This window comes from Coffea arabica, chromosome 11c (genome assembly GCF_036785885.1).
Source record: "Coffea arabica cultivar ET-39 chromosome 11c, Coffea Arabica ET-39 HiFi, whole genome shotgun sequence".
Taxonomy (NCBI): Eukaryota; Viridiplantae; Streptophyta; class Magnoliopsida; order Gentianales; family Rubiaceae; genus Coffea; species Coffea arabica.
In genome coordinates this window covers 27,126,928-27,199,016 of record NC_092330.1, presented here as the reverse complement: position 1 = coordinate 27,199,016, position 72,089 = coordinate 27,126,928, and the positions used below count along the sequence as shown (strand labels likewise).

The 72,089-nt window shown below is 34.6% G+C and overlaps 3 protein-coding genes, 2 long non-coding RNA genes and 1 pseudogene across 18 annotated transcripts; 3 read left to right on the top strand and 3 right to left on the bottom strand.

The window, feature by feature from the left end:
- The first annotated feature begins 25,236 nt into the window (after positions 1 to 25,236).
- Positions 25,237 to 33,723, top strand: LOC113716855 (uncharacterized). Of its 14 annotated transcripts, none has more exons than XM_072070403.1 (11): positions 25,237 to 25,508; positions 25,960 to 25,982; positions 26,168 to 26,218; positions 26,537 to 26,766; positions 29,472 to 29,502; positions 29,915 to 29,933; positions 30,135 to 30,232; positions 31,772 to 31,870; positions 32,311 to 32,483; positions 32,757 to 32,848; positions 33,495 to 33,723. In XM_072070403.1, exons 4-10 carry the CDS (start codon positions 26,599 to 26,601, stop codon positions 32,841 to 32,843), a joined length of 675 nt encoding a protein of 224 aa, XP_071926504.1. In that variant the 5' UTR covers positions 25,237 to 25,508; positions 25,960 to 25,982; positions 26,168 to 26,218; positions 26,537 to 26,598; the 3' UTR covers positions 32,844 to 32,848; positions 33,495 to 33,723. The 14 variants fall into 14 exon arrangements, with proteins under 14 accessions (XP_071926504.1, XP_027097166.1, XP_027097171.1 ...); XM_027241365.2 differs by having other exon boundaries at positions 25,960 to 26,018; XM_027241370.2 differs by having other exon boundaries at positions 25,960 to 26,059.
- Positions 33,724 to 34,088: 365 nt separating this feature from the next.
- On the bottom strand, positions 34,089 to 37,344 carry LOC113716854 (cytochrome P450 86B1). The gene is made up of 2 exons (XM_027241363.2): positions 35,906 to 37,344; positions 34,089 to 34,749 (listed from the first exon to the last, which is right to left on the bottom strand). The coding sequence occupies exons 1-2, from the start codon at positions 37,229 to 37,231 to the stop codon at positions 34,348 to 34,350; spliced, it is 1,728 nt and encodes a 575-aa protein (XP_027097164.1). The 5' UTR covers positions 37,232 to 37,344; the 3' UTR covers positions 34,089 to 34,347.
- A 3,019-nt stretch (positions 37,345 to 40,363) lies between these two features.
- Positions 40,364 to 42,978, top strand: LOC113715767 (uncharacterized). The gene is made up of 3 exons (XR_003454074.2): positions 40,364 to 40,712; positions 42,083 to 42,141; positions 42,669 to 42,978. It is a non-coding gene; the product is annotated as an uncharacterized lncRNA (long non-coding RNA).
- Positions 42,979 to 46,970: 3,992 nt separating this feature from the next.
- Positions 46,971 to 47,474, bottom strand: LOC140016516 (disease resistance protein RPP13-like). Its single transcript, XM_072070052.1, has one exon. It carries the CDS (start codon positions 47,472 to 47,474, stop codon positions 46,971 to 46,973), a length of 504 nt encoding a protein of 167 aa, XP_071926153.1.
- An 11,157-nt stretch (positions 47,475 to 58,631) lies between these two features.
- Positions 58,632 to 58,728, bottom strand: LOC113717428 (small nucleolar RNA R71; annotated as a pseudogene).
- Positions 58,729 to 60,898: 2,170 nt separating this feature from the next.
- LOC140016366 (uncharacterized) lies at positions 60,899 to 63,890 on the top strand. Its single transcript, XR_011822750.1, has 3 exons — positions 60,899 to 61,128; positions 62,964 to 63,043; positions 63,716 to 63,890. It is a non-coding gene; the product is annotated as an uncharacterized lncRNA (long non-coding RNA).
- The last annotated feature ends 8,199 nt before the right edge of the window (positions 63,891 to 72,089 follow it).

The window sequence follows — 72,089 nt, the reverse complement described above, 5'->3', positions numbered from 1 at the left end:
GGGTCGTGGTATTTTCTAAGTTGGATCTTCGACAGGGATATTATTAATTGAGAATTAGAAAGGAGGATGTGCCAAAAACGGCCTTTAACACTCGATATGGGCATTCCGAGTTCACTGTAATGTCTTTTAATTTGACCAATGCTCCAGCGGCCTTCATGGATTTAATGCATTGGGTGTTTAAACCTTATTTGGATAGGTTCGTGGTGATGTTTATTGATGATATCCTGGTGTATTCGAAAACAAGGGAGGAGCATGAACAACACTTGAGAATAGTGTTGCAAATCCTAAAAGAGTACCAATTATTTGCTAAATTTAGTAAGTGTGAATTTTAGTTAGAGAAAGTGGTGTTTCTAGACCATATAATTTCAAAATATGGACTTACTGTAGATCCGGCTAAAATGGAAGCTGTTGCCAAATGGAAAACGGTCGGAGAATCCTACCAAAGTTCGAAATTTTCTAGGTCTAGCGGGATACTACCGCCGGTTTATAAAGAATTTCTCAAAAATTACGAGACCCCTAACTAACTTGACCAAGAAACAAGAAAAATACATTTGGGATGCTAAGTGTGAAAATAGTTTTTAAAAACTAAAGAAACAATTGACCATGGCTCCAGCGTTAGTTTTGCCTAATGGGAAGGATAACTATACGGTTTATACCAATGATTCGAGAGAAGGGTTAGGGTGTGTTCTGATGCAAAATAGGAATGTAATTACCTACGCTTCTCAAAAGTTAAAGTCTCACGAACAAAACTATCCAACCCATGATTTAGAACTTGCAGCAGTTGTATTTGTTTTGAAGAAGTGGCGGCATTATTTGTATGGGGCGACATTTGAGGTATACACGGATCACAAGAGTCTTAACTACTTATTCTCTCAAAAAGAGCTAAATCTGAGACAACGTCGATAGGTGGAGTTTTTAGAAAACTATGATTGTACGATTAATTACCATCCAGGAAATACCAATGTTATAGCAGATACTCTAAATCGAAAGGCTCAACTAGCAAGTTTAATGGTGGGCGAGTGGAGCTTGTTAGAAAATGTATGTGAATGGAACCCTCATCTGGAGCCGCGGAAAGTTATTTTTGAAAATATTGAGGTGAAGTCGACACTATTGAATCAGATTAAAGAGGGCCAAATGAAAGAACCAACGGTACAGAAGTGGGTGGAAAGAGTAAAGAAAGGAGAATTGCCTTATTTTAACCTAGGTCCTGATGGGATTTTAAGGTTCCAAAATCGCATCGTTGTACCTAAGGATGAAGAACTGAAGAAGGAGATTTTGGAGAAATCTCACCGTTCTAGGTATACGGTGTATCCAAATAGTGGTAAAATATACCAGGATCTCAAAAGCCTTTATTGGTGGGATAATTTGAAGGCGGAAATTGCCCAATTTGTACAAAAGTATCTTACGCGCCAACAAGTGAAACCTGAGCATAAAAAACTATCGGGTCTATTACAGCCTTTAGAGATACCTGAATGGAAAAATGGGAGCACATAACGATGGATTTCGTATCAGGATTATCACAAATTCAAAAAGGTCATGATACGATTTGGGTGATAGTAGACCGATTAACTAAGACTGCACATTTCTTACCAGTTAACATGAAATACTCTTTGGAGAAACTTGCCAAACTCTATATGGATGAAGTGGTGAGACTACATGGGGTACTAGTGAGTATCATATTCGATGGGGACTCTATATTTGTATCTCGATTTTGACAAAAGCTGCAAGAGACTCTGGGAACTAAGTTGAACTATAGTACAGTGTATCATCCTCAAATCGATGGACAATCTGAGAGAACCATTCAAACTTTGGAGGATATGCTCAGAGCCTGTATAGTAGATTTTGTAGGGAATTGGAAGCAATACCTAACCCTGGTTGATTTCGTATATAACAATAGCTATCACTCTTCTATTCAAATGGCCTTATATGAAGCATTGGATGGACGAAAGTGCCGATCACCTATTCATTGGGATGAAGTAGGAGAGAAGAAGATCATAAATCCAGCCACGATACCATAGGTTGAGAAAGTCTACGAAAGGGTAAAGGTAATTTGTCAGAGGCTTCAAACAGCCCAAAATCGACAAAAGAGCTATGCCGATCATCGGAGGAAGGATTTGAAGTTTGAGATAGGAGATAAGGTGTTTTTTAGGGTTACCCCATTGAAAGGAAAAATTAAAGCAAGAAAAGGAAAAAAGTTACAATCGAGGCACATAGGACCTTTTAATATACTCCAGCGGATAGGAAAGGTAGTTTATCGATTACAGTTACTAGCTAGTTTGTCTCGGATCCATGACGTATTTCATGTTTCTTTGCTTAAGAAATATCATTCGGATTTGACTCACATTTTGTCACTAGAAGATATTGAATTGGACGAGTCTTTGACTTATGAGAAACGACCTATTTGAATACTGGATAGGAAGGTGAAGGACTTGAGAAATAAGCAGATTCCACTGGTTAAGGTTTTATAGAGACACCATGAGATGGAGGAAGCAACTTGGGAGCTGGAGAAAGACATGCAAGAGAAGTATCTCGAGTTGTTTACGACTAAAGGTATGAATTTCGGGGTCGAAATTCTGTTAAGAGGGAGAGAGTGCGAGAACTTGTAAAATCTCTCATATTTTCTTAAAAATTCCCTTTTATTTGGAATTTATTCCTTTATAATAGCCTTACTACTCATTCATTCCCTCAATAGTTATAATTAATCATAGAACCAAGGGTTTTCACTTTTCTTTCATCGTTAAGGTAAATTAGGATTTTTTTGCGTCTTTTGGTAGAGTGAATAATCGGTGTGGAGTGTGTACTCAATTTGGTGATTAAAAGTGAGTTTTAGATAAGAGAAAGTGTGTGATTAGAAGTAATAATAATAAGTTAGTGAATCATAAGTTAAAAACCCTAGTACGCGCAATTTAAGGAAAATTAGTTTGAACCGACGGGTACCGTTCGCTACCGATTGAGTGCACCACTTGAACACTACTTTATTACCTTAATTTCCTTACTTTTATTTTAGGAAAATTAGCCCTAAATATCTCCTCCAAACAGCCGAAATTATTGACTAATAAAAGAGAGGAAAAGAAAAATTTGAGATTGAAGCTTGAGGCGACACTTGGCAACCATCCAAGGGTTGTTTGACCAACTAATTTTCTTCATTTTTATCACCAAATTCACTTCATTTCCTCTTCATTTCTGCACATTTTGCCCGAGCTTGAGGAGAGAAGAAACCAAGTGAGAAAACTCCAACTTCCACCTTGAATCATCTTAGTTTGAGAGAAATCACCCAATCCAAACCGATTAAACTTTCATTTTAGTACTTAGGAAGTTTTGTGTGGTAAAAGTTGTGGAAGAAAGGGGTGTGGTTCTCCTCTACAAGCACTTTTTGGAACGTATCTTGGCTGCCTTTCTTTTTTTCGCTTTCTTAATCTTGTTTAAGTTTGGATAGAGTCTTATATTCTTGGCTTGAGATGGTTAATTTGTTAGTTTGACATGATATGTTGGATTGTTGAGCTAGGGTTTGAGATTTTCAGTGTGTTTATTGTTGTTTACATAGTACATGATGTGAAGGAGCTTGGATAGGGACTTGGGTAGTGCTTCAAGACATAAATGTAATTAGTAAGCATTGAATCATTAAATTTCCAACTTTAGAGATGAATCTGTCCTGCTTCTGACCTGTTTAATTTGTCCATGTTAGAGGCTGAATCAGGCATAAGTCAAAACATAAACGTTGTAGGGAATAGAGCTATATAGCTGCCTACAAAATTTCAACTCAATCAGAATACTGTAACATGTGAAATGACAAACTTACCCCTGACTGCCAAATGCACTGTTTCGCGGATAGTTTTCTGTTTTCTCTGAGATTGCACCTTTTGACCTTGAAAATGAACGAATTGGCTGTCAATATCTTCATAAGACTTGTAGTTCTCTGTCTTAGATTTGAAACGGTATAAAGTGTACCCTAAACTGATAGGCGTAGCTTCAGTTGTAACTGAAACGCCAAGAGATGTCAAACCTGCTGTTTTGTTGTGTGTCCTTAAACTTGGTTTCCGGTCGTATTACTAGTATTATTTTATAATTGAATGACATTAAACCTAGTTGAAGGGATATTGTGGTAACATTGCTTGTGTGTGACTTTGGAGCTGATTTGAGGAAAAAAATGAAGTCATAAATGATTGAAAAATAACTAAATACAAAGGGCAGGCCGCCCAAATTTTCACTCGAGGACTAGACGTGTGTACTTGTGGTTCGAGCGAAGAGCTGAGGTTGAATTGAACTTGAATTATCTAGGTTATTCGAGTTCTCTTTTGTAGAGGTATATAAGCTAGAGTTCGGCCGAAAGTTGTACCCTTGGAAAAATGAAGGTAACGACTAATAGAAATACGTTTTCCTCGTCTTTTCGACTCAAATGGAGATTTCAAAGTTTAATCGCTTCAAAATTTCAAAGTTTTAAGAGCGAGCATGAGTTTTACGAATATCCCCCAAATGAGCTTCAATTACTTGTTTTCGTTGAACGAAACGCTTAAGTCTCGAACCTTCATTGATTTCAAAGCTCTTAAACGATATTTTATCGCAGATTTGGACTCCAAATCAGGAGTAATACCTACCGCACTTTAAGAAGATGGATAATGCCGATAGAAGCTTGTAAATTAGGGAGGCATTTCCTATTCAAGTTTTTTAGTGGTGTTTGAAATTTGAACAGGTTTGGAGTTCCCACCAAGGGTAAAAGCGCTCTCTTCTCTAGAGAGAGAAAGTGCCTCTACACGTGAGAGGAAGTTTTTTTGGCTCTCCTGAAGGTCTTTTGTTCACTCATGAAAAATATTAACACTGTCTACCATTTGTTAAACCAAAGAAGATGACTTCAAGGTTGTATTCATAGTTTGGCTAAAGTACAAGGGAAGTAAACTTAATTAGTTCAACATTTGATTCTGTGGTAAGGTGTGTTATAAATAGATTTTGATTTCTTTTTGGTTTTTACTTATTTTTCTACTTTGTTCTTGCTCTATATGTATAAGTATCAAATAATTATCGAATAGAGCCATGAATGACGCATGTGGAAAAAAAGCCTAGTTAGTTAATGTCTCCTACTATTTACTTGACTTGATTGATCCATTATTTACAAATTAGAAATATACAGCTTTATCTTTCTGATAATTTCATAAATCTCCCTTAAGGTTTCTAACAATATCTTTGGTACCAAATTTAAAAAATCTCACTTGCTTCTCTTACTTTAAACTTTTTATAACATTTGAAATCCATTTCAAAATATAATATTATAAAACTCATTTTGTGAGAGAGAATAATTCCATTCCACATTTCTCCTTTTGTTGTCTTACATTTTACAATAAAACCTTATTTTTTTGCAATCCCTTACTTTATTAAAATAAAAAAATAAGGGAAGAAGATGGAGAAGACCAAAAAAGATAAAAGGGGAGCTCCCTAACATATATAACAATTCAAAAAACTTGAGTATATTAATAATGATCTAAAAATAAAATTCAAAATGTCAAAAGTTTGATTCTAATTGCATAAAGTATAGTGCATTTTTTAAAATCCAAAGATTTTCAAAGTTTATTTGAAATGTTTGCAAGTTATAAATGTATTATTTTCTTTATTGTAAAGTCTATTAAGTTAATTTAAGGAGTTTTATAAATTGTTCACTTTTCTAAATTTTCTATCTTTTTTTGCCCAAATCGATGGCATGAAAACTAGATTAATAAAAAATACTGAAAAATATATATAAACTTCTTTGTGACATTTTCAAGTTGGTACAAAACATTATTTTCATTATTATAAATATTTTCAGTTATTTTTACAAGTATTGTAAATTATTTATAATTTAAATATATTAATATTTTTGTCCACGTCAATGACATAAAAAACTATTAAACAATCTTTTGACTCTATTATCAACTTTTAAATTTTGATTATTGAACCATATCGATCAAGTTTACAAAATTTAAAAGATAAAAATTAGTTTATTATGGCAATTAAGAATCTACAAGAAAAGGGTAAATTTAATAGTAGATTATGTCCCCTCTTCCAAAATGAGTTTTTAATACTATATTAAATCCCAAAAGCCAGAAAAATACCCAAAGTACGGGAAGCAAGTAAAAAATTTTGTAAAATTCGAAGGTGCCAATTGCCAAGTGACCTTTGAAATTAGGGATAATTTTAGAAACCTCCCCTGAGGTTTCTATCAATTTCACTAGCTTTCCCTAAAATTTACAAAATTACACAAACTTCCCTTATGGTTAAGGTTTGATAACAAAATTAGTACAATTAGAACAAGTAACATTAAAAAGTAGGGATGGCAACGGGGGTGGGCACCCACGGGCACCCGGCCCGTGAGGGGTCATTGGGGCGGGGGTTAAGGTGGGGGTGGGGGGGAAATTTTTTCTCTCGTTTAGAAACAAGGTAGGGGTGGGGGTATACTCCATTGCCCCACCCCCCCACCCCGCCACCCGTTTGAAAATATATATATATATATATATGTACATAATTATATATATATAATGATGTTATCAATTATATTACTAATTATACATGTCTATGAATAAAAATTATTAATTATTTATACTAAGTTTATTAATACATTTATGTTAAATTCCTAACTACACTTAATACAATAACACTTTTTTCCCAAAAAAATACAATAATAATTTAGTGATTGTATTTGTATCAAAAGTAAAAATTTGATTATTTTATTTATATTTGTTTTATCATATTAGATTGTATTCAAATAACCTTTGTTTAATTATTTTTATGAGTTTCAATTGTGAAGTTATAATGAATAATAATTTGATTATGTGTTGATATTTTGGTACTTGATTATTTGCGCAAATTTAATTATAATGAAATTATATAATAAAATTTTTTTAACCCCATGGGTGCCCCCGCGGGGGAATCGGGGTGGGGTGGGGCGGAGGCTGTGAGGACCAAAAAATTTACTTATTTTAATCTCATATTACTGGTTTATTTAAATATTTATTTACTCTTTTTCTTCGAATAATTTATTTCAACCATTTTAAATCCATTTACATGGAACTATGACTTGCATATATTTTTAAAACGTCCCGTTAGTAAATTTAATTTTCGGAAGCTCGTTTAGTAAGATTTAGCGAATACGCGTTTGAAGACAATATTCGATTAGATAGTACAGTGACCTTGGAAATTTGAGAACTCATGCGTTAGTTTTAAAATAGTTATTTTTATGATTAATTACCCTAGCATTAGTTACTCATATTATCGTTACACGAATTCCTTTTAGGTTTCGTTTTATCGCGCGCGAATTGAAAGTTTGCATATATAGAGCCGGAACGGTTAATTGGAGATTTAAGAAATTTATTCTAGACTACTAAGAGTGAATAATTATAATGTTAAATGAAGTACATTAGAGGTTTAGTGCACACGTGAAACAAATCTGAGAGAAAACGGATACAAAACGCACGCGTGCGCGCACTATTAAGAGTTGACTTTTGAAGGAATTTTAACCACAAATTTTTAGGCTTCTCCAAGAAGCTTCATTGATCAGCCTTCTCTCTCTCTCTCACTCACCATAGCCGGCCAACCCCAAGCAAAGGAAGAAGAGCAAAGTTCATCCCATTTCACTTCCATTTTTGCAACCTTTTCACTTCAAAATCCTTCACACAACACCTAAACAACTTGGAGAGCAACTCAATCTTGGTGGAGGACATCTTTTTCACGATTTTTCTTGGGTCTTGAAGGTGTAAAATTTCTGATTTCACTCAAAGGAGTAGGAGATAATCATCCAACCATCTAACCTTGGCTTTAATGGGTTGATCTTTGCTAGCAAGCTTGTAGCTTCATTGTTATTGTTGTTGTTTGGATTTAAATGGTTGGAGTGGGCTCTATGAAATCCTACCTTGATGGTATAGGACTGATATGATGATGATGAGTGTTGTTTGTGTTAGTTATGTGATAAATAAGATGAGATTTGTTGGAAAAGTGAAAGGAAAACCGAAGGAAATTGCATAGGAAGCTTGGCCGAAATCTGCCCTGTTTTTTTCAAAGCTTTGGTTCGAATTTTTGTTGCTCAAATGACCTTGAAACTGATGTAGATATGTTATATAGTGTGTGTAGAAAGTTTCTACCAAAAATTATTTGAAATGGTTGGAGAAAAACTGAATTTTGGCAAGAACAAATCTGGAAATTCGTGTAACAATGGTCCTCTGGCAGTGTTCTTTGAACGAACATATCTCTCTGTCCGGACGTCGGAATTGAGAGCCGTCTGTGGCATTCAAAATTAGACATCCGTAGTTTTCTATCAGTGTATAATGTACCTTCTAATTTTAATTGAGTCATCTGTAGTGATTGATCAAAGTTGGCTGCCTGTTCTGTTAGTCCAACCGAGAGGAAGTTAGAAGCTGCAACTTGTAGCTCTAATTTCTCTCATTTGTGAAATGAATTTTAAAATGATTTCTTCTGATAAAATGTTGACTTTGAATCTAGTTTTTAATGCCTCTAACCATGCTCAATTTCAAGTTGTATTGAGTGAGATATAGCCCAATTCCCGAACTGTACCAAAGCTGGAAAACCCTAATTTTGATAGCCAAATGGCCTAGCTTGACTTGGGACATGTTGTTTCGAAACTTTTGGTGTCAAACACCTACCAAATATATATTAAATATTTCCTCGACCTTAGTGTCAGCAATGAACCAAATTGGAGTTGATTTCATTGGGCAAAATGTTTGAAAAGAGAAAAGGAAACAAGAAGACAGATTTGTCTTCAAAATTTCTTGAACTTTGGTATTTTTGTTAACTATCTTCCTATACGAGTTTTTATGTAAAATTTTATAGAGGAGTAGCTCTCATATGGAAGTTGAATTGTACCAATTTTGGTGTCATTATAAGACTGTTTTGATATACAAATGGTAGGCCAAAGTTGTTCTACAAAATCTGGAAAATTTACCAACAGTCTTCATTTTTTAGCCACCTTTGAGCTGCTATATTTTGGCACTCAAAACTCCGAATTTAGTTCCATTTATTGTGTTTGAAACTTTGTCTAGAAATCTTATTGTAGTACAAATTTCAAAGGCTAGTTCACTTCCTGTGATTTTTGCCGAATTTCCAAACTTTACCAAAAAAATAAGACTAAAACTGTCTTGTGTGCTTATAGCAGCCACTTTGGGCTGAAATTTGAATATCTTCCATTTAGAATCTTGGAAAGGTATCTTCTATAAACTTTTAGTACATTGAACCAAGACTTCAATGGTACAAAGTTTTCAAATTTTAGACCTACTGAGTGCAAGATATGATTTTTCAAAATTGACACTTAAAACTGAATTTTTCCAACTTGAGTGGGAAATAAGTTTTGGAGACTCTTCCCTATCCTTTTATATTGATTGACCATTTTAAACTTGATTTCATGAAGGAAATCAGTTTTTCCTTGTGTTACTAAACCCCACTTTCGAGATTCAATTTACGAACAATTAAGGCTCTTTTTCATTATATTTTTTTAGTATTGTACAAGTGTACAATCTTCCTTGTTAATAAGGGGTTTATAAATGATAGTGCGTGATCGTAAATTATTATTTGCTCAGGCGCTCAAGGAAACCTTTAAGAGTATCTCGAAGTGGACACCTAAAAGTTATTGAGCACTTACCCCCTACTTTGATTTGGTGAGTGTCAAGTGTGTGAAAAATTGCTACGTGCCTAATTATTATTATTGATTGAGTATTTTGAATATGCCAAGTCGAGTGTGTACTTTATCACACTCGTTGTCGTTTAAATGAAGTATAATTGAATTACTTGAAGTGAATTGCTTGAAGGAAATTGTCAAGTATATTAAGTGAAGTGTTGAAATGATTAAATATGCTATGGTTGCATATGTCGTTGGAGTGAATCTTCTCGACTTATAACTGAACTGCTTGCATGTTGTTGGAGTGAACCTTCTTGACTTATAACTGAACTGCTTGCATGTCATTAGAGTGTATCTCCTTGACTTATAACTGAATTGTGGGTACGCCCAAATCTCAATTGGCCGACCTTTCGACTCGAGCCAGCAAGGGTTTGGTCGAGGAGCTTGGTGAACTATGAGATAACTGTAAGTTTAATCTATTGAGAGATCTGATTTGGCCTACTCACGTAGTAGTGCCTTTTATTGATGTTTAGGCCTGGTGTGGTGTATGGTGGACAGAGTTGACGCGTAAATGGAGTTCTGCGGACTTCAATGCCGACCCAGTTGACGGAGTGTTATCGCGGGAAGGTAATTAATCGAGGTTTGGCAAAGCTAGTGTAACTTAACTCCTGAGAGCTCCTGTATCTTTAACGAATGTGTTTACTCGAAAATTGTGAATTACTTGAATGTTACCGCTTTAATTCTCGCTTAATTGCCTTTACTACTTGAACTATGTGTTTTGCATGTTTTCTTGCCCTCACGAGCATTCGCTCACCCCATATATTTATTTTCCTTAACAAGAACAGGTATGGAGTGACACTTGAAGAAGCTATTTGGATGAACTTTTGATTAGAGATTTGAATGTATTTGACGAGACAATTTGAAAGTTGTGTATTTTGAGAAAGTGAATGTATTTTGAATCTTGTGGTATAAGATTGAAAACTTTGTATGGAAGTGACTTCTTTTCTTCTCTCATTATATTATTATTGGTGATTGTTGACCTTGGTCCCTAGCTTTTGATGATTACAAAACAAATGGATGTTGCTAACATCTCTTCAAAGGCTTTTTCAGTAATGAAACAAATCAGGTTCAAAGATTAAGCACATTTGAAAAAGACAGAGTATGCTGAACCTATCGGACGCTCAAGAAGACAGTACCGGACGTCTGATAATCATTGCACAACTTCGGACGCATGCTTTGCACGTCCGATAGGATCCTTCGAAATCAACAAAACTATCGGACGCTGAATATGTCTCTACCGAACGCCCGATAGAAACAAGATAATTTCTTAAATCTCTTTGTTTACTGTCGGACGCACAAAAAGCTTGCACCGGACGTCCGAAAGAATTGAAAAAAATCTCTTAAACTCACTGCCTGCTGTCGGACGCATAAAACAGGGCTATCGGACGTCCGACACTCACAACGGCTAGTTGACTGTTCAGCAACTTTCTATCCGTTGGAAGTATTAATGAAGTACTTTCTTGGTCTCCTATAAATAGTGCATGATCAGAAGGTTCAAATAGCTTTTGCACACTGAAGAAACAAAAGATCTAGAGAGATTTTAGTGAGAAAATACTCTTCAACAAAGATTTGTAGTTTTAGTGGTGTGAGGTTCTTCGTAAGTTTTTCATTTGTGAGTGAATACTTCATGAGTGTAGCTTTGCGAGGGTTGTCCTGAGGGATAGTAAAACGTCCTAACTTGATCGAGTGGAGTTCGGGGCAAGGAGGAGGTGAACATTCCTTTGTACACAAGAGTGATTGTAATTCATCAACTTGAAGTAGCTTGTCTGAATTAATCTACAAGCTCAAGAGGAGTTGGGTAGTTAATTGGTTTGCAATTCTTTCCTTTTTATTTACTTATTGTTACGTTTATGATCTTTAAATTGTTTATCTCTTCTACTCACAAGCACTTGTGCTTTCTTATCAACTGCTCCATTGTGTGGTCGCCTAGAAAAAATGTTGTTTTCGGGCCTAACAATTGGTATCAGAGTTTGGTCTCCTAGAGATTAAACTCAATCGGTTTTGGAGTAAAGATGACAACCAACAATGCTATGTTTTTTGAAGGACATTCTGTCATTAGACCACCTATGTTTAATGGGTCAAATTATGTGAGTTGGAAAGAAAGAATGATTATTTTTTTGCAATCTATTGATATTGAATTGTGATTTATTATTAGTGAAGGTCCATATGATGCCTCTCTTATAGATGAAAATACTCAGAGATCTAGACCAAAAACAAGAAATGAACTGACTGTTGCGGATAGAGCTCATCTCACATTAAATGCAAAAGCCATGAATGTGTTATATTGTGCTTTAGACTCAAATGAATCTATTATAGTCAAAGGCTGCAAGTCAGCCAAGAAAATTTGGGATAAATTGAGAGAAATTCATGAAGGTAGTGAGAATGTTAGAGAACAAAAGAAGTCGATTCTAGTTACAAAGTATGAATCCTTCAAGATGCAATCTCATGAAAACATTGATGAGATGTATTGTAGATTTAATGACCTCATTAAGGATTTGGAGGTGTTGGAAAAAGAATACTCTCTAGGTGAGAAAAACAGAAAAATTCTGAATGCTTTATCGAAAGATTGGGAGAGTAAAGTGACTGCTATTGATGAAATCAAATATCTAAATACCTTGCCTATTGAATCTCTCATTAATTCACTGACTTCTTATGAGCTAAAACTCAAGTCCAAGGTGCAGGAGGAAGAAGACACAAAAGTGAGAAAGAATATTGCTCTGAAAGCTTCACAAGATGGAGATGATACAGCCTCCGTGAGTGAAGATGACATGGAAGGTGATGATAGTGATATTGCACTCATCACACGAGGCTTCAAAAGAATACTCAACAAGAGGAGATTCAGAAAAGGTGGGTCTAGCAACTCGTTCTCGAATCAGTCCAATAACTTGAGAAACAAAGGGAAGCTAGAGTTCAACAAAAAATAAACTGATAAGTACTTTGAATGCGACCAACCTGGACACTATGCAAGTGAATGTCCAATGAAGAAGAGAAAAAGTGAAAGAAAACCAAGATTCAACAATTTTCAGTTCACATGGAATAAATGCAACTTCGATGGTGAAATTGAAGAGGATGAAGAATCTGCTCAATTGACTTTTATGGCCATTGGAGATGATGAGGTAACATCTTGTAACTCTCAATTTGAAAGTGATGATAAAACTGATGATGATATTGAATCTTTCATTATAAAATTGCATGATTGTTTGAAAGAATCCTATACTAGAAACAAGGAGTTAAAATAGAAAATTAGTTTTTTATTTCGACATAATGCAAATATTTTTCAACAAAATAAAAAGTTGAAAGCTGAAAATGATTACTTCAAAAAGAGTGAGACTGATTTACACTTTGAGCTTGATAGAAAAATAAATCTTTGTGAATTGTTCAAAAAGGAACAAGGTGATTTAAAAAGAAGAATGGATGGTCTAAATGAGTTGCTTAAACACAAGAAATAAGTCTGTTTTCAAAAGAATAGGTTAAGTTCTAATTCCAACGAATTTGCTATTTATAAGAGAAGACAAATAAAATTTATTAAATCTGTTCATATAAATAATTTCTTAGTTATGTGTAATTTTTTGTTGTCAAAAAGGTCACATAAAAAGTGATTGTTATGTGAGAAAAAACATGAGAAGAGGTATGAAATGCATGTGGATAGTTAGACATGATGCTAACTCTAACAAGTAGGAGATATTGATAAGATTGATGAGATTCTTGTTTATAATGCTTTTCTGTAATTCTTTTTTGAAGTTTCTGATGCTTAGAACTGAGTTTTTTTCTTGATTTTTTGAATATTACTGAATTTAAATGATGTCAAAAAGGGAAAAGAACAATTCTGATCTAATGATGATTTGCTTTGATATATTGGTATGTTGGTGATTGCTGAATTTTGGTATCATTTCTCTGTCTTTGTTTGAAATATTGAATTTTCTGTTATTGTTGCTGAATTACGATATGATATTTTCACTTTCATCTTATGATGACAAAAAGGGGGAGAAATGGATGCTATGTATAAGGGCCAGTTATTCTGAATTCATAAGTTTAGATGCATTGTGTGAGGGGAAGCTTATGCTTTTTGCTCAATTTTTTCTTTTTTCCATCCATTGTTTTGTCATCATCAAAAATGGGAAGAATGTTGATCTTGGTCCCTAGCTTTTGATGATTACAAAACAAATGGATGTTGCTAACATCTCTTCAAAGGATTTTTCAGTAATGAAACAAATCAGGTTCAAAGATTAAACACATTTGAAAAAGACAGAGTATGCTGAACCTATCGGACGCTCAAGAAGACAGTATCGGACGTCCGATAATCATTGCACAACTTCGGACGCATGCTTCGCACGTCCGATAGGATCTTTCGAAGTCGATAAAACTATCGGACGCTGAATATGTCTCTACCGGACGTCCGATAGAAACAAAATAATTTCTAAAATCTCTTTGTTTGCTGTCGGACGCACAAAAAACTTGCACCGGACATCCGAAAGAATTAAAAAAAATCTCTTAAACTCACTGTCTGCTGTCGGACGTCCGGACGCATAAAATAGGGCTATCGGACGTCCAACACTCCCAACGGCTAGTTGACTGTTCAGCAACTTTCTATCCGTTGGAAGCATTAATGAAGCACTTTCTTGGTCTCCTATAAATAGTGCATGATCAGAAGGTTCAAATAGCTTTTGCACACTGAAGATACAAAAGATCTAGAGAGACTTTAGTGAGAAAATACTCTTCAAGGAAGATTTGTAGGCTTAGTGGTGTGAGGTTCTTTGTAAGTTTTTCATTTGTGAGTGAATACTTCATGAGTGTAACTCTGCGAGGGTTGTCTTGAGGGATAGTAAAACGTCCTAACTTGACCGAGTGTAGTTCGGGGCAAGGTGGAGGTGAACATTCCTTTGTACACAAGAGTGATTGTAATTCATCAACTTGAAGTAGCTTGTCTGAATTAATCTACAAGTTCAAGAGGAGTTGGGTAGTTAATTGGTTTGCAATTCTTTCCTTTTTATTTACTTATTGTTACATTTATGATTTTTAAATTGTTTATCTCTTCTACTCACAAGCACTTGTACTTTCTTATCAACTGTTCCATTGTGTGGTCGTCTAGAAAAGAGGTTGTTTTCGGGGTCTAACAGTGATTCTACCTTAAGCTTGAACTAGAACTAGATTTGTACCGAGTTCTGACGAGAGTTGGACAGGCGTCCCGTCGATACCCTTGAATTCGCCCTTGGGAGAAGTGGGGGCGTCACAGTTGGTATCAGAGCACTAGATTAGAGATCTATTTAGATGATATATTAGAGACTTTACTTCTAAGAATAAGAATGAGATGACCTAGTTATACCCTAAGTTATATTTGAACGAGTTAGTGACTTTAAATTTCTAACCCGAAAAATTGTGGTTGTTTTGCAGGGATGGAGAATGGGAATGGAGGACCTGCTGCTAATGGTAATGGCCATGCTAATGGCCATATGGAGTCTCTTAGATCTATTTACTATCGAGCACAGGGCGGAGGAACTTGTGTGCATTACTCGCCCTCTACTAGGTTCTCAGATATGTCTGTAGGGCGACATACGCTTACCCGAATCACCTTGTATTTGTTCTTGAGGATGAGCGACATCAGTTGGTGGATACCAACTGAGATCGGCTCCAGGAGGTAGAGGAGCTGAGCATTATGGTGAATGCTCAGAGTGCTAGAATTGTTGAGTTGGAGAGGATATTAGTGGATGAGGTGGCTAGGGTTGAGGCCGCCCGTGATGAGATTTAGAAAGTTAAGGCTCGACTTATTAGGATAGGTGAGGAGATCCGTGATCAAGTTTTTGGGATCCTGACCAATGCCACTATGCTGATTGACCAGGCGATGGAGGTTGTTCAGAATCCGGCTTAGGAGGAGGACCCTGAGGAGGAGATTCCCCTTGATAGCCCTACTGTGGACTAGATCTTGAGTGATAGACTTTTGACTTTTGTAATAAGAAATAGCTGGGGTGATGCTAGTGCTAAGGCCATTGTATTTTGCTTGACTATGTGGCCTATTTTTGAGGCACTTGATTTTACTTTAGTCGCATGACTAAAAGTACTTTTATGGCACTTGTGTACTATATTTTTGTAATTCCCGTGACTTACTAATTGTATGGACTTCAGAAGTGCTAATATATGTAAATTATTATTATGCCTGATGTTTTCATGATTGGCTCTCATTTTAAGTATTTTCTCACGTAATTATTTTATTTCTTGCACTAGGCATACCTAGAATTATGAACGGACAAATGAGTGATCGAGGTCGTGGGCGAGAGCCTAGACAAGCCCAACCTCAAGGGAATGATTAGGGATCGGCAACTGGACCGACCCAGGAACAAGAGAATCTAGAGGGTAACCAAGTGGCTACTACCATTAATAGGATAGCTGATATCCTTGAACGGTTAACTGAGAGACAGGGTCCAGGGTCATTTAACCAACCCGAGGCCCAAGATAGAGGGGAAGATAGGGTTTTGGAAAGGTTTTTGAAGTTTAACCCGCCTAAATTCACTGCAAAACCTAATCCTGAGGTAGCTGAGAACTGGTTGGAAAGGATGACCAACATATTTGCCGCCTTAGACTATACTGAACATAGGCGAGTGAACTTTGCTGTTTTTCAATTCGAGGGAGTAACTCGTATCTGGTGGGACATGATAAGGGGAAAGTGGGAGAGAGCCCAAACCCCTTGGAATTGGAAAAACTTCATGAAAGAGTTTAATGAGAAGTTTCTTCCGCTTCTAATCCAAGAGAAGTGGGAGGACGAATTTATAAAGTTGAGACTAAGAACTCTTAGTGTAGATGAGTACGAACGGAAGTTCACTAAGATTTCTAAGTATGCTCCCGAATTGGTAATTAATGAGTGAAAAAGGATAAGACGGTTGTACAAGGGTTTAATGTGAAGATTCAGAAGGGCCTGACTGTAGTTCAAACTCTACATTTACTGAAGGTTTGGAGAAAGCACAAAGAGTTGAGAGCGCAAGAATGCAAGTTAGGGACTTTCACACTCTAAGAAGAGGAATATTTCTAGTTATACTTCTGGTTAGGATAGTAAGAGTGCCTCGCCTTCCAAGATGGGAAGAGAAACGGGAGAAGTGAGGACCACTGGAGTTTCAAAGGAAGCTTTAGCCAAAGGAGGTCGTAGTGGGACGATTCAATCGAGAGCAGTGCCTTCTAGTGGTTTGGCCATAACCCCTCAAGTTAATTGTGGTTATTGTGATAAACCAAATCACTAGAAAAATGATTGTTGGAGGAAGTTGGGAAAGTGTTTATTCTGTGGTAGTGTCTAGTACCAACTCACGAATTGTCCAAATAAGCTAAAGGTAGGAGGTAGCATTCAAAGGCCAGAAAAGTCAACTTTTAAGCAGACTAGTGCTGGAGGGAGTTGACCAAAGGTACCTGCTAGAATTTACGTATTGGACTATCAACAGATCCCCGATGCTACTGAGGTGGTTGAAGGTACGATCCCTATTTTCCACCGTTTAGCTAAGGTTTTAATTAATTCGGGTGCAACACATTCTTTTGTAAATCTTAATTTCATGAGTGGAATAGATCTGAAACCAATTAAGTTATCTTATGATTTGGAGGTTAGAACACCTACTGGGGATCAAAGTTTAATCGCTAACTTGATATTTAAGAATTGCGAGATTTGGGTTGGTGAACGGAAATTACTGGCCGATTTGATGGGTCTAGCGATTAAGAGGTATGATGTGATCCTAGAATGGACTGGTTAGCCTGTTATAATACTCAGTTGAACTGTAAGACAAAGACGGTAGAATTGTGCATCCCAAGAGAGGCAACCCTGAAATTGGATGTAAGGGATAGATTAGCCTCATCTGCACTTGTCTCAAGAATTCGAGATAGAAAAATGTTAAGTAAAGGAGTTCAGGAATATTTGATTTTTCTTATAAATACTCCTATCGATAAAATGAGATTAGTAGATATGCCTGTTGTGAAGGAGTATCCGGATATCTTTCCTGAAGAGTTAGAGTCTTTACCCCCGAAAAGGGAAATAGCTTTTAAGATTGATTTGACTCTGAAAGTAGCACCTATCTCTAAGACGCCGTATAAAATGGTTCCAGCTGAGTTGAAAAAGTTGAAATTGCAGTTGCAGGATTTACTGAAGCGGGATTTTATAAAGGAGAGTGATTCACCATAGGAAGCCCTGGTCTTGTTTGTTAAGAAGAATGATGGGAGTTTTAAAACTGTGTATAGATTACCGAGACTTGAACGATATTACCATTAAGAATAAGTACCATTTGCCTCATATTGATGAATTATTTGACTAATTGCAAGAGGTAGTAGTATTCTCGAAGTTAGATCTGAGACAGAATTACTATCAGTTAAGGATTTTGGATAAGGATATACTCAAAATTGCTTTTAACTCGAGATATGGACATTTCGAGTTTGCAGCAATGCCGTTTGAATTGACCAATGCACCCGTGGCTTTTATGAATTTAATGCATTGAATCTTTAAACCTTATCTAGATCAGTTTGTTGTGGTATTCATTGATGATATACTGGTGTACTGTAAGACCTTGGAAGATCATGAAAAATATTTGAGAATTGTTTTACACACTCCGAGGGAACATCAGTTGTACGTTAAGTTTAGCAAGTATGAGTTTTGATTGAAGGAAGTGACATTCTTAGGTCATATAATTTCTAAGGACGGGATTAAAGTGGATCCAACCAAAGTTGAAGCAGTCTCTAAATGGAAACAACAGGAAAACCCTACTGAACTTCAAAGTTTTATAGGGTTAGCAAGGTATTATCGGATATTTATTAAGGATTTTTCTAGAATTGCTGGACCAATGACTGAGCTGACTAAGAAAAGTGAGAAGTTTATATGGAGTTTTAAGTGTGAAGAAAGTTTTCAAAAACTAAAGAGACGTTTAACGAGAGCACCTGTGTCAACTCTACCAAATGAAAAGAATAGTTTTGTGGTCTATACAGATGCTTCAAAAGAAGGCTTGGGATGTGTATTAATGCAAAATGAGAAAATGATAACTTATACCTCTAGAAAATTAAAGTCGCACGAGAAAAATTACCCGACTTATGATTTAGAATTAGCGGCTGTAGTGTTTGCATTGAAGAAATGGAGGCATTATCTTTATGGGGTGACGTTTAAGGTTTTTAACGACCACAAGAGTCTTAAATATTTGTTTTCTCAAAAGGAGCTGATTTTGAGACAATACCGGTGGATGAAATTCTTGAAAGATTATGATTGCACGATAAAGTATCACCCAAGAAAAACCAATGTAGTGGCTGATGGTTTAAGTCATCATATGCAGGTGACAGGATTGATGATTAAAGAGATGCACTTATTGGAGGAGGTTAGTGTATGGAATCCCCGACTTGAACCGAGAAAAGTAATTTTGGGGAATATTGTCGTGAAATCCACTTTATTGGAACGTATCAAGGAGATTCAGGAAAAAGACCTTGACGTGCAAAAATAGTTGAAAAAGTCAAAAAGGGAGAAAAGTCGGATTTTAATTTGGGAGTGAATGGTGTGTTGAAATTTCGGGATCAGATAGTAGTACTAAAGGACGAAGGGTTTAAGAAGAAAATTTTGGAAGAATCACACCGATCTAAGTACACAGTACACTCTAGAGGGAATAAAATATACCAAAACTTGAAGAGTTTGTATTGGTGGGAGAGCATGAAAAAGGAAATTGCTCAATTTGTCCAGACCCGTTTAATTTGTCAACAGGTTAAAGCTGAATATCAGAAACCATCAGGTCTTTTGCAACCTTTAGAAATACTCGAGTGGAAATGAAAAAATATCACAATGAATTTTGTATTTGGTTTACCTAGGACACAAAAGGGACATGATGCCATTTGGGTAATAGTGGATAGGTTAACCAAATCATCTCACTTTCTGCCGATTAGTATCAAATACCCGTTGAAAAAGTTAGTTAAATTATACTTGGATGAAATTATAAGACTACATGGGATACCTGTATGTATTGTGTCCGATCAAGACCCTAGATTTGTCTCGCGGTTCTGGCAAAAGATGCAAGAAGTGTTGGGGACCAAATTAAATTTTAGTATTACTTACCATCTTCAGACAGATGGATAATCTGAAAGGACGATTCAGATGCTCGAAAACATGTTAAGAACTTGTACTTTGGATTTTGGGGAGAGTTGGAGTACGTATTTGATTTTGGTGGAATTTGCCTATAATAATAGTTTTCATTCCTCTATTCAAATGGCGCCGTACGAAGCACTTTATGGTCGGAAGTGTAGGTCTCCTATTTGTTGGAATGAAGTAGGTGAACGAAAAATTTTAGACTTGACTACAGTGCCTTGGGTTGAGGAGGCGAATGAAAAAGTAAAGTTGATGCGTCAGAGGATTCAAATCGCACAAAGTCGTCAAAAGAGTTATGTCGATAATCGAAGAAAGAACTTAGAATTTACGGTTGGAGATCAAGTTTTTCTTAAAATTACACCTCTGAAAGCGAGTTTGTTAGCAGGAAAGGGAAAGAAATTGCAACTGAGATTTGTAGGGTCTTATAAGATTATCCAATGTGTAGGAAGTGTGGCCTATAAGTTGAAATTGCCACCAAATCTATCTCGGATCCACAATGTTTTGCACGTATCGATACTTAAGAAATATCATCCTGATCCGTCTCATGTTCTGCAGCCGAAAAATGTTGAAATTGATGAAGCACTGACGTATGAGGAGAAACCGATAAATCTTCTAGATCGTAAAGTGAAAGAATTGAGAAACAAGCAGATTTCATTGGTAAAAGTTCTTTGGAGAAACCATGAATTGGAGGAGGCAATCTGGGAAGTTGAAAAAGAAATTCAAGAAAAATATCCAGACCTATTCTCAAATCAAGATATAATTTCGAGAACGAAATTTTCTTAAACAGGAGAAGATGTGAGGACCCAAAAATTTACTTATTTTAATATCATATTACTGGCTTATTTAAATATTTATTCACTCATTTTCTCCAAATAATTTATTTCAACCATTTTAAATCCATTTACATGGAACTGTGACTTACATATATTTTTAAAACGCCCCGTTAGTAAATTTAATTTTCGAAAGTTTGTTTAGTAAGATTTAGCGAATATGCGTTTGGAGGCAATATTCGATCAAATAGTACAGTGACCTTGGAGATTTGAGAATTCATGCGTTAGTCTTAAAATAGTTATTTTTATGATTAATTACCCTAACATTAGTTACTCATATTATCGTTACAAGAATTCCTTTTAGATTTCGTTTTATCGCGCGCGAATTGGAAGTTCGCGTATATCGAGTCAGAGCGGTTAATTGGAGATTTAGAAAATTTATTCTAGACTACTAAGAGTGAATAATTATAATGTTAAAGGAAGTACATTAGAAGTTTAGTGCACATGTGAAACAAACCCGAGATAAAACGAACATAAAACACGCGCGTGCGCGTACTATTAAGAGTTGACTTTTAAAGGAATTCTAACCACAAATTCTTAGGCTTCTCCAAGAAGCTTCATTGATCAGCCTTCTCTCTCTCTCTCACTCACCATAGCCGGCCAACCCCAAGCAAAGGAAGAAGAGCAAAGTTCATCCCATTTCACTTCCATTTTTGCAACCTTTTCACTTCAAAATCCTTCACACAATACCTAAACAACTTGGAGAGCAACTTAATCTTGGTGGAGGACATCTTTATCACAATTTTTCTTGGGTCTTGGGGGTGCAAAATTTCTGATTCACTCAAAGGAATAGAAGGTAATCATCCAACCATCTAACCTTGGCTTTAGTGGGTTGATCTTTGCTAGGAAGCTTGTAGCTTCATTGTTATTGTAGTTGTTTGGATTTAAATGGTTGGAGTGGGCTCTATGAAATCCTACCTTGATGGTATAGGACTGATATGATGATGATGAGTGTTGTTTGTGTTAGTTATGTGATAAACAAAATGAGATTTGTTGGAAAAGTGAAAGGAAAACCGAAGGAAATTGCATAGGAAGCTTGGCCGAAATCTGCCCTGTTTTTCTCAAAGCTTTGGTTCGAATTTTTATTGCTCAAATGACCTTGAAACTGATGTAGATACGTTATATAGTGTGTAGAAAGTTTTTACCAAAAATTATTTGAATTGGTTGGATAAAAATTGAATTTTGGCAAGAACAAATCTGGAAATTCGTGTAAAAGTGGTCCTATGGCAGTGTTCTTTGAACGAACATATCTCTCTGTCCGGACATTGGAATTGAGTGTCGTCAGTGGCATTCAAAACTAGACATCCGTAGTTTTCTAGCGGTGTATAATGAACCTTCTAATTCGAATTGAGTCATCTGTAGTGATTGATCAAAGTTGGCTGCCCTATTCTGTTAGTCCAACCGAGAGGAAGTTAGAAGCTGCAACTTGTAGCTCTAATTTCTCTCATTTGTGAACTGAATTTCAAAACGATTTTTTCTGATAAAATGTAGACTTGTGAATCTAGTTTCCAATGCCTCTAACCACGCTCAATTTCAAGTTGTATTGAGTGAGATATAGCCCAATTTCCGAATTGTACCAAAGCTGGAAAACCTCAATTTTGATAGCCGAATGGCCTAGCTTGACTTGGGACATGTTGTTTCAAAAATTTTGGTGTCAAACACCTACCAAATATATATTATATGTTTCATGGACCTTAGTATCAGCAATGAACCAAATTGGAGTTGATTTCATTGGGTAAAATGTTTGAAAAGGGAAAAGGAAACAAGAAGACAGATTTGTCTTCAAAATTTCTTGAACTTTGGTATTTTTGTTAACTACCTTCCCATACGAGTTTTTTTGTGAAATTTGATAGAGGAGTAGCCCTCATATGGAAGTTGAATTATACTAGATTTGGTGTCATTTTAAGACTGTTTTGATATACAAATGATAGACCAAAGTTGTTCTACAAAATCTGAAAAATTGACCAAAAGTCTTCATTTTTGGGCCAACTTTGAGCTGCTATATTTTGGCACTCAAAACTCTGAATTTAGTTCCGTTTGTTGTGTTTGAAACTTTGTCTAGAACGCTTATTGTAATATGAATTTCAGAAGCTAGTTCACTTCCTGTGAATTTTGCCGAATTTCCAAAATTTACCAAAAAACAAGACTAAAACTATCTTGTGTGCTTATAGCAGCCATTTTGGGCTGAAATTTGAATATCTTCCATTTAGAATCTTGGAAATGTATCTTCTACGAACTTTTAGAATATTGAACCAAGATTCCAACAGTACAATGTTTTTCAATTTTGGACCTATTGAGTGCAAGATATGATTTTTCAAAATTGACAATTAAAACTGAATTTTTCCAACTTGTGTGGGAAATGAGTTTTGGAGACTCTTCCCTATCCGTTGATATTGATTGACCATTTTAAACTTGATTTCATGAAGGAAATCAGTTTTTCCTTGTGCTACTAAACCCCACTTTCGGGTCTCGATTTACGAATAATTAAGACTCTCTTTCATGATATTTTCTTAGTATTGTACAAGTGTACAATCTTCCTTGTTAATAAGGGGTTTATAAGTGATAGTACATGATCGTAAATTATTATTTGCTCAGGCACTCAAGGGAACCTTCAAGAGGATCTCGAAGCGGACACCTAAAAGTTATTGAGCACTTACCCCCCTACTTTGACTTGGTAAGTGTTAAGTGTGTGAAAAATTGCTACGTGCTTAATTGTTATTATTGATTGAGTATTTTGAATATGCCGAGTCGAGTATGTACTTTATCACACTCATTCTCGTTTAAGTGAAGTATAATTAAATTACTTGAAGTGAATTGCTTGAAGGGAATTGTCAAATGTATTAAGTGAAGTGTTGAAATGATTAAATATGCTATGGTTGCATATGTCGTTGGAGTGAATCTCCTCGACTTATAATTGAACTGGTTGCATGTCGTTGGAGTGAATCTCTTCGACTTATAACTGAACTGTGGGAACGCCCAAATCTCAATTGGCTGACCTTGCGACTCTAGTCAGCAAGGGCTTGGTCGAGGAGTTTAGTGAACCATGAGATAACTGTAAGCTTGATCTATTGAGAGATCTGGCTTGGCCTACTCGCGTAGTAGTGTTTTTTCTTGATGTTCGGGTCCGGTGCGGTATATGGTGGACGGAGTTAACGTGTACGTGGAGTTCTACGGACTTAAATGCCGACCCGGTTGACGGAGTGTCATCGCGGGGAGGTAATTGATCGAGGTTTGACAAAGCTAGTGGAACTTAGTTCCTGAGAGCTTCTGTATTCTTAACGAATGTGTTTACTTGAAAATTATGAATTGCTTGAATGCTACTGCTTTAATTCTCGCTTAATTGCTTTTACTACTTGAACTATGTGTTTTGCATGTTTTCTTGGCCTCATGAGCATCCGCTCATCCCGTAAATTTGTTTTTCTTAACAGGAACCGATATGGAGTGACACTCGAAGAAGCCATTTGGATAAACTTTTGATTAGGGATTTGAATGTATTTGACTAGACAAATTAGAAGTTGTGTATTTTGAGAAAGTGAATGTATTTTAAATCTTGTGGTTTAAGATTGAAAACTTTGTATGGAAATGACTTCTTTTCTTCACTCCGTATATTATTATTGGTGATTCTACCTTAAACTTGATTGGAACTGGATTTGTACCAAATCCTGGTGAGAGTTAGGTAGGCGTCCCGCCGATACCTTTGGGTTCGCCCTTGGGAGAAGTGGAGGCGTCACAGGGGCGGGGCGGGGGAAGGCGGGGGTGGGGGGAATTAAAATGCAATGGGGGCGGGGGTTGAGGGAGGTGTCCCCCCTACCCTTAATGCATGAAACTTTTAGGAAAGAGATGAAACTTTTATTCCATAAATACCCTTAATGCATGTATATAAGTTGTATTAGTAAAAGAATAAAAATAATTAAAAGTTAGAAACAATTAATATATACATTTTACCATTTAAAAAGTTCACATTTAATAAATGAGACAAAACAAATAAGTAACAAAACTACAAATGATTACAAGATTCAATAAAATAGAATATTCATATATTTCGACATGATGTTTGCTATTATTCTTGTAGCAGAAAAAACTTTCGAATTTTACCTTTTTTCCCCTTTAGTCTCTATTAGGTATATCAATTGATGTTATTTCGTAAATATAAGCCATCGCTCATCATTAAAGAAATTTTTAACAGTTATTGTCATTAATTAGTTACTAATACTTAATTAGTGCTCTAATTACTTAATCATTAGATATTAGTAAAGAAGAATGGAGGGAAAAGAAATGCAAAATTTGAAAATTTTTTCGATTCAAAATCACAAGAATCATAACAAACATCATGTTAAAAGAGATGACTAGTATGCTTTGTTGAATCTTGTGATCATTAGTATAGTTTTATTGCTTATTTGTGTAATTTAATTTATTAAATGTAAACTTTTTGACTGGTAAAATATGTTTTAAATTTTTAATTATTTTTTTCTTTTACTAATACAACTTATATACATGTATAAGGGGTATTTATGAAATAAAAGTTTCATCTCTCTGCTTAAAATACTTTTTTAACTGAACTAATTTTGTTATCAAACCTTAACCTCAGGGGAGGTTTGTGTAATTTGACAAACTTCAGGGGAGGCTACTGAAATTATACCTTTGTATCGTTTTTTGACTTCGTACGGCTTCAAACAAGATTGACTTCGCCATATCGCCTCAGTCCTCCCTCCAGCCTGCCTCTTTCTCCTCCTTTCCTTCCTCTCCTCTGCTCTCCAAATTTCACTGCCACCACCACCCGTGTATATGATATGAGAGCCTCCTCGTCTTCTTCGCCCTTTTATTTTTCCTTCTCTTCTCTTAGATCTCTGCCACCCATTTGCTGTTTAGTGAAGAGTCTTAAAAGAGAGAATTTTGGGGTAAAAGATTGATTTGTTATGGCTGTCTGTCTGGGCAATTTCTCATAAATTGGGTACGGGTAAGTTTTTTCTTTATTTTTTTAAAAAATAAATTGATTTGTTTATACCCTAAGAGTCTCTGAAGATCATGGTGAAAGCCGAGTCTGAACGAGTTTTCAGCGGGCCTGCCGTCTCCGGGATACGGCGGACAGGTCGCGGAACGGAGGCTGAAGACTCTACTGAGTCTTTGAACCATGCTTACATTATTTTTACCTGGGCTTTTCGTTTTCGAAAGGATTATTTATTCAAGGATTCTCATATCTCTGCTTTAACTAAATTTGTGGAGGTTATATAAAACTAGATTCTAATGCTGATCTTTTGTATATGAGAAGTTTTATGTTGTAAATTTCAGTACATTTGTCAACGAATTTTTTTGTACGCTACTTCTTTTATGAGATTTCTTGCTGATCGAGTTGTCGTGTCCAGTCTAATGCCTCTATCTGGATATTTTATTCCCTTGTGCAGAAGTGAATTTTGGGAGATTGAATGTATGTTTACTACGACTATTACATCCTATTGTCCGGGTATTCATTGGCTTACAAGGAAATTTCTCCCCTCTAATTACGTAATTAATTTGGCATGGTGTAGTGCACTTATTATACTTGACTAGTATTGATTGTATGTAGTTTAAATATAATTGTTTCAATGTTCCTAATCTATGAGATTGGTGCAGTGTTTTGGTTGGCTGAAGATACATCTACAGTTACAAAAAGCAAGTTTTTGTGTAAGATGATGCACCATTCCTTAATTTTTACTTAATGAAAGTAAAGTTTAATACTAAGCAGTATCACCATCTCTGTGTTTTTTCCACTATTTTACATGGGAAAGTAGTTTAGTCAGTGTTGGACATCATATGTACTACTCTAATCGCAATAATTGTCCAATTGCGGTACTTTTTCACATGCATAACTATCAATTAACCTTCTAATCACTAGACTCTGGACACACCTTGCACAAAATGCAAGGCCTCATTGCTAGTAGACTACTGAAAAAATGCAAGCAATAAATTGGTCAATTTATTGTACCCCATTTTGTGTACTAGGGAAAGGGAACAAACAAGACACAACAAAACTCCGGACTCTCAAAAAATTGGAGACGAAGAAGATGGAGAAGAAAAATGAAACAATCAAAAGGGCTGAGAAGTTAGTTGAAACCATGATGAAAGGAAATGACGCTTCCCATGATGCAGCTCACGCTTTCAGAGTTAGAGATTTGGCTCTCTCTCTAGCGCATGAAGAAGGGCTTCATCAGTCCTCTGACTCAATGCAGATTGTAATACACTTGTTTCCTCTTGTCAAATTCTGTTTCAGTTCTTGCTTGTGTATAATTTGGGTAACATTTTATGCTATTTGATGCTGCTTTTGAGTGAAGCTTGATTATATTTATATGATTACTAGTGGTTATGCACACCCAATGTGTGTTCTGCTAATAAAAAGATATTAAAAATGATTAGTAAATAGGTAGTTATTTAGAAATAATTCATAACCATAATTGGTAGTTGATTATATTAGGTAGTTAGTAAGGGTAGTTTAGGAAAACCATAAAGTGACAAAAATTTGTTTACACCAAAAACCCCCTCCCCCTTTATGTATAGCATAGATGTTGCTGAATGTACACTTTTTATAGTAAAATCCCGTTTCTCTTCTAGGGGCCCTGATTAATTATTGAGAAGATCAGTGTATGGAAATCAGCTCTGATTTCAGCCCTTTACCTGGAAAGTAGTGCTTCTGTTTGATTAAGTTGCTGAAGGTATACCATTTATTGCAAAATCCCCATTTTCCTTTGGGGGGCCCTGAGTAATTTTTGAGAATTGGTGCATGGGAATTAGGTCTGATTTCTGCCCTTTACCAAAGTTGGCATAATCTTTGAGAAGCTTCTCTAAAAATAAAGTCACTGATTGCACATTAAAGCACAGACTATTGAGACAAGATTTGGTCCTCAAGAAATGTCATTCTACACATGATGAGAGTGATTCACATATTTGTGGGAGGGCATATGCTTTATTTTCATTTTCTTATTTGATGGTGAACCTGTGATTGGATTTGCTTCCTTTACGACAAAAGTTTTACTCACCAAAGCCTTTTCTAACTTTGTTGAGGTTCAGGGTAATGCTATCAATTTATTGTCATGAATATAGAATCTACAATTGGTACATCAATTGTATTTTTCCTACGTAATGTAACAGCATTTTACAAAACTGGTACAAGGAATAAGTTAATTATGTTTCTATGGAGTGGCTTGGGATAGTGGTGTCGAATGTGTTTTGGTTAGTCAGTGTCCTGAAGGAGTAGTTATGTGTCTTTGTTTGCTTGCTGTAACTCTTTCTTTCTGTCTCTCTCTCACTCTCTCTCTCTCTCTCTCAGCTGGGCCATGTGCAGAGATGGACATTTTTCTGGATTTCTTCAGTTCTCATTAACGAAATATGTTGGATTATAAAATCAGTGATCAGGGATAGGAATCTGAATGGGATTTAATTCTATGCTAACTGATTCAGTCTTGCCTTTCATTCTTAAAATGAATCGTCTTTAACCAAGTTCATTAGATTGTTGGTGATAAAGTATGAAATGCATGGATTTCTCTGAGCTTTTTTGATTCTTTATTTGCTTTTATTTTATTAATATTAAAATTGGTGTGGGCAAGGAAGAATGGATCACCTTTGTTCTTTTACCACTATCCATTCAGTGTTAGAGAGCCACCTGGAAGGCGATTTTCTAGCAACTGGACCATATGTGCTGAAGGTTATAGATCTTATAAACAAGTGCAGCTTTTTGCCTGAATATTGTTGTCATCTTAGTGCTATAAGCTGGGTGTGTATTGGTATTAAGGAAATGTTGTGTTGGTCCAATATGTAAAATTATTTATTTATATAGGCATCTTCAGTTACCTCATCAGCTTTTTTTGACTATTTCCCTGTACTTAGAATGTCTTGAGAACTATTTTTGAGCCACCAACGAATGGGCAGCATGAGGTTTCTTCTACCTAATTGTCATTTGGCTTCATGAGTTTCCTTCTACAATAGGCTGCTATCAGTGCAGTGTTTTAATGAAGTCATACATGATGACAGTTTTATTTTACATAAGGTTAATCTCATTTTATTTAGATATAGACTTAAATCCAAGAGCCTAAGAGTTGAAAAACAGTAGGAGTTTGGAAATGCTCATTATGAAATTTCTCTCTTGACAAGCAATGAAATTACAGATTTTTCAGCAACAGTTTTTCATTTTGTAAGTATATACAAGTCAGCAATATTTTTAGTATGGTGCTGTTGACTAAGAACGGATCCCTGTCATGCATGTTAGCGAACTTATAAAAAAGAAAATAAATATATGAATAGGCAGCTTGAATTTGAACTATTACAGCTCTTCATATATTGCAGTGTCACTTGTATAATTTTCTCCTTGTCATGTGTTTCAATACTCCTTTACTGTTACACGCAAGTTTTTTCTAGTATCTCGTTCTCTTTATAAAAGATTATGAACTTATTACTGTTATTAACACAGAGATCTAAAAGATGTATAGGACAGACCTTGATACCTTATGATAAGAAATTGTGATTTTGGTTTTGGAGCTTTTTCTCCAAACATGATGTCATGTATGGGGGCTTCATGGAAAGGATTACCAACTCAAAATGAAGGTTAATTATATTGCATTTGGCAACTTTTTTACTTTAATAGCTCTTGATTTCTGATTTATCTAATTCTAGAAGTATCTGCTTCATAACATAAAGTTGCAAAGCCTATGGATGCCATTGGTGCAGATATGTAATTAGAAGCACCTAAAAGTGGGACAAATTGCCACACACTATGTATGTTATTATCATGTGGTTTGTTTTTGAAGGGACTTTGGATTTATGGGAATGAACACCTAATGCTTGATCTTTTGCCCATCAGCTACATTTCTCTGATATGTTTACTAACTTCCTTCTGTTTTTTGCCAAATAAACATCAAGCTGATTGTTTATTTTTCTGTCTTGTTAGGTGGAGCTGGCTGCACTTCTCCATGACATTGGTATTCACATTTTCCTCTTTCAACTTTCTGAAAGTGCTGCCTTATTGTTCAAGGAATAACTTTCTGTTTAATATCACTTCCAAAGTTCTAGTTGATTATGGTTTACCTTGATGAGTGACACCACTAAAAATACTTTGTGATATGAGATATGACCAAGCTGTGAAAAGGCATTGTCTGATAATGTTTACTTGTTTAAAGAAGTATCACTAGCTCCTTTTGTCTTCTCATTTTTCAAATGACTCCATTCCTATTGCTTAGATGTCTTTTTTAATTTCTTCGATTTCGTCCCAACTAATATACTGGTGATTCTCATTATATATTGACCTGTTAGTATTTCAAGTTCTTTCTAACATGGTGTTTGTTTATACATGTATTGCAATCTTGCTGATGAATTTGCATGTGTTAACTTCAGGGGACTACAAATACAAGAGGTTGGTATCTCTATCTTGTTATTTTCATTTGCATTTCTTTCTGCTTGCATTTTGTTTTCTCAGGTTCTAAAATTTTCTGAAATGTCCATTTAGCTTTTTTGTATGGACCGCTTTGACTCTGTTGGATTTATTATTTCAATGTTTCCTATCTTTGCTTTGTACCACTGGCATAACCTTTAGATATTTTTTTTTGGCATCTAGAGATCCATCAGAGGAGAAGATTGTTGAAGAATTTCTGGAGGGTGAGGGTGTGGACGACAGCAAGAAGATGAAGATATTAAGTATCATAAACAGAATGGGTAAAACTGTCTTTTTGTTTGTTTTAATTTTTGTTGTCTGTTTACAAAGTTTTGTTCACTTATCTTTGTGTCTTTAATTTACATAATGGGGGTACTGAAATCCAACTATTACGACATTTATTAATCTGAGTTTGCTGTCTCTTTCTAGGTGAAATGTCCTAAATCACTACTATTCGAACAAGTATTATTTTCATCCACTGGCCTCTCTTTTTTTATGACGAGGCATAATTATTTGTAACTTGTTTCCTCGACCCTTACCCAAAGTTTGTGCTTTCTATAGACCAATTTGCATTGGAGTGTTCTTCATTTTAATTTCCTTTAATCAAGACTTGATCTTTGCATGGACAGAAGAAATAGTATAGTTTCCATTGCAGATTTTTTTTAAGTATCTGTCCACATACAAATGTTGTTACTCCGGTTATAGACATGTTTTCTTTATTCTAATTTCCTTCAATCAAGAGTCAACTGCTGAACAGACAGAAGAAATAATATAGTTTCCATCACAGTTTTTCCCAAGTATCCGTCCACATACAAATGTTGTTACTCTAGCATTAGACATTTTTGCCAGGTTTTAAATAACAGAAGAATTTGAAAGCTGACTGGATATCAGTAACCCAGTACTGCATTCTTTTACTTCCAGATCCAAACAACAATGCTTTGGAATTTTAATGCTTAATGCATTATCTGCATTAAGAGTACCATGCATAGCAACTTCCTATCTGTTATACTTCCTGTACATATGGCTTGTCTTGTGATTAGAATCTTACATGCTCAAATTGCAATTGGAAACTGATCAAAATGTGATCACGTGAACAGAGCAAATTTCTGGCTGTTACTTCCTCCCGTCAGTCCAACCATGAAGAGAAAAGTTACTGGGCTGACTAAATGTATTTGACTGGTTCACATACTTGCGCCAATGAAGGTTGTTAAAAAATATTACTGTTTGTATTGTAAGATAGAAGTCCTTTAGAGAGATCGACTTTCTCCTCCTTTCTCCTAATTTTCAAGAAAGAGAACTTGAAAGAAGATGGCCTCAAATGCACTTCTAGGAGTACTTTTTTCACACTTGCAAAATGAGTGCTCACTTTTATCATGTTACTGCTGAACTTAGTGACTAAGACAGCTTTGAGTATTTCTGCTCTTGGAGGACTTAGTAAAGCAATGATATTATCTGTTGTAGTTTTTCCTTTAAATGATGTCTTTAGAGAAAATGCGATGATATTATTTCTTCTATAATACCCCATGCCTTCTTGTTTAAGCAACTAACAATATCTGGACTTCTTTTTGCCAAGAAGGCACACACTATATCAGATAAACATAGATATGCATCTTTGTGGGAGGAGATACTGTAGTATTGGGATTTTTTCCCCTGAATGCCTGCAATTTCCTTTTTGCATCTTTTCAATTAATAAGAATGGCTGGGCATCACATACTTTGTTAGTAAGACCTGATATCTGAGGCACCTTGTACTAAAGTCAACTGGTCTGGTTGATGTGTACCATGTATGAATTTTTTCGTTTAATTCCTTTGCATTTACAGGTTTTAAAGAGGAGCTTCAAGGGCTTCAAGTTGGAAATGATGCACTAGAATTTGGAGTTGTGCAAGATGCTGATCGACTTGATGCTATTGGCGCTATTGGTACTTATTTAAATTGTACAAGAGGCATCAATTAATGGGCTATATCTGAGATTTGTATAGTTTATTGTGTCTTTGTTTGGTTTAATATGTGTGTTTGGCATCGATATTGTGATGTATCTCCCTTATTATTATTATTATTCTTAGCTTGGCTCCTTTTCCTTTTCTGGTTTGGTCCGAGCTTCTGTTGGCATGTTTACTGCTGATTGGAGCCAGGTGTACATATATTCATTTTAACTCGATGATGATATGATAAAAGATATGGTAAGAGGAAAAAGTATCATCAACCTATTGAATTTCTTAATTAATTCTTCACGGGAATATAACTCCTGCAAATCATTATTGATAAATCATTCTCTTGTTGATCCTTCTAGCTAATAGTGACAGAGATATAATATCCACTTTAATGCATCCACATGAGAAACTCTAATTCTCTTTGTTAGGTATTGCTCGTTGTTTTACATTTGGAGGCAGCAGGCACAGAGTCCTGCATGACCCTAGCATTCTACCTCGATCAGATTTGTCAAGGGAGCAATACATGAAGAAAGAGGAGCAGACAACCGTGAATCATTTTCATGAGAAGCTTCTAAAATTAAAGGACTTAATGAAAACAAAGGTTGAAACATTACATTTACCTTTATGTTTCTTAATAAAGACAAGGAAAATTACCTTTATATTTCTTATAAAGACACGGTAAATTTCTTGCGAACATTTTAAACATTGCATCTCTTATTATCTTGATTGACTCTTATAATTATCTAAATTTGAGCATGTTATGCTTTTTATCATGCTTGTAACTATGCATTTCTCTTTATTTTTCTAATTTCATGGATCAAATATTGAGGTATTTACAAAGTTGAAAACTAAAGAATTGCTGTGCAAATGTCAGGCTGGGCAGAGAAGGGCTCAAAGGAGGCATAAATTCATGGAACAATTTTTGGAAGAGTTCTATGAAGAGTGGGATGGAAGAGCATGAATAAGGTCTGGTTTAAAGTTTTCCCTGTGAAATTTCTCCTTGTCTGCAATTTTTTTTTGGGGGGGAACTTTACAGTTTGAAATGCAGCACTTGAATATGTATCCAACCATAAATTCTATGAATCCTGTCTCTTTTTAAATACTAAAGGAACAAAACTAAGGCCATGTTTGATAGCCCAATTCAGCACTTAATCGATTCAGATCTTAACATGTTCAGACGCGTTTGATAACTAAAAATTGAACATCTAAATTAATTAAGTGGCATTGAATTTCCTAAGCAAAACTTGCTTCTAAAAATAAGTGATAAGCTATTTACTTATCATTGACTGTGATATACACTCGAATGTATTAGATTTAATACTTAACAATTCAATAACTTATTGGATTCAGACTTTAGATTTCAGTTTTCAGACTTCAGTTTTATCAAATGCACCCTAAGACTAAATCTTCTGGAGTTGAATAGGTATTCCTGTTGTAATGTTGGTTGTACGCTGCCTCTTTAAATGCTTCACTGCTCTTAGATGTCTTAATGCTTTTGTAGCCAAATATTGCTTGGAATGCTAATTGTTTTGCTAATTATTTTTTTCAACTGTCATAAAGTATAGCATAGGTATCAGGGGTACAAATATGATACCTCTATCTGTCTCTGCAGAAAGCAAAAAATTTTCGAAATGCTCACTGGACCAGTGGGGTGGCCAAGAGACTGTTGGATGTTGTTGGATCACTGAAATTTGTTCAAATAAAGTCAGTGTAGGAAGGAAAACTTCTGGTGAAAAGACGGTAAATTTTTTACTGCTATTGGAATAAAAGGGAGGTCTAGTCTTGTTGCTGTTGAATCGTTGATAAGGCATAATTTCTAAATAATCTATGAGGTTAATCAAGTGCTGGACTGGACTTGTATCTCTTTGTTTCTTTTGGTGGATCCACTGTTCCCATTGGTCTATGGCTTTTCTTAGATACTAGCACAAATAACAGAAACTTTTGATGATATTATGCTTATTTGGCTAATTATTCTCTTGATAGTAAAACTTGAAACAGGGTTAAGTCTTGTTCATGGTAGGTTGTGAGCTGGTCTGGCAGGCATAAAAGGAGACGTGAACAATTTATGGACTTTATGGTGATATGTATCACCCCCAATTAAAGTAAAAAAAGATGGATGTTTGGTATTTAGCAGTAGTGGTGAGACCAAACTCTGTTAGACCAAGCATTCTTAACAGTAGATTATTAATAAGAATACTGGTAGAAAGAACAAATAAATGATAATCAAATTATGAAGTCATCAATCAACATGTATAACCATTATTCATATTTCACTCCTTTTTCCTATCAGTTGTACCTTCTTACCTATCTGCCAATCCTTCTAATCCTTCATTTCTTTGACAAAATCTTTCTAATGCCACATGATATTTATCTTTTAGTGTTCCACAAACAAATCCAAAAAGAAAAAAAGAGTAAAATATAAAAACACAAGTAACACTCAATTTCTCCTGTTATTGTAATGGATACTAATTGGTCTTCAAATGCTTCTGCAATTCAGTCTGATTCCTCCTTGAAAGCCTTACTTTAAGTCCATGCTTCATGTACATGGTCAATGCCATCTTTGGTATTACTGGATGATCTTTTTCAACCTTCACGGTGTAGCGGTACAAAATGGAAGCTGCTGCAAACTTCATCTGGTAATATGCGAAATCTTTGCCTAAACATAGCCGAGGCCCTCCATTAAAAGCTGTAAATTTGTAGGCAGATTCACTCATGAACCTTCCATCTCTCAGCCATCTTTCTGGTTTATAATCTCTGCAATCTTTTCCCCATATTCCCTCCATTCGTCCCATAGTATAAATTGCATATACCACTTTTGTTCCCTTCTTTAACACTGTTCCATCTGGGAAAACGTCATCTTCAAGAACCTAAAGACACACAAACCACATCAATAAATGACGACAATCAAGACTGGGTAAAATGGAGTCTTTGAAAGTCAAAATTTTTGACGTTTTCTATTCATTTTCTAGAGAAAAGGTTCGAGATAGCATGACCATTTTGATGCATATTGTATGAGCCATCTTCATTGCTTGGTGTTTAAGATGTAATGGAAGGTATCCAGCATTCCTTTTCATATACTTGAGAACATACCAGAATTTGGACACCAAGCTAGATTGAAGTTACAAAACATTCCTTATTATTAATTGTATTTTAATACAACTAATCTCATTCTTTATTCTTTTCTCTCATCAACTAAATCATGGGCACATCTACCCCTATTTTATAGACACTAACGTGATTTTCCAAACTTTAAGGCTTCAGGTGATAGAGAATATGTTTTCAACTCTTGAAGTCAATGTATTTGATGCTATTGTTACTCTAGTAAATCATGCATTGTGTCTTACTTTAGCAACAATGACGCAAAGAAAAAAAATTACTATCTTGTTGATTGGTTTTGAATGTTGTACTCTGACTTTCATATGTTCCAATTCAATTGCTGAATCTGCAATTTGGACAAAAGAATTGGGCAAGGTGGCAAAGAGGTCAACAACCAGCAATCTCACTAAAAGCAGTAGGAAAGTAGCTGAAAAAAGATGGAGACGAGGTCGACGAACTCTTTGCAACCATAGTTTCTGCTATTTTAGATAGAAAATCTGTCTTTTTGGTCAAACTGTGGTTGTTTTCATGTTGAAACACTGTCAATTGGAAACCAAGTAATGCCAAAATGTAATTTGGCAACAAATTCTTTGATGCTTTTTCAACAATCCATTTACTGGGAAAAATTGGTCAATTCACCTCACGCTAGGTTCTGTAAGCACAAGTTAAGAAACAAGAAGTAAAAGGTTCAATAAAGTGATTATATTAGTCCATTTCCCGGTTCATAAATCGAGCTTGGCGGTTCAGATTTTGAAGAAAAAGCTTGGGTTGCAAATCTGATTGTGTATTGAAGAAGGCGGAAAGAAAAATAGGGTAACCATTTATTTATATTTCAAAAAGGAAAAAAAGGAAGAGAACCCAATTCTTAACCCTTTAAGCAAAACAAAAAGCAAATTTAAATAAAGAAAAGGAAAACATTGTAGTTACCTCCTTGTGATCCACTGGTACTGAAGGATGTAATCTGAGAGCCTCTGAAAGAGCAGCTTGTAGATATTCCATCTTCTTCACCTCCTCTGCCTTGAAGATCAAGTTATCAAGATCCTCTTTGTCTTTAGCATCTTTCCTCTCATTCACAATTTGACACATTTCGGCCAGAATTTTTTGCTCCACTTCCGGATTCCGGTTGAGCAGCCAAAAGAACCAGCTCAATGCCACTGAAGATGTGTCTCTTCCAGCTAGAATGAAATTCACACAGATATCGCGCAAGAATTTGTCCGAAAATGGGCGTTCTTGTTCATCTTTCAATCTCATAAACACAGTTAAGAGGTCTGATCTTTGTTTTTCACTTTCTGTTGGTAAAGAAAGTTCTTTCTTCCTAGTCTGAATCACTTCTTCTGCGAACTTGTCAACCTCCCTGATTGAATCATTCAGTTTCTTCTCTGTCCCAATGTTCAGAGATCTCAAAGCCCTCCAAGTTAGTGTTGGAGTGACGAATCGAAACAAGGTTGCTTCGGTTGCATCCTCGAATGCCCGAGCAAATGGTATCTCGGGCAATCCAGGGCGTAAACAACCAGGATCAACCCCGAAAGCTATCATGCAGACATTATCAAATGTTAGTCTAAGTAGAATATCCTGTAAATCAACAGGCACAGATTTTTTGACCGACTCCTCCAAGACAGGTAAGAGCCTAGAATGAACCAGCTCCAGCAATGATTCAGTGGTCATGCTTCGGAACTTGGTGGAATGGAACTCCAGGCTTGCAGTCTTCCTTTGTCGTTGCCAGATTTCATCATCTGCGCTGAATATGCCATCTCCAAGGAGATCTCTGACAGTGTTCCGAAAGTATTCCCCTTTAGGAAAATTTGAGAACTTAGTCTTGAGCAGATACTCAAGATTACGAGGATCAGATGTTACAACACAGTTAAGGTTTGTACCCCAAGGGCCTTTGAATATGAAAGTGCCGTTTTGCCGGCATACAACACCTGAAATCCACTCGTACATGTCTCCTTGAAGACCAAGGATCAAAGAAGGTAACATTCCCACGAAGGGCCAGTTTGGCAACCCTTGCCTCTTCTTTTGCCTCAGAGAATGTATAACTATGAAAACAAAAACAGCAAGTAAAAGCTCGAGCATTTGAACCTCTGCAGGCATGACGAAAAACAGACCTCCTGAAAGAAATTTTCTGGCAAAATTGCCAGCAACAAAGGAAGAAGAATAGGTGGAATTCATGCTGTTTAGATTGAAATTCATGATTTTGGGATGACAAAAGTTGCAGTTGTGCAAAAAACTGTGATAAGTTGGTTGGCAAGTCATGAGTTATATTGTGTGATTTTTGGCCTTCTTATCCCTTGCATTTCTTGCCGTGCATGAGTTACCACAGCAGATTGATTTGGTGAGCTGAAGTGTAAGTTTAGGCAACTTTTTGCATGACTGACTAAAGGAATATGGCACTTTCTTGGAAGAGGGTTTTTGTGTGGTTTTATCCCTATTGGATACTAGCCTTGGACTTGGCTTTACTTCTTCACACAGTAAATTGAAATATTTCCTTCCAATATGGGTTTCCAAGAGGCTTGAAAGTAGTTGGTGACAGTTAACCTAAGAGTAGACCACCAATTTCTACAGTCTTCAACACGTTTGCTGGTGCTTGCTTATTTGTTGCTTAGCTACATATTATTCGTAATTTGGCATTTACAAGTTTAGTAATATCATATTAAAACAAGATATAAATTTAATTAATCTTTATCTACGGTAATCAATAAGTTAATGGTGTACTGGATCTCTTATATTTTGTCTATGGTTAATACGTTTTGATATGATATAAATTAAACAAACAGTTGGCTGACGTAAATGGTAGTTTAGACTGCAACAGACGTCTAATCCAGGGCTGGTAGAATTTGGGTCAACTAACAAATATTCATTCCATTATTCCTCTGCATCTAGATTGTGATAGGGATGGTGCCGGAGGTTCCTTGTAGGTGCTGAGGATGACTATGAACAACTTATGTAAGTATTACGTGACTAAGGGTCCGTTTGTTTCGGGTGAAAATGTTTTCCAGGAAAATATTTTCCTAATTTCCCGTGTTTGGTTGCACAAAAGTTACTGAAAACATTTTCCTATGTAAAATATTTTCACTCATCTTATGGAAAACAACTTCCCTTCCAAATTTACTGAAGTTGTTTTCCGAAATGCATGCATCCTGCCTGTAGTATGTTCCAAACTTACTGAAAACATCTTGTAGTATGTTCTTTTTTTTTTTAGTGTAAACAGGAGGACTCGAACCCAAGATCTCTTCCTTACACTCCCTCCCCCGTACCACCCAACCCAACCCAACCCTCCTCCTAGTATATTCAAAATAAAAAAAAAACCTCATTCTGCTCATCCTATGCTAGTAATTAATTATGTATAATAGGGACATTCTTTTCTAAAAAAACTTCCAGCAGTGAGAGTGCAAGATATATGTCACAATAAGCATTGCATGTGATTGATATTTGACACTAAATGCCCAACAATTTGTTTATTGCTTAAGGAGATATTTTTTATTCATATATACATTTTTTCAAGATTTTTTAAAGTTAAACAATGAGATAAATTTTCTTATTTTGCATGGGAAGAAGTATGTAGTTATAATGTGTAGAAAATAAAGATAGAGATAAAAGTGAAAATATTTCAAAAGTTAAACAAACACCAGAAAAATGAAGTAAGAAAATATTTTCAATAAACTACCCAAACACCTGAAAATGACGAAAGAGAAATGATTTTCATGAAAAATTACTTCCACGGAAAATATTTTCCCAAGGAAAACATTTTACTTCCAACCAAACAGACCCTAAAGCCTTGTTTAATAACTCATTTAGTACTTAAATTTAATAAGTTCAAGCTTTAATATGTTCAGCCGTGCTTGATAATAAAATACAGAATGTCTTAATTAATAAAGTGGCTTTAAATTATTTAGGCAAATTAATCAAAATAATAAGTAATAAACTGTTTACTTATTACTTAATGCTGAATACTCTCAAATATTAAGATTTTAGTATTTAATAATTTAATAACTTAATAAATTCAGATTTCAGATTTTAAACTTTAATTTTATCAAACGCCCCTAAGTGAAAAGTTTATTGTTTATATCTTTTTTTCTTTTTCTTTTGACATGAGTACTATTAAGCCACATTATGGGGGTATCAACATTCATATATCAGTACATCTAATTAATTAAGAACGAGCCCTCGTATTGCGTTACCTCTTTTGCCATTTTTTGTAGTGCCAACTTTGCTTCTCATAATTTAGCACAAACACATGCTACTTGCAAAATTAACCATCTCATCCAAGACTAAATCCAACCTTCTCATCCAAGGTTATAAAAGTCTAAATCCAAAAAAAAAAAAAGAAGTTTTCAAAATTGATAGATTTCTTTTGATAATTAACTATCAAAATGACTCGTCACACTTTTTAACATGCGACCTTAATGCACACAATAGAATCCTTTAACAAAAACTAACAGTATATTGGTAGCTGCTGCGGATAAATTTTAGGCATAAGATTTCCTTAATATTTTAGGGTCCATGGCTTCTTTAGAAATACTGCATGCTCTTGAGTCTTCTTTACAATTTAATGGAACAGTTTTTTAGACTTTCCCCCTCTAAAGGCGGGAGGTAGTGAACTTCCAACCTAAAACTATTTACTTTGGCAAGGGTATTTTACTTAAACGCCAAAATTGCTCTCAATCAATCAACTTTATATATTTTCGTTTATTTTCCTATGATCCATTATGTGAGAACTCGAAAAAAATTATATGTATGCTATGAGTTTCTTTTATTTTAATTACTTTGATATTAGAAATATTATATATAATGAATAAATAGTTAAATTAAATGCCTAATTGAATTTATATAAAAATTGGGAATTTAGAAATATCCTAGAATGGTGTAAAAAAAAATTATATGAATCAAATAAACATATGGTATGCATATTGTAATTTGAGCCATTTGAATATATATTATATAGTTGAATAAGTTACATGACTAATTAATTTTTTTTAAAGCCAAATGTGTGAAAATCTACTAGATCGATATAAACAAAATTTTTCAAGATTTATACAAATTAGATCAAATGAAATTTTGAGTCAATGTGTGAGACAATAAAATTTCGGACACATGGCAAACAAATGAACTAAAATTAAAAGATCAAACCAATCTTGGAATGAATCTTGGAACCTAAGTAAGTAACTATGCAGTCAAACAAAATAAACTATCAGCAATTTTTACAATAGGAGCCGAGGGAGGAAAAAAAACAATTGGAGAATTTGGAACCGAATAGAAGTAAAACAATCTTCAAGAAATTTGAGCGGTGGCCTGAGTGAGCTGCTTAGTTGGTAGCACCGACTGGAACATTGACCACCGAATGAATTGTTTTCCTTTTGATCCTTAAGTCTTCTAAGCAGAGAGCTAAGTGAATATAAGAGGAGAAAGTAGCTGCCAATGGTTAGCCAAATCCAAGCGGTGACCGAGTGGAGGAAAAAGAGAAACCAACTACAAAACTTGGGCGGTGGCAGAGAGCAAGACAAAATCTGTAGCACCTCTCCTTACCAAGCTAGCATCGAGAGAAAACAGAGAGAGTGAGAAGAGAGCGAAACTGAGGAAGTGAGAGCAGGGGCTTGGTTGGTTCTTCACCAATTAACCCAGGGACAAGAAGAAATATCGCAAGGAAAGTAAGGGAGGCTGGAGCTAACACTCGAGGGAACAAAAGTTGGGAAGAGAAACTGATTACGTCTGCAATTCCTAACACTTAAGGCCAGAGGTAAGTTTTTGTGAATAATGCTTTTGTACTGAATAGAACTGAGCATATGTTAAGCTGTAATACGTCATAAAGCCTCTTAACTTCATCAAGCAAGACTGAAATGAGTATAAACTAAGGTGAACATAACAAGACAAGTGCATTCGGCAGATTGCAGGTTGGTTGGCCGAGGGAATTAAGCAGGATATGTAACCTGTTGTTGCTAACTCTGAAACTCATACTAATGAATACATGGAAGACATGTTAGTTCTTAACCTTAACAGGTAGGTGCATTGGAAGTCAGAAACTCCAGGAAGCTCAACGAAATTAGACAAAAGGGAAGCTGCTACAATCTGTTATGATACTGAAGGGAAGGAACTTAGCTTTTGGAGCAGCTTTTCTTCCAATTTCTGGTTCTATGAACTTCCACAGGTGGAACTAGGGTTGCCCTGTGGTTCAGTAACTACATTTGGCACCGTGAGTAGAGTTAAAGTGGAGCAACTAAGGAGGGAGCTGTGAATTAAAATGCTGAAGTACATCATGGCTGAGGGGAAAGGAGTCTTGATCAGCTTCTCCTTTGAGTTTAGTGCAGAAATTTTCTACGATCTGACTAACGCTATCCTATAGCTTAATAAACACGATTTGTTTATCTAGTTGGAGCATGAAATTGAAAGGAAGGATTTGAGGGAAACAATGAATGCTGGACCTGTACATTGCTAGGAAGTTGCATTTGGTTAAAACAGAACTTATTGTTGTCTTGTTGAATTTATGTGTTAATAGTACATGTTATTTGATTCAACTTCAGCAGGGACGAAATAAATACTAAGTGATCAATATTTTAACCAAGTAAAAGATGAAATGTTGTTGAAAACTATGAAGTATATTGCTAGAACGTGAGTTGACAGTTGATATAGTAATAAAGTAAAGTTCTATAATGTTTTGGAAACTTTAGGGCAACTTATTATAATTAAATATATAAGACGGTTGCTAATCACTTAATCTTGTCTTCAAGAACATTTTAAAGACCCAAGAACCTAAGGGGCGCTGGTATCGCGAAACAAAACTTAATTTACAAACAACTTAGAGTTTAGTTTAGTTAAAAGGGAATAAATGGAGTGTCTATAAGCCATAATTGATGAATATTGAATTGAGAAAGATATATTCCTGATTTAAATATTATACGAAGATACAAACCTGGGAAAAATTTATAATTCTTGGTTTGAAATGATAAAATTAATAAATTTTGAAATAAAATGTAAAATAAATATAAAATATGTTATATTTTGTATTTTAAAGTCAAAACTTGACTTTAATAGTTTAAATCATAGGGTAATAAATGATAAGTGGTCATGTATGAATTATATATTCACTTTAGTGTTATAAACTTGTCACAGGTAGTAGCTGTGAGCCAGGAATCGAACCCGAAGCTCGAGAGTAATTTATTTGGGTTTTGGTGAGTGTTTCCGAATTTATGTGTTTAACCGTTTATGTTTACTTAAGTGAAATTATGTGATAAATGTGCTTATTATGAAATATTGCTAAGTGATTTATTGTAAAATGTATCTCAATTGTCCCTCACCTTCTAAGTTGAGGGTGTACTTTATCGCACTCGACTTAGTTAAGTTTGAAGGTTGATAATTGACCAAATGTTACTGTAAGTGTGCATGAATGTAAGCCGTATGTGTACTTTACCACATCGGCTGAACTGGGCCCCAAAACCTCTGTTCAACAGACTATTCGAGCTAGCAAAGGGTTTGGTCGGATAGGATGGAAGCTTTGGGTAACTGTTCGAGTATTACCCTGAAGTTGAGAGATTATTGAACTGATTACTGAATGTAGGGGATTGTTTATTGTTTTGAAGGATATAAGGAGGTGAATTGGCGGAGTGTGCAATGATATTGAAATGAATGCACAATGATATTGAAATGAGTGTCTCATGACACTGAAATGAATGTATAATGACATTGAAATGACTCACAGGAGGAGTTCGTATCCTTTTGAAAGTGGTATCCCAGGAGGAGGTGAAGTTTGAAGGACGACCGAGTAGAGTTAGAGTGTTTTGGGAGGTCTAATGTTATATATTGATGTTAAGACCTGCATTTGTATCTCTTAATGGATAGATTTATATTTTACACTGGTTGGTGATGTACTTGGGTGATGTACTTAAGAATGAGCATTTGGATGATTTATTTTTGTAATTTGTAGTGGACAAAGCTTTTGTCTTACTAAGAAGTATTAAGAATGGATGTTGGATGATTAATGAGAAATATTATCTCTGAAGTTAATGTGAGTGAGTGAGTCCTGGTGAAAGCCAGACAGGCGGTCCGCTAACTTCTAAGGTACGCTTTAGGAGAAGACCGGGCTGTCACCCATTATGTATTAATTACTCTTATTTTCTCTCTCCAATTAAGTATTTTTTGCTAGGCTAGGGTGTCATACTCTTCTTCCTATTGTTCTCATTTATCACTTTCTCACTCACATAATAATAGATCTATTATTTTATAATTAAATAACATCATTTTTGCCTTAACCTTTTTTTTTAATCTTTTGAGTTCTATGCATTCTTGCTTTTTTATTCAATTCTAAAACTTTTATTTATTTATTTATTTTTAACAAATAGAACTTCATTAAAGTCCAACAAATTTCACACTTAAAATAATTATTATTATGATGTCATTGTAACTCAATACTTGAGCATAAAATTTTTTGACATGCAATATGCATTTTTCTTTTGAATTTTGCTTATCTGTCATGTCTCTAAGCAACTAGTACTATCAAAACTTTACCTTCTTTTCTCTTTTATACTTGTCATGTAAATCTTGACTTTTATCTTTTATTAAGTATTCATATTTATTATGTAAGGCTTGATTTCTATCAAGTATTCATATTCTCTAATAATTAGATGAAAAAAAGTTTAAATTATATTACGTTATATATCCCATGAATTGAAGGGAAAGTAAGCCTATTTTTTTTGAGATTATTTTCATTTTAAACTATTATTTACTTTGACTTAAATTACATTGTGCTTAAAAAAAGAACTTTTTGAGTAAAATTTTAAAATAAAAAATATGAGAGCATGTAGAATTAATATACGAGAAATTATTAAAGCCAAGACCAATTTAGTAAATCACATTTTGTCCCCTTAAAGAATACCCCATTTCTCAGTTTACCCCATAATCTTTAATTTTACTCACTTAACCCCCTTTAGGACAAAATTGCCCTTGCATTATTTTAATTTTTCATTTACCTTGTTTTCCTTTCTTTTATTTTTTTCTCTTTCTTCTTTATTTAATTCTTCTTTTTTCCCACAAAAATCTTCACCTTAATAATTGAAATTAAAAAAGAGGAATTGTAGAGATCTATCTTCTCCTTAATTGATTAAAAAAAATATTCAAATCACTTTCTTAAAATACAATTTTTCAGCCTCTCAATTCTTTTAATTTTGGATTTTCCTTTTTCCTTTTTAATTTCTCATTTTATTCCCAAGAAAATATCTTAAGATGAAATTTTGACCTAATTAATAATCATTAATTGAAATTTGTGACACGTGGCATCATACAAAAAATCAAAATTAGTTTTTGATGCCTTTTAAATCTTCACCCAGAAATATGCAATTACTAACTCAAAACAAAAATTTTCATTGAAATGGAATTTCTGTGGGAAAGGATGAAAGAGAGAAGCAAGAGAAAAAGAAATAAAGAAAGGAAAACAATTTCATCTTACGATATTTTCTTGAGAATAAAATGAGAAACTAGAATGGAAAGAAGAAAACTCAAAATTAAAAGAATTGAAAGGCTAAAAAAATTGTATTTTAGGAAAGTGATTTGAATATTTTTTTAATCATTTAAGGAGAAGATAGATCTCTGCAATTTCTCTTTTTTAATTTCAATCATTAGGGTGAAGATTTTTGTGGGAAAGAGGAAGAATTAAATAAAGAAAAAAGAGAAAAAGAAATAAAAGAAAGGAAAACAAGGTAAATGAAAAGTCAAAATAATGCAAGGGTAATTTTGTCCTAAAGGGGGCTAAGTGAGCAAAATTAAAGATTAGGAGGTAAACTGAAAAATGAGGTATTCTTTAAGGGGATAAAATGTGATAAACCCTAAAAATAATTGATAAACGAGAGAGAGAGAGAGAGAGAGAAGGATGTGAGTAACTGAGTAGGAAAAACTTTTATTGGAGAGAGAAGAAGAGAAGTAATTACTGTTTAATGATCTAAACAAAAATGAAGAAAAATATATGGAGTTGACTGATTAAGGATAATTTTGGCATTTGAGAAAAATTTGCTCTGAAAATATCGCCAACCATTTACTTTGCCCTTGGGTATAAGTCAATGATGCTATTTTTGTGACTCCATTAGATGGAATTAGCAAACAAACAAATAATACTTGGAAAGTGTATGCAGTTTTAAAAGTACCCTTTGAAGAAAAAGTTTGGGAAAAACAAAATTTGCATGAAAATCCAAAATTTAATCAAATTTATGAAAAAAGTCCCTAGACATGGCTGACGAGTATAGTGGATTTGCCGTGAAATCCAGCCCTTTACAAAGTTTAGCTCCATGTCATATTTAATCACATTTAAACAATGGCTACGTCATTTTTTCTATTTGGATAATAACATTATCATTTTCTAAGTCTGCACAAATGATAGAAATTATAAGTGTAGAAATTACATCAAACATACACATGCAAACAAGAGAATAGAAATTTGAAAAGTTAATAAAAATCACTCTGGGGAGCACCCAAAATACCAAGAAATAAAACATTTATAGCCTGGAGAACATCTGCTTCTAGTTATCTGATTTTACCTTCCGAATCTATTAATTGATTGTTTCAAGCCTCGATGTCAAGGTAAGTTTTGATGAAATAGTTTTAAGAAATCTCAAATTTGAAAGCCAAATATATATATATATATATATATATATATATATATCAGATCTAATAAAAGAATTAGAAAACTAGAAAACTTTCATTAAGAATCCTTCAGAGATGAGAAAATTGTCATTAGAAAATCTTACAAGAGGAGAAAACTCTTGCCATAAACTTCTAGAAGAGAAAAAACTCTCATTAGAATTTTTAGGAGATACATTATAACAAACACACAAAAAAAAAAAAAAAGAAAGGAAAAAGAGATATAGGTAGTGGGAGGCTGAGAAAGACCCCCTAGGAATCAAGATGTTCTATTTGTCGAGGGAAAGGAAAATTAGAAAGGAGGAGGAAAATTCAAGTTTAGAGAAAGAGATTGCAATGCCAATCACGTCATTTGGGAAGTGATTATAGCATCAATTAACGATGAATCCACAAGAATACTGCGAATTAAAATTTCAAATCTTTGAAAGTTTTTCTCTAATAGGCCTAAATAATTTGACCTTAAACTTATAATTGAATTACCCAAAATTAGTTACAGCAGCATGAGCAATTTAAATAAACATTAAATTAAGATTGAAAACAAGGAAGCCAAATCAGTATTTCATTCGTCAACGGTGTTTTAAAAGACAAAGGCATTGGATAGAGTGTTCCGATCCATATTCATTTAGATAAGAGATGAAAGACCTGATAATTTTTTATTGTTTAAAAATCTAAAAATTTGAAAAACATATTGGAATACAATAAAAATTACAAAAAATATATGAAGAATACTAACAAATACAAAAATAAGAAAAGTTATGGAATTTTCTTACATTATCTTCACATGCAAATTGCAGCTCTTTTAAGATTTGAGGAACATGACCAAGATGATTATTAGCATACAAGTTACAGTCCATTTCTGTTTTTGGTGGGTAGCATAACCTCTTTTTTTTTTTTTTTTGGATGGACGAAGAATCTCCCACCATTCAATTGATTTGACTAGAAACTCTACTAACAATGAATTTACGTAGTAAAAGAAAAAGGCAAATAAAAATTTAAAACATCAAAGTGAAGCTTAAAACTGAAAGGGCAAAAAACCTCAGCGGCCACTAAACTATTTGTCAGATCATGTTTTGGCCATCAAACTATTTTTCGTCAGTAATTTGCCACTAAATAACTTAATCAGTAAATTCGTGACCATTTAGTCGATAATTACTCTTAATCTGTGAAATTAGCAGTACACGTGACAAAATACGAGGGTAATTTTATTTAACAACTATGCGACCGTATTATTCTTTTAATTTCTTTCCTCAAACAATCACCGAATGGAAAATTATATGGAGGAAAAAATAGCGACTCAATTGGGAGCCCCAAATCTTCAGCCACAAATCCAAGAAGCCGAAGAAGAAGACAAGAATGTCGAGGCGCTCTGCTAAACCTAGATGCTTCTGCAAATTAACAGCAACGACGAAAACCTCATGGACAAATTGGAACCCAGCAAGAAGATATGTGGTCTGCCCAGGACAGGCAAGATTTTTTCTGGAATGATGCCTTTACTAGAAGAAGAGTGAGCTCTGAAAGCCATCTTGCGGAGAAGCTCCCAGCCTTCGTGTGGGTTAAGAAATCTCATCCGGTGAATGAATCCTTTGTCGTCGACTGATGAAGAAGCAATCTTGTCTGCAACTCCGACATCCCGAGTGGTGAGCAGCACTCTGCTGGCGGTTGGTTTTTGAGACAAAAGTGCAATGCAGAGGCACTCCCAAGCATCGGCAGAGCAGACATCATCCAAAACAATCAAGAATCTCTTGGACTGCAGGAACTGGTAAAGCTTCTGAGCCAAGTCCAAATCTGAAAATGGGGCCATATCATCCTTGGCTCGGCAGACATGTTGCAGCAGCAAATCTTCCAAAAGTTTTCTGGTGCAGAAGTCCTTCCCCACCATAGCCCAAGCAAAGCAATCAAAATGGCGGCCACTTAAAACCTCCCATCTTGCTTTACTGTCTAATCCACTAAAAATTACCCGGCACTTTTGCCACGTGTACTGCTAATTTCACAGATTAAGAGCAATTATTGATTAAATGGTTACGGATTTACTGATTAAGTTGTTTAGTGGCCAATTACTGACGAAAAATAGTTTGATGGCCAAAACATGATCTGACAAATAGTTTAATGGCCGCTGATGTTTTTTGCCCAAACTGAAAACACATTCTTAAGAGCAAAAAACTCATCCAAACGCCTATGTTTTTGCCACATGAATGCCCAATAGCATGGGGTGAGCAGCCAACAACAGTTATCTTAGGTCAATAGCCTGTGGCATTTTAGGAACTCGCCCCAAACTTGCCTCGAACAAGCCTTTTAATACGTTATCTGCCAAAGCTGAAAATAATGCCTCCTGTGGTGATGACTTTTCACAATAGGGAGAATTATAGTTTTAGCCCCTAATATTTGACCAGTGTGCTATATTAGTTCCTAAAATTCTGGCCAAAACTAATTTGATGCTTGCCAAAAGTTTTGATATTAGGCACATTTAGGACATTTGGTGAACATTCAATAATGACTAACAGTCAATTTCAAATTACATTTAGTTACACACTTTGGCTTTGTATTATTGTTATCTAATGTTTACAATTTTAATAATTATAGTCGCTTAAGTTTTAAACAATGATATTGAGGGATTTAGGACAAAATGAGATGTGACTTACAATGAAAATATGTTAAATGGGCAATAGAAATTCTAATTAAACTTTTTTTCTTTTTATTTTCTGTTCTATTTATTCATGCTACTGATTTGCATTATTGATCTCAAATTTGATACAATATACACAATTATTATTTTACACTATTAATAATTAGCTAATAATAAATTTTAATTTTTTTCTCTTTATGTAATAATTAAACAGATTACCTAAATATCCCTTAAACTATAACGTATATATACTACAAGTAAATTATGTTGATCAATAGGCTATCAACTGAGTTTAAAATAAAATTAGTTTTTGTAAAATTATTTGAATTATTCAATACTTATCAAGGTACATGAATATTAAAATACATACTTAAGACTTTGGTATTGGAACATTGGATTTTAATAGGTAGCAAAGGCAACAAACAAAAGATTTAAAAAAAAAAATTCCTGAAAGCAATTTATATTGATATTTACCTTCACTAGTTTTTCAATTACAATTCCTAAGAAAATAATTTAAAGCGTAAGTGCATAACTCATGAAAGCACTTGTGTAGTAGAGTAGTAGGAATTATAATAAATTTTTATATCAATAATAGAATTCTCTTTTTCTTTTTCATTATATATATATATCATCATTTGATTGTAACTTATTCAACAAAGAAATATTCTTTAAGTAAAACGATGATATTGTGTGGACATAAAAGTGTTTTCATGAAATTTTATAGGAATTTAGGAACATATTTATTATATATTTAATTCAATTCACATTTCATTTTATCTTCAAATCCCCAACTATAACTTCTTGAAACTTAAGGGACCATATTGATCGGCACTTCAGACGTTAGGGACTAAAAAAAAAAGTCAAAATTTTTTACTAACACAAATTTGATTAATCATTAGTTATTATGATTTTTCATCAATTGTCCTATATTTGTTTATAATAAGAAATTTTGCAGGCCATATTTTTTTTGGCTAAAACATTAGCAATTAGTTTGGCACGATAAGCCAAACATTGGGGGACCAAAATTACAATTCTTCTTTTTACAAAACTCAACCAACTTATACATGAAGCACATTCGAAGCATCATTTTAACAATTAAATACTATTTTGACAAACCACTAGGCATGAAATCAAATGAACATTAGAGAAATTTCCAAGAAATAAAAAGTTGAACTATAGGTTCTTAAGTTTAAATCTTGAATTTTTAGGTGTTAAATCCAAAATTTTTACATCAAAACAATACTTGAAATTTAGAGTGTGGTAGTATGCTCAATTGAACCTGAAAATTTTGAGGAAAGTTTTCAATTTTCCTCTTGCTCTTTGCTTTTTGTCAATGATCTTATTCTCTTATAAACAACAAGAAGGGTATGACAGATGATAGTGCAACAAGCATCGTGTTCATTAATTGGATCCAATTGGGCAAAGTGAAAGCATCCACTTTCAGGAGGTTTCTGTAATTAATCATTCATAGACCAACACAAAATTTTAATCCTTGTTTTGGACAGTGTTGTTAGACTCGGACCAGACTGGCTGGTTCGATTGGTCCGACCATGAACCGACCTTCTTTTCGAACTAGTTTGTCACACAAAACCGTTTTGATAAAAAACCAGTCAAAACCGTCAAAAATTGGTTAAACCAGTGATTCGATTGGACTGGTTGGCCCGATTTTTAAAATTTTCTTTCTTGTGTTTTCTAAACATAATTTGAGTTACCTAATTGTAAAACTTTCATTTATTAATAGGAGTATGAAAACACCACCCACTTAGTATAAATACCAAAATCACTCACTTTTTTGAATAATCTCTAAATCAAGATGTTTCATCCCTATCATCTTCTCAATTTAGCATTAGTCATTCCAATTTGCATTAATTTGTTTTAATTTAGTTTTTCAAGTAGTTTTGGAAAATGAACATATTTTAGTCATGAATTTACACTTATATATATATATATATATATATATATATATATATATAATTATTAGGTGTATATTTGATTACAAGTCTAATATTTTTGGAACATATTGTATGATTGGTCGAATATAACCAAGAACTTAATTTCAATATTTTTAAAACTTATAAAATATAAATAATTATGACATCATGCTGATGTTAGGGGATTTTTGAGAATGATTCGACTGATCTGACCAATTGGCCCCTGACCCAATAGTTTAGCTGAGTCGCTATCCAGTCCAAGTTTAACAACATTGATTTTAGGTTGTTCCCTAGTGATGAGTTCAACATCGATAGGCTATTCGAGTGTTGGCTTTGACATAGGGTTGAAATCAAGGCTTTAACATAGGGTTTTGGATTTGTACGCTGGGATGCCCTAGTAGCTAGTGGTCTGAGCAGCTCTTCATGTTTTGATTTAAAGGAGGATTTCAAATTTTGTAAGAGGGAAAGGGGAATGGAAAAGGTTGAGAGTTGAATCAGGGATGTCAAAATCACCTAGTTAATATCGCATGGGGTAAAGTTGAATCTTGGAGAATAAGCAATGCCTTGTGAGTAAGCAAGTGCATTACAAAAAGTAAACACTAACACCTTTTCTTTTTTCACAAGTAACCCAAAATGCTATGATCAATGTAGACGAATGATATTTCAACAACACGATAGTAACAATTATAGATGTCAATGCTAACATCAATGTAGACGAATGATATTTGAACACATGATAGTAACAACTATAGATGTCCATGCTAACTCATTTGAATATACCCACTCAATTCTACCTATCATATAGAACAAAATGTGTTTGGGTATGTAATACATTCAATTGGGTCTAAATGGATAACTCAATTGACACATTTAATCAGTGAATATTAATTAGATAGATTTGGATCACCCATTTACATTCATTTAGAATTAATTAAAAATTGAAATTCAACTATTAGTTGGTGTTAAAATGAAGAAATTTGGATTTCGCCCCATTCCAATAACTAACTTCCTGTTGTAAAACTAATAAACTACTATAGTATAAATGGAGATGTTAGAGAAAGAAGTTGAGAAATAGATAATAATATTTTGATATTCATCAACTGATTTAGATTCATGATCCTCATCAACTTCTATAATATCAAGTGCTACATTTCATTAGGCTCCAATTAAATTTTATATGATTTTATTCTCTTCAGGAGTTGACTCTTCAGGAGCAACCTCTTCAAAAGGTTGAATTTTGTCATGACATTTATTTAATCTCTGGAGATATTTGAAATCAATTTATACCTTATTTGGGTAGGCTGGCTTTAAATTTATTTGTAGCACTTGTGCATGTCCTTCAGGGATATCAATTTTAACCAGAATATTTCCTGCAGGAATAGTTGATTTAATGACTCTTCTGGAGTCGATAAATATATCTGATAATTGATTTGCAACTTTTGACAAATGAATAATTTCTTGAACTTCCAGTTCACATTATTTTATATGAGGATCGAGAAAATTCAATTTTTCAGGTGATTTTCTTTCGGTTGATTTTTCCTCCCCTAATGTCGGGAATCGTAGCTCATAAGAATAAATAAATCATTTAATAGATCACCCATCAATAGTATTGAATATTTGAAGAAATAATTTGAGATCAAATATTTTGGAAAGACAAAATTCTGTCTTGGTTTACAAATTGAGCATTTGAAAAGTGAAATTTTTGTCCACTAAACTGCATATACCCGGAAGGTATTAAAGCGATTTTATATGGATAAAGCACATACATTAAGTACTCCAATGGTCGTTAGATCATTAGATCCTAATAAGGATCCTTTTAGATCGCGAGAGGAAGATGAAGAGATACTTGGTCCTGAAGTACCATATCTTAGTGCAATTGGTGAAAAATATTGGAATGTGACGATTAAAAGATCTCAAATGATGTTTGTATTAGGGGGAAAAATTAATACACAGGAATAGTGTGCTCTTTTTCCTTCACTAGGGTTTTTGTCCTGATGGATTTTTCCCTAGTAAGGTTTTAACGAGGCATATTCTTTGTGTAATGGACATCCAATTGGCAGTGTTATGAAACAACTAAAAGTGTGGATGTCCCTTTGTATTCCCAAGAGAATTAATTCATGATTTATGGTTACATTATGTATAGAAGTTACAATCCATAAATCTATTCATGTTGTGGAGAAACCGTTTCATAGGTTTCTTCATATTCTTGTAGTAATGGGTGTTTAATAGGATTGATGTACTTTTAATCTTGTAGTACCTATATATAGAGGTACTTTGGCACCTCTTGGGATGACCTTTTGTATTAGTTGGAATAATAAGAATATCATTTATTAAGCTACAGAGCTCCAAATTAGATGATTTTTTAAGCATAGAAAAGCTAACTCAAAGAGCTAGTTCAGTCGCCATTATCAAGAAAATATCAGTTGAAGTTGGTACAAAAATAGAATAATGTTGAAGACTGATCAGAAAAGAGCAAATCCACAATGGAGGCAAAATGCACCCACAATACGCAACGTCAAGGGTGCATATTCTGCAATTGATTCTAAAACTTGCTTAGCAATTTGTTCTACGTTCATACAGCTTTTAACAGTTCAATTCTAGCAAGAATTTTAGCTATAGCTGTAAAGAAAAGCATGCAGACTTGTTGAAGAATATTTTGGGAATCTCAAGAGCATTTTACATCAAGTTTAACGACTCATTTGGAGCTTGAATTTACCCATAAATAGGGGAATTGAAGACATATTTTCACAACTTTGAAGGCTAGAGACACTACCAAAATGTAATCTTTAGTAGTTTTTCTTAGTTCATTAGTATAGTATTGTTAGTGTAGTTATTTTTCTTGTATTTGTAGTTAGATTTGGATGAAAAATTAAGGAGTAAGATGGAGAACTTGGAACTCATGTGACAAGGGTGACTTCTCTCTTTTTACTTTCTCTTTGTATTTGAGTTCATGTTTAGTTATATTAAAAGTGTGGTCTTTTCTTTCATTTTCTTCATATTTTGCTAAAGTTTATACCTAGAGTTATGAATGAATTTTCTATATTTTGTTAGTGATGTTTATTTCGTTATTTGTTGATATTATTTTAAAAAAGTTATTTAGCACTTTTGCTTATCTAATCATAATTAACTGGTTATTAATTGTGATAATTTTAAGGTGTTAAATTTGCAATGAGAATTGGAATTTGATATTAGTTCAATGAAGTGCTAAATCTAGAGAGTTCATTCATGAGAGTAAATGTGCACTTTTGTGGCTTTAATGGCCTATTCCATGTAATTTTATAGAAGAAATGGGCTTGTAGTTAAGTTCATAACCATGAGAGTAGGTATGACTTAACTACAAGTATAGTTGATTCACTACGAGAGTAGGTTTTACATAAATTAGGAAATTATGCCATAATTAGCCAAGATGATAACATTCAATTAACCAGTGATTTCACTTGCAAGAGTAGTGAGAAATTTCGTAACCCTAGGAGCTTTCTATTATTATTTTTATTACTTTTATTTTATGTTCGTAGTATAGATTTAACTTCTTGCACTTGTTATAGTCTAAATAATAAAAGAGTTCGAAAATCATCAGTAATTGATAATCTTTCATATGGGATCGACACCTAATATCTTTTATGCTCGATAAACAACCTGTATACTTGCAGAAAATGGGATGCTTAGATTTTATTAAAATTTGGTGCATGATAGAATCTCGTCAACTAGTTCAAAATTTATAAGTATAAAGTCTTTTGAATGGGAGCAGGATCATCTTAAAATTATTGGTTCTAAGCTAAAATAATCATATAAGTAACAATGACTTCCCCAATTAAATTCAACAAGAAAATTAACTAAAATACTCATACCTCAATATTGCATAAAAAATTGCAAATAATTTGTACCATTAAAGTACATTTGGCATGGGTTGAGACGTGGACTAGATCACTCTCTTTAACACGATTCACACCCGTACGGAGTGTAATCCGGTGTAGTAGATTTCAGCACGTCGCCTTCAGGATACAACATTCCAGCCTTTTCTCATTGCAATCTATTCCAATTTACACTATTGGAGTGGGACAGAAACCTCACATGACAACATTCTTTACTCCATATGATAATCTCTAAAAATATATTTGTCTAATGTGTTATGTATTTATAGTAGCAGAAAGATGGTAAAAGAACCCTTTCATGGAGTTAGAAAGATAGTAGAACCGATGAATCAAGAACTTTATAGTTACATATTCTATTTATAGGTTTGAAAAATATGAGTTATAAATTGGCAAATTAAGATAGGTCATTAAACAAGCTTCGGTTACAAAACATAATTAATAAGTGTTTATTGTATATGGTTATTAGTAGCATTATGTGTTTATTTTTGGTATAAATTAGGAATTTTAAGGTGTAACTTTATCTATAAATCTCTAAATGTTGCAAGTTTCATTTGAGCAGATTAATATGCAATTTTGGTTATAATTATAGAAGTTGAGTCATGACATAAACGTTGGATGGAGATAAGATCGCTTAAACTCTATTAGCGCATGATTCCATGACAAATTGGAAAGAGAATGGGACATCACATGCAAGTATTATCGGTGAAAGGCATAAACAACAACATACATATCTTGCATGTGATCTTAGAGGTGAGCTGGAGCAGAAAAGAAGTAAGAAAACGCACCCTCTAAATACGCAGGCTCAGGTCACGTATTCAAAGGTCGTGTATTTTGTCCTGTTTCTCTATAAGTTGCTCTGTTTTCACACTTCTTTCCAACTTAATTCCAGCACAGAATTTTGGCTGCACATGCTCAAGAATCTTTAGGGAAGAGAAAAGGAAGCTTTATGTTATTTCATTTGTCACTTTTTGACTCTCTTAATACTATATATGTAAGAATCATTGAAGAGAGTAAAAAGAAAGAGTTATTATCAAATTTTAGTTCAAGAGCTTAGTTTTAGTCTTTTTTTGTTCTCTTTAGCTAGAAACTTGTAAGAAACAATTGGAGAATTCATTGTACCACTCATTTTGTTGAAGCAATAGAAGATTTGAGAGCTTGTTCATCATTTTGGCTAAGCTTTCTCTATTTTTCTTTTTACTTGTGATTCAATATGTGTTCATGCAATGAAATTATGTTCTTTCTTGCTTTATACCACATGAGCAGCTAAAATTTCTAGATCTAGGAAGTAGATGAAATTTATAACTATTTGATATGAGTTGAATATGATTTATACTTGCTACCTCTTGTATTAACTTGTCTATTTATGCATGCTTATCACTTGTTGTTACTTGATCACCAATGGCAAGATTTTAGTTGTTGTTATTCAATGAAAATTGGTAATAATGATGGAACAACACAAATGGAGCTTAAGGAGTAGGCTCATGAGAGTAGAGGTGCACTTGAGTGGATTATCTTTATATTTCATGTAGAACTAGAGAGTATATCTAGTTATTCACCATGAGAATAGCGAAAACTAGACCAATCTAAGCCACTAGATCATGAGAATGAGTTTTGGTAAACATAGAATGAATCTCTAGTTAAACATTAGTAACAAGAGGTAAATTATTCACCTGTATCTATTGTGCCATAAGTAAATTGTACATCCCTAAACAAAAGTATTTATTGATATTTCTCCACTGTTAATTTGCAAGTTATAAAGTTAAGTTAGTTAATTAGTAGGTATTGTGATTTCTATTGTTTTGTTTGATAGTAAGTATAAATAATAGAGTAAGTAAGGACCTAGTACTTGCATTAGTTGCTCCTCATAGGATCGACCCGATATATATGCTAAACTACTATTTGATCTATATACTTGCAGTCAAATGGGTATATTTTGGAATTTTACTTGTGCATAATTAAGAACCCGTCAAGTTTTTGGCGCCGTTGTCGGGGAGCTGCAATATTAGAGTCTAACAAGTTTTATTAATTTAGACATTTTCTTTATTAGTTAGTTGGATTTTGTTAATAGATAGGTTAGAATTTTTATTCATTTTTGTGATATAAATATTGCATTATCTCTTTTCTTCTTACTTGTACTGTATGCTGACGTGCGCGGGGTATACATATACAATTAGCTCATCTACAATCAAGTTTTACATTTATAATTTTCAAAATACCCTACACGCGATTTATCATAAGTATACGAATCGTGAGCGAGTATAGGGTATTAAGGGTCGATCCCACAGAGAAGATTGTCAATTACCGATGTTTTTTGAACTCTTTTATTATTTAGACTATCGAATGTACTAGATATTGAATCTAAACTATAAACAATGAGATAAAAATAATAAAAATAACAATAGAAAACTCCTAGAGATATGGAATTCCTTACTACTCTTGTAAATGAAATTACCGATTAAGTGAATGCTATTATCTTGGCTAGTTATGGGGTAATTTCCTAATGTATGTGAAACCTACTCTCATAGTGAATCAACTATACTTGTAGCTAAATCATACCTACTTTCATGGTTATGAAATTAACTACAAGCTCATTTCTTCTATGAAATTATATGAACAAGTCACTAAAAGCCATATAGGTGTACCTCTACTCTCGTGAGTTTACTCCCTAGGTTTATCACTTCCTTGAACTAGTATTAAATTCCAATTCTCATTGTAAACTTAACACCTTTAGATAATCACAACTAATGGCCGGTTAATCATGATTATAAAAACAAAAGTGATAAATAACTTGCTCAAAATAATATCATCAAATTACCAAGTAAACCTCACAAACAAGATATAGCAAGTTCAACCATAAATCTAGGCATAAACTTTAACTAAACATGTTAAAAACACAAAACCAAACTTGTATTATAGCTAAATATGAAATCAAATACAAGAGAGAAAGTAGTAGAAGAGATATCACCCTTGTCACATGAGATCAACCTCTCCATCTTTTCTCCTCAATCTTCATCCAAATCTAGCTACAAATACAAGATGGATAAACTATACTAACTATAGTATACTACTCTAACTAATGAACTAAGGAAACTCTAGTGAAAGGCACAATTTTTAGTGAGTTTCTCTAGCCTTCCAAAGTTGTGAAAATGGTCCTCTATGGCTGCTATTTATAGAGGAATTCAAGGTCAAGAAGAGTTGGTTCTAGTTGTCATTTTTGACTCTTGAATCTTCCATGAGTTATCTTTCCAACTTTCCAACCTTTTCTTGATCAGATACAACCGAGATTGATAGCTGGAATTGAGTTGGAAAAGTTGTGTGAAAGCAAGGCAAATTGATGGACAAGTTGCAGAAACTAGGTGAGAAAACATGACTTGATAATACGCGACTGCAACCCACATTTTCATTGAGTCACGTTTTCGCTTTTGCACTATTTCAACTGCTATTTTCTCGATGATTGAAGTCGAAATAGCTCTTGTACAAAACATAAAAATTGTAGGGCTTTGAGTTAAATTTCCAGTGCCTCAAGAATCATCCAATTTGGAGCTCTGTGGACTAAGATATGACCAAAATTCTAAAGACTGGTCAGATCTCTGTTCCAGCTTACGACAACAGAGTTTGTGCTTCTGTATTTCAACATTTTGACAATGCAAATATCTGAACTGGACTTCAATGTCTGCATACCAAATGTAGATATATCTCTTAGCTTCAAAATGGTTTAAGAATTATTTCAATCCAATGCTTGTAGCTCAAGATATAGCCAAAATACCACAAGGTGTCAAAGCTGTGAAACTTGCTTTCTTTTGTTCTTAATTGCATTTTCTCTCTTGCACTTCATATTCTCTTTAAACTACTAGAAATCATCAATATTCATCCAATAATCTTCTGAAATCTCTCCATTTGATGATGAATCATTAAACCTATAAAAACATGAAGTTTTTGCCATTAAAATCCATAAAAATGCAATGTTTGCCATTTAAACCACAAAATGTATATTTTCACTAGAATCTTAGTTAATTAGCTATAAAACTACTTAAAACACACCAAAAGCACACTAAAAATATGTAAAATATCTACTTGTCTTATGCACCGGATGTTACGTGTAGTCGCGCCTTTTGATTTGAAAATTGAAAGGACACTATGAAGACCAAGAAATCGTACACAACAAGAAGAGGAAGAGGTGCAACAAAATATAGAGGGAATATCTATAAAGTTACTTTTTGAAGAAGAAATGGCGGACAACGAAGCAAAAAGGCTAGCTCTTAGAGATTTTTCTCTACCGGTACGCAAGGTTCACAAACGAGTATAGCAAAGCCGATGGTAAGTGCTAATAATTTTGAGATTAAACCATTTCTCATGCAAATGGTTCAACAATCTCAATTTGGAGGTAATGCCATAGAGGATTGGGATGCACACTTGGCCACATTTTTGGAAATATGTGATACCATTAAAATAAATGGAGTGAGGATGCTATTAGGTGGAGATTATTTCCATTCTCTTTGTGCAATAAAGGCAAAGTTTGGTTGAATTCTCATGATCCAAATATTTTTACCATTTGGGATGATTTAGCTAGAGCATTTTTGAACAAATACTTTCCACCAGGCAAAACGGCTAAGTTTAGAATGGATATTACTAGTTTTAGCCAACAAAAGGGAGAATCATTGTATGAAGCATTGGAAAGGTTTAGAGATTTGTTCCACACCATGGACTACCCAATTGGCTAATTGTCCAAACTTTCTATAATGGTTTAAATTTTTCAACTAAGACTACTATTAATGCAGCCGCAGGTGGAGTTTTAATGGGTAAATCACCCCAAGAAACTCAAAACTTGATAGAGAAAATGGTGGCAAATAATTATTAATGGGCCAACAAGTGAGATAACATTAGACGGCAAGCAGGTTTGATCGAAATGGACACTCTTAACATGTTGAGTACCCAAATAAATAATGTAGTTAAATTGTTAAATAAGCAAACCGGTGTTGGTTCTAGTTCTACATCTAATGTAAATGTTGTTTGTTGTAATATATGTGGAAGAGATCATGATAATAATGTTTGTGTTGAAAGTGAGCAAGTACAGTTTGTTAATAATTATAATCGGATTGCTCAAAACAACCCCTACTCCAACACATATAACTCGGGGTCGAGAAACCATCCAAATTTTGGATAGAAGGATCAAGAAATGCAACAAAAATCAAATAATCCACCGGAATTTCAACCAAAGCAACCAAATGTGAAGAACAAACCGGCTTGGGAGATGGCAATTGAAAGACTAGCCAATGTGTTCAATGATAAAATTGATAAGTTAGCTAGTGCCACCAATCAAAGATTCGAAAGAATTGAGGGAAGAATGAACCAATTAACCACCATGTATAGAAACATAAAGGTCCAAATTGGTCAAATTGCCAACTCTATTAATAATAGGAACCATGGAGAATTACCTAGTAATAACGAAATTAACCCTGGAGAGCATGTCAATGCTATCACTCTTAGAAATGGTAAAACAGTAGAGGGATCTAATTTTGGTGATTCAAGTGGTGAAAAAGGCAAGGAAGTAGTAAATGAAGGAGAAAAAGAGCCAAAGGGATCATGTTATTATTGATGTTGATTTACCTCCTTCCAATGTAATCACTAATACTATTCCTTTCCCTCACGGGTTGAAGAAATGTGATAATGATTGGGAGTTTGAGAAGTTTTCCAAAATTTTGAAACAGTTGCATATTACATTCCCTTTATTGATGCTATTACACAAATTCACTCTTATGCACGTTTCTTGAAGGAAATCATATTAAAGAAGAGGAAAATTGTGGATAATGAGATGATATCATTAACAGAGGAGTGTAGTGCACGAATTAAGAACAAACTCCCTCATAAATTAAAGTATCTGAAAAGTTTTTCTATCCCTTGCACTATTGGTCATTTGCACTTCTTTAATGTTTTATGTGATCTAGGTGCAAGTGTGTCATTTATTCCCCTATTGATTGCCCGGAGGTTAGGATTTCAAGAGATCAAAACTACCAACATTACTTTGCAACTGGCAGATAGGTCAATCATACATCCAATAGGTGTTTTGAAAAATGTGCTCATAAAGGTAAGACGGTCTATAATACCTATGGATTTTGTTGTCCTAGATATTGAGAAAAATGTGAAAATGCCTATTATTCTAGGAAGACATTTTCTAATCAATACACGTATTTTAATTGATGTAGAAAATGGTAGGCTTATATTTCGGGTAAATGGAGAGGAATTGGAATTTAAATTAATTGATAAGGATAGGCACAAAGAACCAATTGACCTTGTTTCTAAATTGCCATGTGATGAAAAGGTAAACTAAGAAGCGCATGAAGAAGTTAAATCTATAAGTTTTTTTAGTACAAATATTTATGGTGTACGAATAAGGGAGGTAAGGACAAAAAAGGAAGTTGGTTCAATTAGTTCACCATTCCATGAGGAAATAGGTGAAAAGGTGAGCCAATTAGAAAAAGACAAGCAAATTCTATTGAAGAGTAAATTCAAGCATTCATATGATATGTCTAATGTGAGGACTCATGTTTTATTCTTAAAATAGTTATTTTTATAATTATTTACCCTAGTATTAGTTAATTATATTTTAGGTGCATGTATTGCCCTTAAATTTCGCTTTATCACGTGCGAGTCGAAAGTTCACGTATTTCATGTCAGAACGGCTAAATGGAGATTTGAGAAATTAATACTAGACTACTAAGAGTGAATAATTATAGTATTAAAGGAAGTATCTTGGAGAATTAGTGCATGAGTGTATCAAACTCGAGAGAAAACGGTGGTACGAAACCCGCACGTGACAACTATTCAAAGTTGACTTTTTGCTAAACTTAATCCTTACTTTTTCGTCCAAGCTTCCAAGACAAGCCAAAAACTATCACACACTCTCTCTCTTACCTCTCCATTCGGCCGAACACACCCAAGAAGGAAGGAGGAAGAAAACTCCACGGTTCTAGCTTCATTTCACCCACAAAACTCCACCAAATCGCAAACTACTTGGAGTAACACTTCATCTTGGAGCAAGGAGCAATCGTGTGGTTTTTCTTGAAGAATTGTTGGTGGAAAAATCTGGTTTCATCTAGGGTTTAGGAGGTAACCTTCATCTCCTTTAATCTTTCCAATTTCTTCAAGATTGAAGTTTAGTTTTCATGGGTTTACAACCCTAAGTAAGAAAATAGGTTAGAGGACTTGAGGAAACCACTTATTTTGCTTTAAAACATAGGCTAGCAGTCTTGAGGAGGCTTATAGATAGCTGACTTTATTCTTGATTGTTTGGTTGTGGTTGTTTATATAATATATAGCTTGATTACGGTTAGAAGGTGGAGAGAAATCGAAGGAAAACTTGGAAAGGAAGCTGGCCGAAAATTATGGTCCTGTTGTTCTGTTTTGTTTTCAAAATTTTGATGCTTGTTTGACTGTGAAATTGATGATTATATGTTGTATATTGTACATACAAAGTGTCTTTCAAAAATCGTATCGATTGGTTACGCAAAACTTGAGTTTTGGTGAAGGTTCGAATCTGGAAAACGTATAACAGTGCACTCGGACAGTACTTCTTTGTCTGAACGTAACTTTTTGTACAAAAGTCAAAATTGAGTGCCATTGGTGGCATTCAAAACTAGACATTCATAGTTTTCCAACGGTATAAAAATCCCCTACTGGTTCATTTTGAGTGAACCGTAGCGAGTCGGCAAAGTTGGCAGTTCTGTTTTGACTGTTTATGCGAATGAAACTGGAAGCTGCATATGGTGGCTCGATTTTGTCCCATTTGTGAAAGGATTTTTAAAATGATGTCTTCTGATAAATTGTAGCACTTGGAACCTAGTTTCCAACACCATAAACCAATTTCAATTTGGAGTTGTACAGAGTCCGATATGGTTTGGTTTCGGAAATGCAACAAAGCTGGAAATTGGAAACTTTTCCCTTCCTTGTTAACCGAATGGTCAAATCTGTTTTGGGAGGTTATATTCCAAAAATTTTTGTGTCAATTGCTCATAAATTGCTTATTAAATGTTCTGGAACTTTGGTTCCAAAAATTTGAATGAATTGGGGCTGATTTTGTTGGACAAGACTTTTGAGAAAGGAAGAGAACTCCGGTTGGCAAATTAGCTTTGAAATTTTCCCAAATCTTGGTCGTTTCGTTAACTGCCTTTCCTTGCGAGTTTTTACCTGAAATTTCATAGAGAAGTAATCCCTATATGGAAGTTTAAGTTTACCAAATTTGGTGTAATTTCAATACCAATTCGATACTCAAATAATGCCCCAAACATTACTTTTCAAATCTGGAAATTCACTGATCAGATTACAAAAATCAACCGACTTCAAACTGTTATATCTTGTTGCTCAAAACTCCGAATTTAGTTCCGCTTGTTGTGTTTGAAACTTTGTATGGAACTCTTATTGTGTTACAAATTTCAAAAGCTGAGTCACTTTCTGTGAATTTTTCTGAATTTCCAAATATCGCCGAAAACCAAGACTGGTTCTGTCTTACCTTCTTCAATTAGCAACTTTGAGCTGAAATATGAAGGCTCTCCGTTTAGAATCTTGGAAAGTGTCTTCTAGGAACTTTTAATACTTTGAATCTAGTTTCGAACGGTGTAAATATTTCCATTTTTGGACGTACCAAACTTAAGATCTGTTTTTACCAAGTTTATCGCGTAAAGCGGGAAATTTCTGATTTCGTAGGAAATGAGTTATTAAAAACTTTTCATTTCCTTTTCATATTGATAGATCATTTTAAACTCGATTTTACGGAGGATACAAGTTTCTCTTGTGACTTTAAATCCTCACTTTTGAACCTCGATTTTTTGAGATATTAAGGCTTTTTTTTGAGACATTGTCTCAGTATTACGCAAGTGTACATTCTTCCTTGTTTGGCAAAGGGTTTGTAAGTAATTGTGGGTGATAATTAATTGTTATTTCTTCAGGCGCTCAAGGGAATCTTGAAGGGAATCTCGGAACCGACCACTAAAGACCTTATTTGCACTTACTCACTTATTTTGAATTGGTGAGTGTCAAGTGCATGAATTGTTGAAATTACTTGAATTGCTTCTCATTGATTACATGATTTAGAATTGTCGAGTCGAGTGTGTACTTTATCGCACTCGTTCTCTTTTAATTGGTTATATAATTGAATTGCTCATAATTGAATTGCATGTGGTCGATTAAATGTCGATTGGAGTGAATCTCCTCGACTTATAATTGTAATTGGGGGACGCCCAAATTTCAATTGGGCGACCTTGCGACTCGAGCCAGCATGGGCTTGGTCGAGAAGTTCGGTGAACCATGAGATAATCAAAAGCTTGATCTATTAAGAGATCTCGCTTGGCATACTCGTGGAGTAGTACCTTTTATAAAAGAAGTGCAGGTCCGGAGCAGGGAATGTAACGGTGAACAGGAGAGAAGAGTAAGTGGAGTTCTACAGACTTAATACCTACCCGGGTTTGACGGAGTGTCATTCCATGGAGTTATTCGATCGAGCCTTGGCGAAGCAAGTGGAATCTAGATCCTGAGAGCTCCTGTATCCTTATTGAATGTGTGTTATTATTATTTATGAATTACTTGAATTTCCTTGTTTTAATTCTCGTACAAATGCTATGGTTATGTGAACTATGTGTTTGTATGTTTTATTAGCCTCACTGAGCGTCAGCTCACTCCATTAGTTTGTTTTCCTTAACAGGAGCTCGGAATGGAAAGAATTTTGGGGAAAGCCGACTTGTTTACTTTTAATTAGAATTTTGGGATGTAATTGACTAGCCGACTCATAGTAGTTATATTTTGGGAATGTTGATGTAATTTTGAGAACTTGTGGTTGTAAGACTTGAAAGTTTAATTAAGAGAGATTTTTTTCCTTATTTTGATCTTTATTTATGGGTTGTGTATCCATAAGTTTGGAATTGACTTGTATCGAGTCTTGGCGAGAGTTGGGCAGGCGTTTCACGGATACCCTTGGGAGAAGTGGGGGCGTCACATCTAATACTCCTCCTAAACATTTGAGGAAGTTGGACTATGCAGATCAAGGCAAGGCTCATCACATGGTGGATTGGCTTCGAAGTTTTGATCCTTGGGGAGAAAATGGCTCCCCAACACTTATCTAAGGAACCAATTATTTTGAGTTGAGCAAACGATTATAAACAAAAGTGCTAATTAGGAGGCAACCCAAGGTTTTAGTGATTTATATTAATTTTGTGTGATTTTATGTTTAAATTATGTATATAAGTTATTTTTTTGTTTTTCATCTGTAGGAATTGAAAATGGAAGCAAAGATGATCATTTGAGGTGAAAATGGTGAATTTTGATTAAGGAACTCCGCCTTTCAATTTAAGTAAATGTTGTTTCCGATTTGTTAAAGAGGGTTAGAATGCATGTTTTGATCATTTATATGTGTGTGCATTGATTATTTTGACAAAATAATCATTTAGAATGCATTTTGAGCAATTGGGGTACTATTTGTAATTTTAAAAAAGTTCGTAATTTCTGCAGAAAAATTGCAGAAGAATACGCAAGCTCAGAAAAACGTGGCATCAGGTCGCATTTTCACTAGCTTGCGTATTGCATTCTGTAAAATTAAAGCAAAAATGTAGGCTCGAAAACGCGACCTAAGGTTATGTTTTCTTGAGCCTGCGTATTGCCTTCTGTAATTTTAAGGCACAAGATGCAACCTAAAAATGCAAGCTCAGAGCTACATTTTCAGGTCATGTTTTAGGGCAAAAGGCTTTAAAAAATAGAAAATGCAAGTTCGATTTTCTTCCTCTCTTCTCCAACCTCATGTATTCCATACACAGACACACACACACCTTCACAAATCTTCATTTTTACTCCATTTTTTGCTAGAAATCATCAATCCAACACCTTTTGATCCTCTTAGAACCTTTTTAACCAATTGAAATTCAAGAAAAACACCTCAAAATTTGATTTCAAGAGATTGAGGGCTAGGGTTCTTCATTTCTAATTCTTTCAATTGGAGGTCAATTGGGGTTATTTTCATAGGGCTTTTTGCACTTTTAGCATCACTAAATATCCTTCTACGTAATTGAGGTAAGTTTCTTCATCAAATCTTTATATTTTAAAAGTTGGTAATTTTCAATTTCCTAAGCTTTCTGACATCTGCTAATTTCGAATTTTTGATGATGTTTTATGGCTTCCAATATGCATATTAAGGATGTTAAAACATGTTTACATGTTCAAATATAGCAACATGATGCTTTAATAGTTGTTAAAATTTTACAATTTGCTATATTTGGATAAAATTGAAAAATTAGCTTGGATTGTTATTGATCCCTTTAGATTGATGCTATTAGCTAAAAATGGTTGGTTGATGATGTTTTAGCATGTACATTGCTTATAGAGAGTAATTTTGATGAATTGTGTGATTTTTAGGTATAATTTTTGCTTAATTATGTTTATGGCCAAATATTGTTTATTGTGGTTAATTTAATTTTTTTTCAGCTAACCCCGTACACGGGGAGGGACGTCAACCCTTAGTTTATTAGATAAATCACCAAGCAAAATGAATGGACACAAGAAATACTACTCTCTTACATGTTTATGCATAACTTTCTTAATAAACGCAATGCCTAACTTATGTAAACACATGACTCCTCTAGCTAAGGGTGGCAATGATGAACTTGCAGAATTAATCACCTCACTAACAAGCAAACAACCTTATTCGACAACATATCTGCAACTTGGTTAGCCTGATGAAAATAATGACTAATTAGCAGAAAATGAGATCCAAAAGCAAAAGCTGCTGCACCTCATTATAAATCTTCCATGGACAACTAGACTTCCTCTGTAAAATTTGTACTAAGCCCAACGAATCCAATTCAACTTTGAAGCTACTAAAACCCTTCTGTAAACACAACGTCACTCCAAAGAGGAGCATGGATTTCGGCCTGCAAACTAGTAGCGAATCCAAAACTACAAGAAAAAGCCAAAAGCAAATTACCCCGATCATCTCTAAGCACCCTTTCCTCCACTAACATCTGGGTTGCCTTTGGAGCTGCCATCTATGTTGAGTTTTAGGATAGTATGAGGAGGTCGAATCCATCTTATAAACATGTGTGATATTGGAGTAGTCCAACTAGAGATTGCCAAGTAAAATTGTGGCCAAGAAGATGAAGAAAACTTGCAAAATGGGAACTGCAACCTGAACAATTCCAACAGATCAGCAAGGATTGAATTGCATAGCTTAACCCATTCGATTTTATTCTGTTCATATTTCATACTATTTCTAAACTTCCATAGATGCCAACTCCAAAAACTTATTACACCGCTTCCTATACCACCAGGCTGCCATACAAACTTGAAACGAAGAACCAGTCCAAGAAACACTGACAGCATCACCAAAAAAATGCTAGACTCACAGAGGCATCTCACCAGTAGCAAACACGTGTTCCAAAGTTTCAACATTAGGAGAAGAACAGCATATACATCTAGATGGCCCTTGAGACCCAAATTTCCATAAGGTACAATCTAAAGGCAGATGGTCCCTCAATAGACACAATAGGGAAAAAGAAGTTTTCAAGTGCAAAACCTGATGCCAAATTCTTTTAAACAAAAAGGAACAATTAGTATGATGATGCACCAGGTCAAAAGTTGAATTTGAATTGAATAGACTTGATTGTGACGGTCTCCATACCATCAAGTCGGAAAGCTGACTAGAAGGTGGAGCAACACGACCAATCTCAGTGACAATCTCTAGAGGCACCCATTGTGCAATAAGCTGAAAAGTCCAAGTACCATTACCAGCAAAATCAACAACCTTATGATCTAAAACAATATCCATTCGAGAAGCCAAGACTCCATTTTCTAACCAATTGTCAAACTAGAAGTTAGAATTTTCAGAATGAACTATCCACCCAATGTGCTGTTCCGCAAGATGGTGAACTTTCGTCATCATTCTCCACACCTCCAAACCCTTATCAACATAGATCATATTTGGATGCACCTCCAAGTAAAACTTAGCATTCATAAATTTTGCCAAAAGAGACGTATTGGAAAGAAAATTCACCACAATTTTATTGAAAAAGCCCTATATATCCTCTATTAACCTTAGTCCCACTGTCCCTTCTTCACATGGAACACACAAGTCCCTCCACCTAATCCAATGATACATGCGTCCCCCCTCATTAGAACCCCAAAGGAAGTTTAAAAACATGCACTCAAGCCCTTTAAAGATTGTTTTGGGAGGAGATGCTACGATTAAAAGATGAATTGGCATATATGATAAGACATGTTTCACCAACAAAATCTTCCCCCCAAACGACAACAACCAATTCTGCCATGATTCAACTCTAAGAAAAACCGCCTTGCACAATCCAGCAAAATAATCTTTCTTCCTTCACCCGCAAAAAAAAGGATAGCCTAAATATTTAATAGGAAATGGCTTAAAAGAAAAGCCAGTTATCCATTGAATTTTCATCTTCTTAGATGGACATAAATTGGAATGCACCAAAAAATAACTTTTTTCTATATTGATCTTCTGCCCTGAAGCAACCACATAATAAGCCAGTGAACTCATCACTAACTTCAAGGACGACACACTTGCACTAAAAACACAAGCACATCATTCGCATATCCCAAATGTGGAACTGTCAGACAACCTCTTGGAACTTTGAAACCTTGATACCTCTATTAGTTCACTAAATTATTTAACAAAAGTGACAATACCTCTACCCTAATAATAAATAAAGTAGGGAATAGCAAATCCCCTTGTTGAAGTCCCCGAGATGATTTAAAGAAGCCAAACAGAGAACCATTCACAATTACCGAATACATACATTGGAGATAAGTTGCCAGACCATATCAATCCAGCGTTCCCTAAAGTCAAAAGCTCGAAGCACTTTAATCAAGAAGGACCACAACACCCGATCATAGGCTTTCATCATATTGAGTTTCAGATCCACATTACCCCCTCTAGTTTTCCTCCCGATGTTGGAAATCATTTCTTGGGCTAAGAGATAATTATTCGAAATCAAATGACTTCAAACAAAATCACTTTGATTTACTGAAATTATCTTGGCCAGAATGGGAACAAGACGATGTGCCAAATTTTTTGGAAATATTTTATTTGCAAAGTTAAACAAGCTTATAGGGTGAAACCGGGAAAAATCCTTGGGCTGATTAACTTTTGAAAGAAAAACAATGGAAGTAGCAGTAACTCTCCCTGGGAGCTCAGCACCATAAAAGAAACTTTGCATTGCATTGTAGACATCCCCCCAATTAGCTCCCAGATAAAAGAGAAAAATTTACTAGTGAAACATCAGGATCAGCTGCACTATTCCCATCCATCTCAAAAACAATCTGCCAAACTTTTTCAAAGGAAGGAACCTCCTCCAAGTACTCATTATCCTCCACTGAGATTAAGCGAGGGATAACCCTAGGAACCTCTGAAACAACAGAAACATCATCTAAAGAAAACAAAGAGGAGAAATACTTGACTGTCTTAGCACCAATGAGAGAATCCTTAGAAGCCCAGTCACCATTAGAACTCTGAATAAGATGAATAACAGATTACATGTGTCGCTGCTACACCATTGAATGAAAAAATTTAGTGTTTCTGTCCTACAAGCCTAACCATTTGACCCTTGACCTTTGTTTCCACAAAGATTCCTCTATTGCCTCAAAATAGCCAGGGCCTGTTGCAATTCCAATCGGACATCCTCGGACCTCCCTTGCTCTAAGCATTTTTCCAACCTTTCAATTTCCTATTCAGCCTTCTTGATGTTATCATAAAAATTTCCTACTCGTTCCTTGTTCCAAACTTGGATACACTTCTTTAACCGCTACAACTTAAAACACAGTATTTGCATTGGAGAACCAAAGCACTCTTGCTGCCAAGATTCCTTCGCTACCCCCAGAAACTCCTTATGATCAGTCCAAGCATTAATGAATTGAAATGGTCATGGTTTACCATCTAAACGTGTAAAAGTAGAGATTAACAAAGGCGCATAATCCAAAGGATGACGAGCCAAATGGGAAACTCTGAAAGACAAATTAGCATCAAAACACTCAGCATTCACTAAGAGACGATCCAACTGTTTCCAAATTCTAGCTTTACCTTGGCGATTATTGTACCAAGTAAAACTAGGACCTGAAAAACCTCCATCGAACAAACCAGCAGTACTCATAAAATTAGCAAATTTAGCTGCTTTAGCAACCCTAAATGGCTGACCCCCTCTCTTTTCACCTACTTCAATAATCACATTAAAATCTTTGCAACTAAATCAAGGCCCTTGCTGTAGTTTATTCCTAAAAAGACCGCCCTAAAGAGCCCTTCTTTCCTTAGTAGTTGTAGTAGCATGTACCACCGCAAAAAAATCGGCATTGACAGATATGGATAACAAACTACCAAAGATAAAAATTGGCTACCCTCCCCTACCACTGAACAAACAAATGAATTATTATAGAACACCCAGAGCAAACCAACAGAATGAGCAATAACATTGTCAAAACTTAGTCAAACATGATACTCCTTAGCCCAAGACATATGAATATGAGTTTCACACACTACGAGCATCTGGAGTTTATTTTTTACTACTAAGAGGCCTTAGAAATGCCTCTAACATTAATCACTGGATAATGGAAGAAAAGAATTCTGTGAAGTCTTTACATACACTGGAGCTCCCTATCTGAAGGAAATTTTGTGCTCAACTCTTTAGATTTAGCCTTAACCTCCTTAAAGCTCTCATTAACAACATGAAGGGGATGATTCGAAGCATGTCACAGCTCAGCAGTACCACGTCCAATCTCTATGAGGACTCACAAAATTCTTCTTATTTTCTTAAAATTCTCTTTTATTTTGAATAAATTACTTTATAATAGATTTACTACTCATTTACCTTCTCCATAGTTGCAATAAATCATAGAATTAAGAGTTTCCCCCTTACTTTCATCGTTCGGGTAAATTAGGATTTTTGTGTATTTTAGTAGTGTAATTAATTGGTGAGGAGCGTGTACTCAATTTGGTGATTAAGAGTGAGGTTTAGATAAGAGAAAGTGTGTGATTAGAAGTAATAATAATAAGTTGGTGAATAATACATTAAAACACTAGTACACACGATTTAAGAAAAATCGGGTTGAACCGATGTGTACCGTTCGCTACCGATTGAACACACCACTTGACCACCACTTTATTAACTTAATATCATTGTTATTAGTGCATAAATATCAGCCTCTAATCAGCTCAAGAGGGCCGAAATTATTGACTACAAAAACCAAGGGAAAAGGAAAAAATTTGAGAAATGATCTTGTGGTGACACTTGGAAGTCATCCAACCATCTTTGACCCAAGACAAGTCTTAGCTTCTTATCCTTTCTTGGAGCTCCATTTCTGCCTCATTAGATTCATTGCAGCCGAGACTTAAGGGAGAAAAAAAAAGAGAAAAATCACTTCATTTCAATCTTGATTTCTAGCTTAGTTTGAGTGAAAATCGAAAATCTAAACCGATTAATCTCTTATTTGGGAACTTGGGAAGCTTGGTGTGCTAAAGGTTTGGAAGGAAAGATTGAGGTTTCTCTTGCAAGCATCTTTGGCAAGGTATTAAGGCTATCTTTACTTTTTCTCTTCCTTAATCTTGTTTAAGTTTGTATAGCAACTCATACTCTTGGCTAATGATAGTTATTTAAGTAGTTTTGATGGATATGATGGATTTTTTAGCTAGGGTTTGAGTTGTTCAATTGTGTTTCTTGTTGATTATGTAGCATATGATGTTAATAAACTTAGATAGGGAGTTGGAGTAGTGGTTCAAGACATGAATGAGAATTTTATACCTTGAATTCATCAAATTTCCAGCTTCAAGATTAAACTGTCCCGCTTCCGACCAGCTTCATTCGTCCACGTTAGAGGCTGAATTAGGCTTAGATCAAAACATAAAAGTTGTAGAAAATGGTATTAGATAGCTGCTTGTAAACTTTTAGCTCAATAGGAGCACTGTAGCATGTGAAATGACTAAAATACCCCTGACTGACAAATGTTCTTTTCCGTGCAGTTTTGAGATTTCACATTTTTGGATTTGTTTTTCACTTTGATCCGCATCAAATCAGTATTTGGCCAAAACATAAAAATTTTAGCTCTATGTTTCATCTTTCCAACGCATCTGAAAATGCCTCAATCGGAATTTTGTAGTTTGAGTTATTGCCATTTAAATCCAGTGCTTATAACCAGACTGACAATGAAATTCTGGTTCTGTAATCTGCAAATTCGACCTAGATCAACTGTAAATTGGGTTTAGTTGTCTCATGAAAGTTGTAACTCTTTGGCTTAGCTTCGAAATGGTATAAAGTGTACCCCAATCCGATAAACGTAGCTTCGGTTGTGACCAAAATACTAAGAGACATCAAATCTGTTATTTTGTTATTTGTCTTAAACATTATTTCCGGTTAATTTGCTAGCATTGTTTTGTAATTGAATGACATTGAGTCTATTGAAAGGCTATTGTGGTAAGATTATTTGTGTGAGGTTTTTGGGCTGAATTGAGAAAAATAATGAAGTCATAAATGGTTAAAATAGCAAAATACAAAGGGCATGCTGCCCAAATTTCTATTATTTGCTCTTATGAATATTAGTAAGATGTAAGGTTTGAATTTAGAGTTAGTTGGATCTTAAATTACATTTGCTCACTTCAATTTGGGATTGGTTATTCTTAGGGTTTGTCAGTGATCAAGGGCATAATTCGGAAGAAAACTTTTGACGTTATTTTGGCTTAGAGGGTGAGTGTTCCATTGTGTGTTTGTACAATAAGTGACTATGTGACTATTTGTGAATGTTTGCTTGAATGTTAAATGCTTTCTAAGGATTGCTAAATGGATTTTCGATGGGCGAGTATGTACTTTATCGCACTCAACCCAAGCCAAAGTTGATTTTCAATGATTGAATGCTACTTGTGCATGAATGTAAGCTTTTTGACTAAATTGGGCTCTTGCCCTTCGTTGCCAGTCGACTTGAACCAGAAGTGGACTTGGTCGGGCAGCTGGTGACCCTGGGACAGTGTTTTGGTATACTCGAGTATGACCACGAAGGTTGGTGGAGAACTGGCCAGTGAATTGGCTGGT

Coding starts and splice junctions, on each gene's coding strand:
- LOC140016516 (XM_072070052.1), bottom strand. CDS start 47,474: ATGGTGGGGAAGGACTTCTGCACCAGAAAACTTTTGGAAGATTTGCTG.
- LOC113716855 (XM_027241365.2), top strand. CDS start 25,985: ATGTTTACTACGACTATTACATCCTATTGTCCGG. Junction 31,871..32,310: donor TGATGCTATTGGCGCTATTG/GTACTTATTTAA, acceptor TCTCTTTGTTAG/GTATTGCTCGTTGTTTTACA. Junction 32,484..32,756: donor AGGACTTAATGAAAACAAAG/GTTGAAACATTA, acceptor TGCAAATGTCAG/GCTGGGCAGAGAAGGGCTCA.
- LOC113716854 (XM_027241363.2), bottom strand. CDS start 37,231: ATGACTTGCCAACCAACTTATCACAGTTTTTTGCACAACTGCAACTTT. Junction 34,750..35,905: donor TACCAGTGGATCACAAGGAG/GTAACTACAATG, acceptor GTGTGTCTTTAG/GTTCTTGAAGATGACGTTTT.